The following is a 72,089-nucleotide window of genomic DNA, read 5'->3' as shown; positions in this document are numbered from 1 at the left end:
AAAACATATATGAATTGGTGTAAAATAAGCATGGAGCATTAAAATTATAGATACGTTCGAGCGTATCACTGCCCCCATTCCATATGCGGCGGCTTCCGTCCACAACTCTGGAAGCTTCATCGTACGGTCATGTGTCATCACCGGTGACTATGGTACCAGATTTGTCCACTGTAAGTCCTCGATCTATTAGATTTGATGTGTGGTTAGGGTTATTTAGGGTGGTTAACGGCGGATAAATTTTTCCTCTTCGGTGTTCATATGGGCCTTGTAATTTTTTATTCCATATATACATACTCTATCCATTTTAGATACGCACGGATAAGGTTTGATTTGAGTTGGATTCGACTTTCCCCAATTTAGGAGCGTACTTTCTGCGCATGTTCCATCGGTGGGTGCTCCCAATTGGTAATTTCTTTAGCTTTGTCATATCCTTGTCATGTAGAGCTTGATCATAGCAATGGTACACAAGATATACCCATTGCAGATATTCACAAAGCTCTCAAATGGCTTCATCCTGCACAACATTTCCCATGCAACGATGTGCACAAAATCTTCTACAAACAGCTACCTACCAAAACATGAATTTAATTTAAAACGCAGCTGAGCTATCCATCGCAGAACTAAGAAATGTACCTTCTTGGCAAAGTGAGCATCATGGAAATGATACCAGGAGTTACATATATTAACTATCTATGCCAAACATGTACGAACGCAATCAGTGATTTAAAAGACCAGCGCATGCATTCACCAAAATACAAGCTACATAGTAAATACCCATCTAGCTTCTTGATGTAACTATGTACTCTGTCATTCTGTAAACAACACAGGTCTTGACCTACCAGATTTTCCACGTCATTCTGAAGATTCTTATTACATGCACCTTTTACTATTGACTGCTTCGTGTCCATTGAAAATTTACCCTAGTGATATGCATGTAAGAACATGCATAAGAATGACAACTTCTGAGAAATAACAGCTTTATAAACTGTAAAGGCAGGCAAAGAAATGCAGTTTGTAAATACCACAACTTTTCCATAAAAGTCACAGAGGAGCCCTTGGTCTTGGTGGTACTTCTTCCAATGCATATATATACATGAATGTGATTCCTGACCGAGCATGATAACAATTAGTTTGCAACCGCAATCAAACAACTCATACCTTAGCTGTTGAGAGGAAGGGAACTGAGGTTGCTTATCATACGACATCAATATATGAATATATTTTGGTTGGTAGAGATGCCAAAATGCCCTTGTTTGCTGCGGCTTTTACAGTAATACAACTGCTGGAGGCATCTTTGAAAGCTTCTTGCTGCTATTACTTACCCTGGCCTGGTAAGTAAAATAACGACACAGATAAATCAAGCGAGCATCCAAACAATTGCTAAGGCGTGATGCGTGCAATTAACACACGTCCGTTGGGAACCCCAAGAGGAAGGTGTGATGCGTACAGTAGCAAGTTTTCCCTCAGTAAGAAACCAAGGTTTATCGAACCAGTAGGAGTCAAGGATCACGTGAAGGTTGTTGGTGGCGCAGTGTAGTGCAGCGCAACACCAGGGATTCCGGCGCCAACGTGGAACCTGCACAACACAATCAAAGTACTTTGCCCCAACGTAACAGTGAGGTTGTCAATCTCACCGGCTTGTTGTAAACAAAGGATTAATTGTATAGTGTGGAAGATGATGTTTGTTTGCGAAGAACAGTAAAGAACAATTGCAATAGATTGTATTTCAGATGTAAAGAATGGACCGGGGTCCACAGTTCACTAGTGGTGTCTCTCCCATAAGATAAATAGCATGTTGGGTGAACGAATTACAGTTGAACAATTGACAAATAAAGAAGGCATAACAATGCACATACATATATCGTGATGAGTACTATGAGATTTAATCAGGGCATTACGACAAAGTACATAGACCGCTATCCAGCATGCATCTATGCCTAAAAAGTCCACTTTCAGGTTATCATCCGAACCCCTTCCGGTATTAAGTTGCAAACAACAGACAATTGCATTAAGTATGGTGCGTAATGTAATCAACACAAATATCCTTAGACAAAGCATTGATGTTTTATCCCTAGTGGCAACAGCACATCCACAACCTTAGAACTTTCATCCTTTGTCCCAGATTCAATGGAGGCATGAACCCACTATCGAGCATAAATACTCCCTCTTGGAGTTACAAGTATCAACTTGGCCAGAGCCTCTACTAGCAACGGAGAGCATGCAAGAACATAAACAACATATATGATAGATTGATAATCAACTTGACATAGTATTCAATATTCATCGGATCCCAACAAACACAACATGTAGCATTACAAATAGATGATCTTGATCAAGATAGGCAGCTCACAAGATCTAACATGATAGCACAATGAGCAGAAGACAACCATCTAGCTACTGCTATGGACCCATAGTCCAGGGGTGAACTACTCACACATCAATCCGGAGGCGATCATGGCGATGAAGAGCCCTCCGGGAGATGATTCCCCTCTCCGGCAGGGTGCCGGAGGCGATCTCCTGAATCCCCCGAGATGGGATTGGCGGCGGCGGCGTCTCTGGAAGGTTTTCCGTATCGTGGCTCTCGGTACTGGGGGTTTCGCGACGAAGGCTTTAAGTAGGCGGAAAGGTAGGTTTAGGGGCGGCACGAGGGCCCCACACACCAGGGCCGCGTGGCCAGGACCTGGGCCGCGCCGCCATGTTGTGTCGGCGCCTCGTCGCCCCACTTCGTTTCCCTTTCGGTCTTCTGGAAGCTTCGTGGAAAAATAAGACCCTGGGCGTTGATTTCGTCCAATTCCGAGAATATTTCCTTTGTAGGATTTCTGAAACCAAAAACAGCAGAAAACAGTAACTGGCTCTTCGGCATCTCGTCAATAGGTTAGTGCCGGAAAATGCATAATAATGACATATAATGTGTATAAAACATGTGAGTATCATCAGAAAAGTAGCATGGAACATAAGAAATTATAGATACGTTTGAGACGTATCAAGCATCCCCAAGCTTAGTTCCTACTCGCCCTCCAGTAGGTAAATGATAACAAGGATAATTTCTGAAGTGACATGCTATCATAATCTTGATCAATACTATTGTAAAGCACATAAGATGAATGCAACGATTCGAAGCAATAATGAAGACAATGAGTAAACAACTGAATCATATAGCAAAGACTTTTCATGAATAATACTTTCAAGACAAGCATCAATAAGACTTGCATAAGAGTTACTCATAAAGCAATAAATTCTTAGTAGAAAGCTTTGAAACAACACAAAGGAAGATATAAGTTTCAGCGGTTGCTTTCAACTTCAACATATTTATCTCATGGATAATTGTCAACACAAAGTAATATAACAAGTACAATAGGTAAACATGTAAGAATCAATGAACACAGTTTACACAAGTGTTTGCTTCTAAGATAGAAAGAAGTAGGTAAACTAACTCAACAATAAAGTAGAAGAATGGCCCTTCGTAGAGGGAAGCATGGATTACTATTTTTGTGCTAGAGCTTTTCATTTTGAAAACATAGAAACAATTTTGTCAACGGTAGTAATAAATCATATGTGTTATGTATAAGATATCCTATAAGTTGCAAGCCTCATGCATAGTATACCAATAGTGCTCGCACCTTGTCCTAATTAGCTTGGATTAACACGGATTATCATTGCATAACATATGTTTCAACCAAGTGTCACAAAGGGGTACCTCTATGCCGCCTGTACAGAGGTCTAAGGAGAAAGTTCGCATTGGATTTCTCGCTTTTGATTATTCTCAACTTAGACATCCATACCGGGACAACATAGACAACAGATAATGGACTCCTCTTTAATGCTTAAACATTCAACAACAGATAAAATTCTCATAAGAGATTGAGGATTTGTGTCCAAACTGAAACTTCCACCATGGATCATGGCTTTAGTTAGCGGCCCAATGTTCTTCTCTAACAATATGCATACTCAAACCATTTGATCATGAAAATCACCCTTACTTCAGACAAGACGAACATGCATAGCAACTCACATGATATTCAACAAAGGTAAAAGTTGATGGCGTCCCCAGAAACATGGTTACCGCTCAACAAGCAACTTATTAAGAAATAAGATACATAGCAACATATTCTTCACCACAATAGTTTTTAAGGCTATTTTCCCATGAGCTATGTATTGTAAAGGCAAAGAATAGAATTTTAAAGGTAGCACTCAAGTAATTTACTTTTGAATGGTAGAGAAATACCATGTAGTAGGTAGGTATGGTGGACACAAATGGCATAGTTTTTGGCTCAAGGATTTGGATGCATGATACGTCCATTTTGCATCACTATTTTATATCATAATTTGCTATTATTCATTGATATATTTCATATTTGGAGATGATACTTATGTTATTTCATCTATTTTGCATGTTTCATGATTATTTGGGGATCGCGCACCGGAGCCAGGATTCTGCTGGAAAAAGCACCGTCAGGATGCAATATTTCGGAAGATCAACAGTTGACGGAAATTATATGAAAAATCCTATTTTTCCAGAAGTCGAAGGGAGCCGGAAGGGGGAGCCGAGGGGACCCGAGGTGGGCCCACCTCATAGGCCGGCGTGGCCCAAGGCCTGGCCGCGCCGCCCTGTGAGGATGGGGCCCACAGCCCCCTCTCGCCTCCTTTTCTTCGCGTACGTCTTCGTCCCGAAAACCTAAGCCCCAGAGGATAGTCGCGAAGAGTCACAGCCGCCTCTGCAGGGCGGAAAACACCAGAGAGAAAAGAGCTCTCCGGTGGGCAGGAATCCGCCGGGGAAATTCCCTCCCGGAGGGGGAAATCGACACCATACTCACTGTCATCGAGCTGGACATCATCTCCATCATCATCACCATCATCATCATCATCACCGCCATCTCCACCGCTGCACCTCGTCACCGCTGTAACAATTTGGGTTTGATCTTGATTGTTTGATAGGGGAAACTCACCCGGTGTTGATTCCTACTTGTTATTGATGCTATTGAGTGAAACCATTGAACCAAGGTTTATGTTCAGATTGTTATTCATCATCATATCACCTCTGATCATGTTCCATAAGATGTCTCGTGAGTAGTTCGTTTAGTTCTTGAGGACATGGGTGAAGTCTAAATGTTAGTAGTGAATTATGTTGGTTAGTATTCAATGTTGTGATATTTAATTTGTGGTGTTATTCTTCTAGTGGTGTCGTGTGAACGTCGACTACATGACACTTCACCATTTATGGGCCTAGGGGAATGCATCTTGTATTCGTTTGCCAATTGCGGGGTTGCCGGAGTGACAGAAACCTAAACCCCCGTTGGTATATCGGTGAAGGAGGGATAGCAGGATCTCAGAGTTTAAGGCTGTGGTTAGATTTATCTTAATTACTTTCTTGTAGTGCGGATGCTTGCAAGGGGTATAATCACAAGTATGTATTAGTCCTAGGAAGGGCGGTACATTAGCATAGGTTCACCCACACAACACTTATCAAAACAATGAAGATTAATCAGCTATATGAAGCGAAAGCACTAGACTAAATTCCCGTGTGTCCTCAAGAACGTTTGGTCATTATAAGTAAACAAACCGGCTTGTCCTCAAAAGGATTGGGCCACTCGCTGCAATTATTTCTCTCGCACTTTACTTACTTGTACTTATTTTATCTGCTATATCAAAACCCCCTGAATACTTGTCTGTGAGCATTTAAAGTGAATCCTTCATCGAAACTGCTTATCAACACCTTCTGCTCCTCGTTGGGTTCGACACTCTTATTTATCGAAAGTACTACGATACACCCCCTATACTTGTGGGTCATCAAGACTATTTTCTGGCGCCGTTGCCGGGGAGTGAAGCGCTATTGGTAAGTGGAATTGGTAAGGGAAACTTTTTACTGTACGTGATGTTTTTATTTTTGCCTGCTGCTATAAATCATTATGGAGAGGTCTTCTCTTGAATTCCTCTTTGGGAAATCTACTACTACTGCAAGGGTAGTGGATGAGGCGCCAGGTGAGAACGAGGTTCCATACAAAATACCTATGAAAATTATTGAACATGTTGTGGATAACCGCTATGAAGGGGATGGAACTGTTCATCCTGGTGATCATTTACTGTTTTTACATGAATTATGCGGGTTATTCAAATGTGCAGGTATTGCTATGGATGAAGTTAGGAAGAAACTATTCTCTATATCGCTGTCTGGTAAAGCGGGGCACTGGTATAAATTGCTGAAGAATAGGGATTCTCTTAGTTGGGAGGACATTCTGCCTTTATTTTATTCCAAATTCTATCCTCCAAGTGAAATTCACAAAGATCGGAACCACATATATAATTTCTGGCCTCATGATGGAGAAAGTATTGCCCAAGCTTGGGGGAGATTGAAGTCTTTAATGCTCAAATGCCCCATTCATGAGCTTCCTGGTAATATTATTATTGATAATTTCTATGCAAGATTGTCTTTTCAAGATAAGACTCTGCTAGATACTTCTTGTTCTGGATCATTTACACGCAATAAAGAAGAGTTTAAAAGAGACCTTCTTGATCGGATCCAGAAGAATACTGAAGGATGGGAGAACGACAAAGATAGAGAGTCAGGTATAAACTTTGATTATAAATGCATTGAAGTTTTTATGGATACTGATAAATTTCGTAATATTAGTGCTACTTATGGTCTTGATTCTCAAGTCGTTGTAAATCTTTATAAAGCTTTTGCATCTCACTTTGAATTGCCTAGGAAGAATTTTGATAAGTATCATGAACCATATAAAGATAAAATTGATCCATCTATAAATAAATGTGCTATAATTGAAACTGTTGATCATATTCTTCCTGAAGCTTATATTGAAAAAACTCCTTTCCCTGCTAAAATGAAGGAGTACTCTGTTATATCTAGTGCGGTTAATAAAAGTGCAAAGAAACCTATAGAACCTGAAGAACAAATTAAGGTTGAACCTGCTGTTGCAATAGTTAAAGATCTTGTGACTGAAAATGTAGAAGATGGTCATATTATTTCTTGTGAAGATGCTTCTAATATTGTTTCGCATCCTAATAAGTCTAGGAAAGCTAGTGTTCCTATGCTCTCTGTTAGAATTGGTGATCATTGTTATTATGGTTTATGTGACATTGGTGCAAGTATTAGCGCCATTCCTTATGAGCTTTATACGGAGATCATGCATGAAATTGGTTCTTGTGAACTTGAAGATATTGATGTGGTTATTCGGCAAGCTAATAGAGAAACTATCTCTCCTATTGGTATTGTTCGAGATGTGGAAATTCTATGTGGTAAGATTAAATATCCTGCTGACTTTCTGGTACTTGGTTCTGCTGCTAGTAAGTATTGTCCTATTATTTTTGGTAGACCATTCCTAAATACTTGTGGAGCTGTTATAGATTGCAAGAAGGAAAGATTGTTACTAAATTTGCTGGTGAATCTTATGAGTTTAATTTCTCTAAATTTGCCAAAACTCCTTATAAAGCTGATTTGCCTAATAATGATTTTAGAGTTGAATAGTGTGCGTCTATTGCTCTTGCTCCTAATAATCCTTTGCAGCAACATTTGGAGAATAGTGAGAGTGAAGTCTTTAGGGAAGAAAGGAATGAGCTTGATGAAATTTTCCTTCGTCAACCTATTCTTAAACATGACTTGCCGGTTGAAGATCTAGGTACAACACCACCACCAAAGGAAGATCCTGTTTTTGATTTAAAACCATTGCCTGATAATCTTAAGTATGCTCATATTGATGATAAGAAAATATATCCTGTTATTATTAGTTCTAAGCTTTCAGATATTGAGGAAGAAAGGTTACTGGAAATATTGAAGAAACACCGAGGAGCTATTGGCTATACTCTTGATGACTTGAAGGGGATTTCTCCCTCTATTTGCCAACATGCTATCAATATGGAAGATGATGCAAAGCCTGTTGTTGAACATCAACGTCGTCTAATTCCGAAGATGAAGGATGTGGTAAGGAATGAGGTATTAAAACTTCTTGAAGCTGGTATTATATATCCTATTGCTGATAGTAGATGGGTTAGTCCTGTGCATTGTGTTCCTAAGAAAGGAGGAATGACTGTTGTGCCTAATGATAATGATGAGCTCATCCCTCAAAGAGTAGTTGTAGGGTATAGAATGTGCATTGATTATCGAAAAGTTAATAAGGTTACTAAGAAAGATCATTACCCTTTACCATTTATTGATCAAATGTTAGAAAGGTTGTCTAAAAATACTCATTTTTGCTTTTTTGATGGTTATTCTGGGTTTTCACAAATTGCTGTTAAAACTAAAGATCAAGAGAAAACCACTTTCACTTGTCCCTATGGAACTTATGCTTATAGACGTATGCCTTTTGGTTTATGTAATGCTCCTGCTACTTTTCAAAGACGCATGTCTGCTATTTTTCATGGCTTTTGTGAGAGTATTGTAGAGGTATTCATGGATGATTTTTCTGTCTATGGGAATTCTTTTGATAATTGCTTGCGAAACCTCGATAAAGTATTGCAGAGATGTGAAGAAACTAATCTTGTTCTTAATTGGGAGAAGTGCCACTTTATGGTTAATGAAGGAATTGTATTGGGACATAAAATTTCTGAGAGAGGTATTGAAGTTGATAGAGCTAAAGTTGAAGCAATTGAGAAGATGCCCTATCCGAGGGATGTTAAAGGTATTCGTAGTGTTCTTGGTCATGCTGGGTTTTATAGGAGATTTATTAAAGATTTCTCTAAGATTTCAAAGCCTCTTACTAATCTTCTTCAAAAAGATGTACCTTTTGTTTTTTATGATGATTGTAAGGAAGCTTTTGAAACTCTAAAGAAAGCTTTAACAACTGCTCCTGTAGTTGAACCTCCTGATTGGAATTTGCCTTTTGAGATTATGTGTGATGCTAGTGATTTTGCTGTAGGCGCTGTTCTTGGACAGCGGGTAGATAAGAAATTGAATGTTATTCATTATGCTAGCAAAACTCTTGATGCTGCTCAAAGAAATTATGCTACAACTGAAAAAGAATTATTAGCTGTAGTCTTTGCTTGTGATAAGTTTAGATCCTATATTGTTGATTCAAAAGTTACAATTCATACTGATCATGCTGCAATTAGATACCTTATGACAAAGAAAGATGCTAAGCCAAGGCTTATTAGATGGGTACTTCTTTTGCAAGAATTTGATCTGCATATTATAGATAGGAAAGGTGTTGATAATCCTGTTGCTAATAATTTGTCTAGATTGGAAAATATTGCTTATGATCCTGTTCATGTTAATGATAGTTTTCCAAATGAACAATTGGCTGTAATAAAGGTGAGCTCGCGAGATAGTCCTTGGTACGCTGATTATGCTAACTTTATTGTATCCAAGTACTTGCCTCCAACCTTTTCACCTCAGCAAAGGAGGAAATTCTTTTAAGACTTGAGGCATTATTTTTGGGATGACCCGCACTTATATAAAGAAGGAGTGGATGGTATTCTGCGAAGATGTGTTCCTGAATATGAACAACAGGAGATATTGAGTAAATGTCATGGTAGTGTTTATGGAGGACATCACGCCGGAGATAGAACCGCGCAAAAAGTTCTACAATCAGGTTTTTATTGGCCAAATCTCTTCAAAGATGCAAGGAAGTTTATTTTATCTTGTGATGAATGTCAAAGGGTTGGTAATATCTCCAGACGCAATGAAATGCCTATGAATTATACTCTTGTTATTGAACCATTCGATTGTTGGGGATTTGACTTCATGGGTCCTTTCCCTTCTTCAGAAGGTAACACTCATATACTTGTTGCTGTTGATTATGTTACTAAATGGGTGGAAGCCATACCTACAAAAAGTGCTGATGGTGAGACCTCTTTAAGAATGCTTTTAGATATTATTTTCCCTAGATTTGGAGTTCCTAGATATATTATGACTGATGGAGGTTCTCATTTTATTCATGGTGGTTTTAGAAAAACTCTTGCTAAATATGGTATTAATCATAGAATTGCTTCTGCCTATCATCCTCAAACTAGTGGGCAAGTAGAATTATCAAATAGAGAGATTAAATCTATCTTGCAAAAGACTGTTAATAAATCTAGAAAGAACTGGACTATTAAATTGAAGGACGCACTATGGGCTTATAGAACTGCTTATAAAAATCCTATGGGTATGTCGCCTTATAAAATGGTTTATGGAAAAGCTTGTCATTTACCTTTAGAACTAGAGCACAAAGCTTATTGGGCTGTAAGAGAACTAAATAAAGATTTCAAACTTGCCAGTAAGAAGAGACTGCTACAATTTAGTTCTCTAGATGAATGGAGAAGTGAAGCTTATGAAAATGCTAAACTCTTTAAAGAGAAAGTTAAGAAATGGCATGATAGAAGAATTATCAAACGAGAATTTAATGTTGGAGATAAAGTCCTATTGTATCGGTCTCGTCTCAGATTTTTCGCAGGGAAATTACTCTCAAAATGGGAAGGACCATATGTCATTGTGGAGGTGTATCGTTCAGGGGCAATTAAAATTAGCTCTCTGCAAGGTGATGCCACACAAGTAGTAAATGGACAAAGACTCAAGCACTATATTTCTGGAGATTCTTATAATGAAGATGTTGATGTTATTCAAGTGGTAACTCCGGAAGCTTTCATCAAAGGTCAAAGCGTGATTCTGAGAGTTCGATTTTGAGTAGGTAACAGTACTGGTAATAAAAAGTCCGCGTTTTACTTTCCGAACAATGTTTTTGCTGTTTTTGGAAAATATGAAAAATTACGAGATCGAAACGGAGTGGAGGAGACGCACGAGGGCGTGCCCCCACAGGCCGGCGCGGGCCCCGGCCTGGCCGCGCCGCCCTGTGAGGAGGGCCCCTCGTTGTCCCTCTCCGACTCTTGTTCGACCTGGTACTTTCCTTATTTCGTAAAAATTACTGCTATATAATCCCCCGGACCCCTGGAGGTCCGTATATCGTTTTCTCGTCGCGTTTTGTTTCGAGCTGTTTTCTGCCAGGATCTGCTTCGGATCTAGAGCCGCCATGGCTTCGTCGGGAACTCCGAAGGACAGCTTCTTTGAGGACGTCGTTAACCCGTACATGAACGAGCTGAAGATGCACCCCAAGGAATTGCTGCTCGTAGATGGAGAGTTGCAGATCAAAGATGTCCAGGGTCCTAAAGGAGAAGGAAGCTTGGAAGACAGGGTGGAGAAACTAGAACAAGAGGTCTTCAACTACAAGAAGATGGCTGAGCGTGAAGTGGACATCTTCCACAAGATTGTGTCTGAACTTATTGATGGACACAAGAAGGAGACTGCAAAGTTGTGGGACGATATCTTCTCGCTTCACGACACCACCAACAAACTCCAAGCTCAACTCTATGATGTTCAGAATCAAAACTGTGAGTATGAAAACAGGTTTAAACGCATAAGTTATGCTGCTAGTTTCAGGATTCCGGAGACCAAGATGTCTTTTGTTGATGGAGAGCCTCTTCCTTGGAAGTCTGATGATGGCAAGGATTCACCATCATCACCGAAGGAGTAATTCATCATCGGTATTGGCATCCCCTTGGTTTGTTCCAAGCTTGGGGGAGTGCCGCGGTATCACATCATTACTATCTTTTATCTTTTTACTTTCAAGTAGTGTCATATCATGAGTAGGGAAGTTATCATATAAGATGTGTTGCGGTATGGAAGTATCTCCCTTTAGTTGGTTATCTATGTATCCCTTGGTGTGAGTTATCGTTATGGAATATTAATGAGAAGTCTTATCATTTACATATTGCACATCTTATTTTAGTTTGCAATCTCTATTATATGATTGATCTTGTTGTTAGTAGGGGTATCACTTTGGGAGCATTGAGTAAATCTATTTGGTTTTGGCAAACTTAGCATTGGTCAATAGCAACAACACTTTGAGTTTTAAGTAGAGAAGAGGAAATACATGTAGATATATTATTATTTTTCTTGTTAGTCCTTAGCTTAGTATTCTGAAGTTAAAATTGTTTGTGCTTACAAGTAAGATGCATGATTGTTTCTATCACATGTATATTTGTTTGTTTCCCTCGACTCTTATGCTTGCTAATTAACCTTGCTAGCCAAAGACCTGTACCGAGAGGGAATACTTCTCGTACATCCAAACCCTTAAACCAAACCTATGCCATCAGTGTCCACCATAACTACCTACTTTGTGGTATTTCTCTGCCATTCCAAGTAAATACTTCATGTGCTACCTTTAAGCAATTCAAAAGCTATTACCTCTTATTTGTGTCAATGTTCTATAGCTCATGAGGAAGTATGTGGTGTTTTATCTTTCAATCTTGTTAGGCAGCTTCCACTAATGGACTAGTGGCTTCATCCACTTATCCTATAATTTTGCAAAAAGAGCTGGCAACGGGGTTCCCAGCCCCAATTAATCAACTTTCATTTATAATTCTCTTCACATATTTTGCCCTGATTCATCAGTAAGCAACTTAATTTTGCAATAGACACTCCTCCATGGTATGAGATTGTTGGAAGGCACCCGAGGATTCGGTTAGCCATGGCTTGAGTAAGCAAAGGTTGGGGGGAGTGTTATCCTTAAATAAACTAAAGTACATGTGTAAACAAAAGAGAAGAGGGATGATCTACCTTGCTGGTAGAGATGACGTCCTTCATGGGAGCCGCTCTTTGGAGGTCTGTTTGGCAAGGGGGTTAGAGTACCCGCTACCATCCGTTGACAACAACAAACACCTCTCAAAACTTTACTTTTATGCTCTCTTTATGATTTCAAAACTCGAAAAGCTCTAGCACATGATTTAATCCCTGCTTCCCTCTGTGAAGGGCCTGTCTTTTACTTTATGTTGAGTCAGTAAACCTATTTCCCTCCATCTTAAGCAAGCATTTGAGTTGTTGTGATCCAACCATCTATATTGTGATCTATTTAATCATGCCTTTTATTCTTCCTTGTTTAGTGCAAGTTTTATCTGATTGAATATAGCTTTGAAGATTATCAATGATTATGAGGAGATTATTATGATTGAGTATGCAAATTTTGCTACAAGCTTTAATATAAGAGCGCTGCTCGATAAATAAGTACAATTTGTTAAATGTTCTCTGACCAAGAACGAAGTTTGCCATCACCAATTATGATTTCCTATGCACCTTTATTTGTGATTGATACGTCTCCGACGTATCGATAATTTCTTATGTTCCACGCCACATTATTGATGATATCTACATGTTTTATGCATACTTTATGTCATATTTATGCATTTTCCGGCACTAACCTATTAACGAGATGCCGAAGAGCCAGTTGCTGTTTTCTGCTGTTTTTGGTTTCAGAAATCCTAAAAAGGAAATATTCTCGGAATTGGACGAAATCAACGCCCAGGGTCCTATTTTGCCACGAAGCTTCCAGAAGACCGAAGAGGAGACGAAGTGGGGCCACGAGGCGCCGCCACAACAGGGCGGCGCGGCCCAGGCCTTGGCCGCGCGGCCCTGGTGTGTGGGGCCCTCGTGTGGCCCCCTGACCTGCCCTTCTGATGCGTGTGGTTGACACGTCTGTTGGGAACCCCAAGAGGAAGGTGTGATGCGCACAGCGGCAAGTTTCCCTCAGTAAGAAACCAAGGTTTAATCGAACCAGTAGGAGTCAAGTAGCACGTTGAAGGTTGATGGCGGCGGGATGTAGTGCGGCGCAACACCAGAGATTCCGGCGCCAACGTGGAACCTGCACAACACAACCAAAGTACTTTGCCCCAACGAAACAGTGAGGTTGTCAATCTCACCGGCTTGCTGTAACAAAGGATTAACCGTATTGTGTGGAAGATGATTGTTTGCAGAAAACAGTAGAACAAGTATTGCGATGAATTGTATTTCAGTATAGAGAATTGGACCGGGGTCCACAGTTCACTAGAGGTGTCTCTCCCATAAGATAAACAGCATGTTGGGTGAACAAATTACAGTTGGGCAATTGACAAATAAAGAGGGCATGACCATGCACATACATATTATGATGAGTATAGTGAGATTTAATTGGGCATTACGACAAAGTACATAGACCGCCATCCAGCATGCATCTATGCCTAAAAAGTCCACCTTCAGGTTATCATCCGAACCCCCTCCAGTATTAAGTTGCTAACAACAGACAATTGCATTAAGTATTGCGCGTAATGTAATCAGTAACTACATCCTTGAACATAGCACTAATGTTTTATCCCTAGTGGCAACAGCACATCCACAACCTTAGAACTTTCTGTCACTGTCCCAGATATCAATGGAGGCATGAACCCACTATCGAGCATAAATACTCCCTCTTGGAGTTACAAGCATCTACTTGGCCAGAGCATCTACTAGTAACGGAGAGCATGCAAGATCATAAACAACACATAGACATAACTTTGATAATCAACATAACAAGTATTCTCTATTCATCGGATCCCAACAAACGCAACATATAGAATTACAGATAGATGATCTTGATCATGTTATGCAGCTCACAAGATCCGACAATGAAGCACAATGGGGAGAAGACAACCATCTAGCTACTGCTATGGACCCATAGTCCATGGGTAGACTACTCACACATCACTCCGGAGGCGACCATGGCGGCGTAGAGTCCTCCGGGAGATGAATCCCCTCTCCAGCAGGGTGCCGGAGGCGATCTCCTGGATCCCCCGAGATGGGATCGGCGGCGGCGGCGTCTCAGTAAGGTTTTCCGTATCGTGGCTCTCGGTACTGGGGGTTTCGCGATGGAGGCTTTAAGTAGGCGGAAGGGCAGGTCAAGAGGCGGCACGAGGGGCCCACACCACAGGGCCGCGCGGCCAAGGGGGGCCCGCGCCGCCCTAGGGTGTGGCCACCTCGTGGCCCCACTTCGTCTGCTCTTCGGTCTTTTGGAAGCTTCGTGGCAAAATAGGACCCTGGGCGTTGATTTCGTCCAATTCCGAGAATATTTCGTTACTAGGATTTCTGAAACCAAAAACAGCAGAAAAAAGAATCGGCACTTCGGCATCTTGTTAATAGGTTAGTTCCAGAAAATGCACGAATATGACATAAAGTGTGCATAAAACATGTAGATAACATCAATAATGTGGCATGGAACATAAGAAATTATCGATACGTCGGAGACGTATCAGCATCCCCAAGCTTAGTTCTGCTCGTCCCGAGCAGGTAAAACGATAACACAGATAATTTCTGGAGTGACATGCCATCATAACCTTGATCATACTATTTGTAAAGCATATGTAGTGAATGCAGCGATCAAAACAATGTATATGACATGAGTAAACAAGTGAATCATATAGCAAAGACTTTTCATGAATAGCACTTCAAGACAAGCATCAATAAGTCTTGCATAAGAGTTAACTCATAAAGCAATAATTCATAGTAAAAGTATTGAAGCAACACAAAAGAAGATTAAGTTTCAGCGGTTGCTTTCAACTTGTAACATGTATATCTCATGGATAATTGTCAACATAGAGTAATATAATAAGTGCAATAAGCAAGTATGTAGGAATCAATGCACAGTTCACACAAGTGTTTGCTTCTTGAGGTGGAGAGAAATAGGTGAACTGACTCAACATTGAAAGTAAAAGAATTGTCCTCCATAGAGGAAAAGCATCGATTGCTATATTTGTGCTAGAGCTTTGATTTTGAAAACATGAAACAATTTTGTCAATGGTAGTAATAAAGCATATGTATCATGTAAATTATATCTTACAAGTTGCAAGCCTCATGCATAGTATACTAATAGTGCCCGCACCTTGTCCTAATTAGCTTGGACTACCGGATCATCACAATGCACATGTTTTAACCAAGTGTCACAAAGGGGTACCTCTATGCCGCTTTGTACAAAGGTCTAAGGAGAAAGCTCGCATTGGATTTCTCGCTATTGATTATTCTCAACTTAGACATCCATACCGGGACAACATAGACAACAGATAATGGACTCCTCTTTTATGCATAAGCATGTAACAACAATTAATAATTTTCTCATATGAGATTGAGGATATATGTCCAAAACTGAAACTTCCACCATGGATCATGGCTTTAGTTAGCGGCCCAATGTTCTTCTCTAACAATATGCATGCATAACCATAAGGTGGTAGATCGCTCTTACTTCAGACAAGACGAACATGCATAGCAACTCACATGAAATTCAACAAAGAGTAGTTGATGGCGTCCCGGTGAACATGGTTATCGCACAACAAGCAACTTAATAAGAGATAAAGTGCATAAGTACATATTCAATACCACAATAGTTTTTAAGCTATTTGTCCCATGAGCTATATATTGCAAAGGTGAATGATGGAATTTTAAAGGTAGCACTCAAGCAATTTACTTTGGAATGGCGGAAAATACCATGTAGTAGGTAGGTATGGTGGACACAAATGGCATAGTGGTTGGCTCAAGGATTTTGGATGCATGAGAAGTATTCCCTCTCGATACAAGGTTTAGGCTAGCAAGGCTTATTTGAAACAAACACAAGGATGAACCGGTGCAGCAAAACTCACATAAAAGACATATTGAAAACATTATAAGACTCTACACCGTCTTCCTTGTTGTTCAAACTCAATACTAGAAATTATCTAGACCTTAGAGAAACCAAATATGCAAACCAAATTTTAGCATGCTCTATGTATTTCTTCATTAATGGGTGCAAAGCATATGATGCAAGAGCTTAAACATGAGCACAACAATTGCCAAGTATCACATTACCCAAGACATTATAGCAAATTACTACATGTATCATTTTCCAATTCCAACCATATAACAATTTAACGAAGAAGAAACTTCGCCATGAATACTATGAGTAGAAACTAAGGACATACTTGTCCATATGCTACAGCGGAGCGTGTCTCTCTCCCATAAAGTGAATGCTAGGATCCATTTTATTCAAACAAAACAAAAATAAAAACAAACCGACGCTCCAAGCAAAGCACATAAGATGTGATGGAATAAAAATATAGTTTCAGGGGAGGAACCTGACAATGTTGTCGATGAAGAGGGGATGCCTTGGGCATCCCCAAGCTTAGATGCTTGAGTCTTCTTAGAATATGCAGGGGTGAACCACCGGGGCATCCCCAAGCTTAGAGCTTTCACTCTCCTTGATCATGTTGCATCATACTCCTCTCTTGATCCTTGAAAACTTCCTCCACACCAAACTTAGAACAACTCATTAGAGGGTTAGCGACAATAAAAATTAACATGTTCAGAGGTGACACAATCATTCTTAACACTTCTGGACATTGCATAAAGCTACTGGACATTAATGGATCAAAGAAATTCATCCAACATAGCAAAAGAGGCAATGCGAAATAAAAGGCAGAATCTGTCAAAACAGAACAGTTCGTATTGACGAATTTTATCGAGGCACCAGACTTGCTCAAATGAAAATGCTCAAATTGAATGAAAGTTGCGTACATATCTGAGGATCACTCACGTAAATTGGCATAATTTTCTGAGTTACCTACAGAGAATTTTGCCCAGATTCGTGACAGCAAAGAAATCTGTTTCTGCGCAGTAATCCAAATCTAGTATGAACTTTTCTATCAACGACTTTACTTGGCACAACAAAACACTAAACTAAGATAAGGAGAGGTTGCTACAGTAGTAAACAACTTCCAAGACACAAAATAAAAACAAAGTACTGTAGGTAAAAACATGGGTTGTCTCCCATAAGCGCTTTTCTTTAACGCCTTTCAGCTAGGCGCAGAAAGTGTGTATCAAGTATTATCGAAGGATGGTATATTAGATACATAAGTTTTAGCATCTCCCTTTTCATTAGTCTTAGGCGTGCTACTCTCATCAAACAAATCTTCAGGAACAAGCCAAGCATAGTTATTTTCTAGTGCATCATTCATAGCTAAGAGCTTACATGGTATTGGTGCTTTGATCTCCCCTCCATCATTAATATTATTAGTGTACTTTATTCTATCCATATCCATCTTTTCAAGGAGACTAACAAAATTGGTATAAGAACCAAGCATATTAAATTTAGCAAAGACCTTTCTAGCCTCTCTTGCTATACCACCAAATTCTCTAAGAAGGGTTTCTAAAACAAAATCTTTCTTTTCCCCTTCTTCCATATCACCAAGTGTGAGAAACATGTGTTGGATTATAGGATTGAGATTAATATATTTAGTTTCCAACATGCAAACTAAAGCAGCAGCAGCAATTTCATAGGTAGGGGCAAGGTCTACCAAGTGTCTATCCTCAAAATCGTCAATGGTACTAACATGGTTGAAAAATTCCTCTATATTATTTCTCCCAACTATAGACCTACGTCCTACCGGTATGTCTTTCGTGGTAAAATTAAAAGGAAACATGATGAATCAAGTAAGGTAAATGCAAGTAACTAATTTTTTTGTATTTTGATATAGCAAACAAGATAGCAAATAAAGTAAAACTAGCAACTAATTTTTTTTTGTATTTTGATTTAGTGCAGCAAGCAAAGTAGTAAATAAAACTAAGCAAGACAAAAACAAAGTAAAGAGATTGGGAAGTGGAGACTCCCCTTGCAGCGTGTCTTGATCTCCCCGGCAACGGTGCCAGAAATTTGCTGCTGGCGCAAAGTTGACGTGGGAGTTAGAGATCCCTGTGATGTAACTTTTCTTCAGGTCCCCGGCAACGGCGCCAGAAATTTGCTTGATGCGTGTGGTTGACACGTCCGTTGGGAACCCCAAGAGGAAGGTGTGATGCGCACAGCGGCAAGTTTCCCTCAGTAAGAAACCAAGGTTTAATCGAACCAGTAGGAGTCAAGAAGCACGTTGAAGGTTGATGGCGGCGGGATGTAGTGCGGCGCAACACCAGAGATTCCGGCGCCAACGTGGAACCTGCACAACACAACCAAAGTACTTTGCCCCAACGAAACAGTGAGGTTGTCAATCTCACCGGCTTGCTGTAACAAAGGATTAACCGTATTGTGTGGAAGATGATTGTTTGCAGAAAAAAGTAGAACAAGTATTGCAGTAGATTGTATTTCAGTATAGAGAATTGGACAGGGGTCCACAGTTCACTAGAGGTGTCTCTCCCATAAGATAAACAGCATGTTGGGTGAACAAATTACAGTTGGGCAATTGACAAATAAAGAGGGCATGACCATGCACATACATATTATGATGAGTATAGTGAGATTTAATTGGGCATTACGACAAAGTACATAGACCGCCATCCAGCATGCATCTATGCCTAAAAAGTCCACCTTCAGGTTATCATCCGAACCCCCTCCAGTATTAAGTTGCTAACAACAGACAATTGCATTAAGTATTGCGCGTAATGTAATCAGTAACTACATCCTTGAACATAGCACTAATGTTTTATCCCTAGTGGCAACAACACATCCACAACCTTAGAACTTTCATCCTTGTCCCCGAGATATCAATGGAGGCATGAACCCACTATCGAGCATAAATACTCCCTCTTGGAGTTACAAGCATCTACTTGGCCAGAGCATCTACTAGTAACGGAGAGCATGCAAGATCATAAACAACACATAGACATAACTTTGATAATCAACATAACAAGTATTCTCTATTCATCGGATCCCAACAAACGCAACATATAGAATTACAGATAGATGATCTTGATCATGTTATGCAGCTCACAAGATCCAACAATGAAGCACAATGGGGAGAAGACAACCATCTAGCTACTGCTATGGACCCATAGTCCAGGGGTAGACTACTCACACATCACTCCGGAGGCGACCATGGCAGCGTAGAGTCCTCCGGGAGATAAATCCCCTCTCCGGCAGGGTGCCGGAGGCGATCTCCTGGATCCCCCGAGATGGGATCGGCGGCGGCGGCGTCTCAGTAAGGTTTTCCGTATCGTGGCTCTCGGTACTAGGGGTTTCGCGACGGAGGCTTTAAGTAGGCGGAAGGGCAGGTCAAGAGGCGGCACGAGGGGCCCACACCACAGGGCCGCGCGGCCAAGGGGGGGCCGCGCCGCCCTAGGGTGTGGCCACCTCGTGGCCCCACTTCGTCTCCTCTTCGGTCTTCTGGAAGCTTCGTGGCAAAATAGGACCCTGGGCGTTGATTTCGTCCAATTCCGAGAATATTTCGTTACTAGGATTTCTGAAACCAAAAAAAGCAGAAAATAGCAACTTGCACTTCGGCATCTTGTTAATAGGTTAGTTCCAGAAAATGCACGAATATGACATAAAGTGTGCATAAAACATGTAGATAACATCAATAATGTGGCATGGAAAATAAGAAATTATCGATACGTCGGAGACGTATCACCTTCCGCCTACTTAAAGCCTCCATCGCGAAACCCCCAGTACCGAGAGCCACGATACGGAAAACCTTACTGAGACGCCGCCGCCGCCAATCCCATCTCGGGGGATTCAGGAGATCGCCTCCGGCACCCTGCCGGAGAGGGGAATCATCTCCCGGAGGACTCTTCACCGCCATGGTCGCCTCCGGAGTGATGAGTGAGTAGTTCACCCCTGGACTATGGGTCCATAGCAGTAGCTAGATGGTCGTCTTCTCCTTATGTGCTTCATTGTTGGATCTTGTGAGCTGCCTAACATGATCAAGATCATCTATCTGTAATGCTATATGTTGTGTTTGTCGGGATCCGATGGATAGAGAATACTATGTTATGTTGATTATTAATCTATTACCTATGTGTTGTTTATGATCTTGCATGCTCTCCGTTATTAGTAGAGGCTCTGGCCAAGTTTTTGCTCTTAACTCCAAGAGGGAGTATTTATGCTCGATAGTGGGTTCATGCCTCCATTAAATGCAGGACAGTGTGAGAAAGTTCTAAGGTTGTGGATGTGCTGTTGCCACTAGGGATAAAACATTGATGCTATGTCCGAGGATGTAGTTATTGATTACATTACGCACCATACTTAATGCAATTGTCTATTGTTTGCAACTTAATACTGGAAGGGGTTCGGATGATAACCTGAAGGTGGACTTTTTAGGCATAGATGCATGCTGGATAGCGGTCTATGTACTTTGTCGTAATGCCCAATTAAATCTCACTATACTTATCATATCATGTATGTGCATTGTCATGCCCTCTCTATTTGTCAATTGCCCGACTGTAATTTGTTCACCCAACATGCTATTTATCTTATGGGAGAGACACCACTAGTGAACTGTGGACCCCGGTCCTATTCTTTACATCGAATACAATCTACTGCAATATTTGTTCTTTACTATTTTCTGCAAACAATCATCATCCACACTATACATCTAATCCTTTGTTACAGCAAGCCGGTGAGATTGACAACCTCACTGTTTTGTTGGGGCAAAGTACTTTGGTTGTGTTGTGCAGGTTCCACGTTGGCGCCGGAATCCCTGGTGTTGCGCCGCACTATACTTCGCCGCCATCTACCTTCAACGTGCTTCTTGGCTCCTCCTGGTTCGATAAACCTTGGTTTCTTTCTGAGGGAAAAGTTGCTACTGTCTGCATCACACCTTCCTCTTGGGGTTCCCAACGGACGTGTGTTAATTGCACGCATCAAGCACATTTTCTAGCGCCGTTGCCGGGGAGATCAAGACACGCTGCAAGGGGAGTCTCCACAATCCAATCTCTTTACTTTGTTTTTGTCTTGCTTTATTTTATTTACTACTTTGTTTGCTGCATTATATCAAAACACAAAAAAATTAGTTGCTAGTTTTACTTTATTTACTGTCTTGTTCTCCATATCAAAAACACAAAAAAATTAGTTACTTGCATTTACTTTATCTAGTTTGCTTTATTTACCACTGCTAAAATGAATACTCCTGAAAATACTAAGTTGTGTGACTTCACAACCACAAATAATAATGATTTCTTATGCACACCTATTGCTCCACCTGCTACTACAGCAGAATTCTTTGAAATTAAACACCTTTCTTTGGATCTTGTTATGCGAGAGCAATTTTCTGGTGTTAGTTCTGATGATGCTGCTGCCCATCTTAATAATTTTGTTGAATTATGTGAAATGCAAAAGTATAAGGATGTAGATGGTGACATTATAAAATTAAAATTGTTTCCTTTCTCATTAAGAGGAAGAGCTAAAGATTGGTTGCTATCTCTGCCTAGAAATAGTATTGATTCATGGACTAAATGTAAGGATGCTTTTATTGGTAGATATTATCCTCCCGCTAAAATTATATCTTTGAGGAGTAGCATAATGAATTTTAAACAATTATATAATGAACATGTTGCTCAAGCATGGGAGAGAATGAAATCTTTGGTAAAGAATTGCCCAACCCATGGACTGACTACTTGGATGATCATCCAAACCTTTTATGCAGGACTGAACTTTTCTTCGCGGAACCTATTGGATTCAGCTGCTGGAGGTACCTTTATGTCCATCACTCTTGGTGAAGCAACAAAGCTTCTTGATAACATGATGATTAATTACTCTGAATGGTACACGGAAAGAGCTCCACAAGGTAAGAAGGTAAACTCTGTCGAAGAAACCTCTTCCTTGAGTGATAAGATTGATGCTATTATGTCTATGCTTGTGAATGATAGGACTAATGTTGATCCTAATAATGTTCCGTTAGCTTCATTGGTTGCTCAAGAAGAACATGTTGATGTAAACTTCATTAAAAATAATAATTTCAACAACAATGCTTATCGGAACAATTCTAGTAATAACTATAGGCCATATCCTTATAATAATGGTAACGGTTATGGTAATTCTTATGGGAATTATTACAACAATAATAGGAACACACCCCCTGGACTTGAAGCTATGCTTAAAGAATTTATTAGTACACAAACTGCTTTTAACAAATCTGTTGAGGAAAAGCTCAATAAAATTGATATTCTTGCTTCTAAGGTTGATAGTCTTGCCTCTGATGTTGATCTTTTGAAATTGAAAGTTATGCCTAATAAGGATATCAAAAATAAAATTGTTACTACAGCAAATGCCATCCAAGTTAGAATTAATGAGAATATAAGATTAATGGCTAAATTGCATGCTAGGTGGGAAAGAGAAGAAAATGAAAAACTTGCTAAAGAGAATAATGTAGCTAAAGTTTGGACTATTACCACCACTAGTAATGTTAATGCTCCACATGTTGCTGCACCTCCTACTAATAATGGTGAAAGAATTGGTGTTGGCAATGTTTCTACTTCTAATGCAAAGGCTGCAAAACTGCCGGAAACTGCTAAAACTGCTGAAACTGCCTGTGATAAAACCGCTGAAATTTTTTCCAACATTGGGGATGATGATCCCATTGCTGTAGATCATAATGGTTTAGACTTTGATGATTGCCACATCTCTGAAGTTATAAAGTTCTTACAAAAGCTTGCTAAAAGTCCCAATGCTAGTGCTATAAATTTGGCCTTTGCAAAACATATTACAAATGCTCTCATAAAAGCTAGAGAAGAGAAACTAAAACTTGAAACTTCTATTCCTAGAAAGTTAGAAGATGGTTGGGAGCCTATCATTAAGATGAGGGTCAATGATTTTGATTGTAATGCTTTATGTGATCTTGGTGCAAGTATTTCTGTTATGCCTAAGAAAATTTATGATATGCTTGACTTGCCACCATTGAAAAACTGTTATTTGGATGTTAATCTTGTTGATAATGCTACAAAGAAACCTTTGGGGAGAGTTGATAATGTTTGCATTACCGTTAACAATAACCTTGTCCCCGTTTATTTTGTTGTCTTGGATATTGAATGCAATGCATCTTGTCCCATTATATTGGGAAGACCTTTCCTTCGAACTGTTGGAGCTATCATTGATATGAAGGAAGGTAATATTAAATATCAATTTCCTCTCAAGAAAGGTATGGAACACTTCCCTAGAAAGAGAATGAAGTTACCTTTTGATTCTATTATTAGAACAAATTATGATGTCGATGCTTCATCTCTTGATAACACTTGATTCACACTTTCTGCGCCTAGCTGAAAGGCGTTAAAGAAAAGCGCTTATGGGAGACAACCCATGTTTTTACTACAGTACTTTTATTTTATATTTGAGTCTTGGAAGTTGTTTACTACTGTAGCAACCTCTCCTTATCTTAGTTTTGTGCATTGTTGTGCCAAGTAAAGTCATTGATAGTAAGGTTCATACTAGATTTGGATTACTGCGCAGAAACAGATTTTTTTTGCTGTCACGAATCTGGGCCTAATTCTCTGTAGGTAACTCAGAAAATTATGCCAATTTACTTGAGTGATCCTCAGATATGTACGCAACTTTCATTCAATTTGAGCATTTTCATTTGAGCAAGTCTGGTGCCACTTTAAAATTCGTCTTTACGAACTGTTCTGTTTTGACAGATTCTGCCTTTTATTTCGCATTGCCTCTTTTGCTATGTTGGATGAATTTCTTTGTTCCATTAATGTCCAGTAGCTTTGTGCAATGTCCAGAAGTGTTAAGAATGATTATGTCACCTCTGAACATGTAAATTTTTATTGTGCACTAACCCTCTAATGAGTTGTTTCGAGTTTGGTGTGGAGGAAGTTTTCAAGGATCAAGAGAGGGAAATGATGCAATATGATCAAGAAGAGTGAAAGCTCTAAGCTTGGGGATGCCCCGGTGGTTCACCCCTGCATATTTTAAGAAGACTCAAGCGTCTAAGCTTGGGGATGCCCAAGGCATCCCCTTCTTCATCGACAACATTATCAGGTTCCTCCCCTGAAACTATATTTTTATTCCATCACATCTTATGTGCTTTGCTTGGAGCGTCGGTTTGTTTTTGTTTTGTTTGAATAAAATGGATCCTAGCATTCATTGTGTGAGAGAGAGACACGCTCCGCTGTTGCATATGGACAAATATGTCCTTAGGCTTTACTCATAGTATTCATGGCGAAGGTTGAATCTTCTTCGTTAAATTGTTATATGGTTGGAATCAGGAAATGCTACATGTAGTAATTCTAAAAATGTCTTGAATAATTTGATACTTGGCAATTGTTGTGCTCATTTTTAAGCTCTTGCATCATATACTTTGCACCTATTAATGAAGAAATACATAGAGCTTGCTAAAATTTGGTTTGCATATTTGGTCTCTCTAAAGTCTAGATAATTTCTAGTATTGAGTTTTGAACAACAAGGAAGACGGTGTAGAGTCTTATAATGTTTACAATATGTCTTTTATGTGAGTTTTGCTGCACCGGTTCATCCTTGTGTTTGTTTCAAATAACCTTGCTAGCCTAAACCTTGTATCGAGAGGGAATACTTCTCATGCATCCAAAATCCTTGAGCCAACCACTATGTCATTTGTGTCCACCATACCTACCTACTACATGGTATTTCTCCACCATTCCAAAGTAAATTGCTTGAGTGCTACCTTTAAATTTCCATCATTCGCCTTTGCAATATATAGCTCATGGGACAAAATAGCCTTCAAAACTATTGTGGTATTGAATATGTACTTATGCACTTTATCTCTTATTAAGTTGCTTGTTGTGTGATAACCATGCTCCTGGGGATGCCATCAACACTTTGTTGAATATCATGTGAGTTGCTATGCATGTTCGTCTTGTCTGAAGTAAGGGCGGTTTTCACAATCAAATGGTTTGAGTATGCATACTGTTAGAGAAGAACATTGGGCCGCTAACTAAAGCCATGAATCATGGTGGAAGTTTCAGTTTGGACATAAAACCTCAATCTCTTATGAGAATATTAACTGTTGAATGCTTAAGCATTAAAAGAGGAGTCCATTATCTGTTGTCTATGTTGTCCCGGTATGGGTGTCTAAGTTGAAGAATGATCAAAAGCGAGAAATCCAATGCGAACTTTCTCCTTAGACCCTTGTACAGGCGGCATAGAGGTACCCCTTTGTGACACTTGGTTGAAACATATGTTATGCAATGATAATCTATGTTAATCCAAGCTAATTAGGACAAGGTGCGGGCACTACTAGTATACTATGCATGAGGCTTGCAACTTGTAAGATATAATTTACATGATACATATGCTTTATTACTACCGTTGACAAAATTGTTTCATGTTTTCAAAATAAAGCTCTAGCACAAATATAGCAATCGATGCTTTCCTCTTTGAAGGACCTTTCTTTTACTGTTATGTTGAGTCAGTTCACCTATTTCTCTCCACCTCAAGAAGCAAACACTTGTGTGAACTGTGCATTGATTCCTACATACTTGCATATTGCACTTGTTATATTACTTTACATTGACACTATCCATGAGATATACATGTTATAAGTTGAAAGCAACCGCTGAAACTTAATCTTCCTTTGTGTTGCTTCAATACCTTTACTTTGATTTATTGCTTTATGAGTTAACTCTTATGCAAGACTTATTGATGCTTGTCTTGAAGTACTATTCATAAAAAGTCTTTGCTTTATGATTCATTTGTTTACTCATGTCATTACCATTGTTTTGATCGCTGCATTCATTACATATGCTTACAATAGTATGATCAAGGTTATGATGGCATGTCACTCCAGAAATTATCTTTGTTATCGTTTACCTGCTCGGGACGAGCAGGAACTAAGCTTGGGGATGCTGATACGTCTCCGACGTATCGATAATTTCTTATGTTCCATGCCACATTATTGATGATATCTACATGTTTTATGCATACTTTATGTCATATTTATGCATTTTCCGGCACTAACCTATTAACGAGATGCCGAAGAGCCAGTTGCTGTTTTTTGCTGTTTTTGGTTTCAGAAATCCTACAAAGGAAATATTCTCGGAATTGGACGAAATCAACGCCCAGGGTCCTATTTTGCCACGAAGCTTCCAGAAGACCGAAGAGGAGACGAAGTGGGGCCACGAGGCGCCGCCACAACAGGGCGGCGCGGCCCAGGCCTTGGCCGCGCGGCCCTGGTGTGTGTGGCCCTCGTGTGGCCCCCTGACCTGCCCTTCCGCCTACTTAAAGCCTCCATCGCGAAACCCCCAGTACCGAGAGCCACGATACGGAAAACCTTACTGAGACGCCACCGCCAATCCCATCTCGGGGGATTCAGGAGATCGCCTCCGGCACCCTGCCAGAGAGGGGAATCATCTCCCGGAGGACTCTTCACCGCCATGGTCGCCTCCGGAGTGATGAGTGAGTAGTTCACCCCTGGACTATGGGTCCATAGCAGTAGCTAGATGGTCGTCTTCTCCTTATGTGCTTCATTGTTGGATCTTGTGAGCTGCCTAACATGATCAAGATCATCTATCTGTAATGCTATATGTTGTGTTTGTCGGGATCCGATGGATAGAGAATACTATGTTATGTTTATTATCAATGTATTACCTATGTGTTGTTTATGATCTTGCATGCTCTCCGTTATTAGTAGAGGCTCTGGCCAAGTTTTTGCTCTTAACTCCAAGAGGGAGTATTTATGCTCGATAGTGGGTTCATGCCTCCATTAAATGCAGGACGATGTGAGAAAGTTCTAAGGTTGTGGATGTGTTGTTGCCACTAGGGATAAAACATTGATGCTATGTCCGAGGATGTAGTTATTGATTACATTACGCACCATACTTAATGCAATTGTCTGTTGTTTGCAACTTAATACTGGAAGGGGTTCGGATGATAACCTGAAGGTGGACTTTTTAGGCATAGATGCATGCTGGATAGCGGTCTATGTACTTTGTCGTAATGCCCAATTAAATCTCACTATACTTATCATATCATGTATGTGCATTGTCATGCCCTCTCTATTTGTCAATTGCCCGACTGTAATTTGTTCACCCAACATGCTATTTATCTTATGGGAGAGACACCACTAGTGAACTGTGGACCCCGGTCCTATTCTTTACATCGAATACAATCTATTGCAATATTTGTTCTTTACTATTTTCTGCAAACAATCATCATCCACACTATACATCTAATCCTTTGTTACAGGAAGCCGGTGAGATTGACAACCTCACTGTTTCGTTGGGGCAAAGTACTTTGGTTGTGCTGTGCAGGTTCCACGTTGGCGCCGGAATCCCTGGTGTTGCGCCGCACTATACTTCGCCGCCATCAACCTTCAACGTGCTTCTTGGCTCCTCCTGGTTCGATAAACCTTGGTTTCTTTCTGAGGGAAAACTTGCTACTGTCTGCATCACACCTTCCTCTTGGGGTTCCCAACGGACGTGTGTTAATTGCACGCATCAGTGATCTCCTCTTACTTGTTTCAAGTTGAATCATATTGAGAAGTTGTTCACTAGAATACCTTATGTGAATTAATATGATGCTTCTTGTCCGTATTTATTTATCGACTCTTCACTCCATAAACATGTGGTCTTGTTTACCGAGTTCAGTTTCGCTTGGGGACAAGCGAAGTCTAAGCTTGGGGGGAGTTGATACGTCCATTTTGCATCACTATTTTATATCATAATTTGCTGTTATTCATTGATATATTTCATATTTGGAGATGATACTTATGTTATTTCATCTATTTTGCATGTTTCATGATTATTTGGGGATCGCGCACCGGAGCCAGGATTCTGCTGGAAAAAGTACCGTCAGGATGCAATATTTCGGAAGATCAACAGTTGACGGAAATTATATGAAAAATCCTATTTTTCCAAAAGTCGAAGGGAGCCGGAAGGGGGGGCCGAGGGGACCCGAGGTGGGCCCATCTCATAGGCCGGCGCGGCCCAAGGCCTGACCGCGCCGCCATGTGAGGAGGGGGCCCACAGCTCCCTCTCGCCTCCTTTTCTTCGTGTACGTCTTCGTCCCGAAAACCTAAGCCCCAGAGGATAGTCGCGAAGAGTCACAGCCGCCTCTGCGGGGCGGAAAACACCAGAGAGAAAAGAGCTCTCCGGCGGGCAGGAATCCGCCGGGGAAATTCCCTCCCGGAGGGGGAAATCGACGCCATCGTCACCGTCATCGAGCTGGACATCATCTCCATCATCATCACCATCATCATCATCATCATCATCATCACCGCCATCTCCACCGCTGCACCTCGTCACCGCTGTAACAATTTGGGTTTGATCTTGATTGTTTGATAGGGGAAACTCACCCGGTGTTGATTCCTACTTGTTATTGATGCTATTGAGTGAAACCATTGAACCAAGGTTTATGTTCAGATTGTTATTCATCATCATATCACCTCTGATCATGTTCCATAAGATGTCTCGTGAGTAGTTCGTTTAGTTCTTGAGGACATGGGTGAAGTCTAAATGTTAGTAGTGAATTATGTTGGTTAGTATTCAATGTTGTGATATTTAAGTTGTGGTGTTATTCTTATAGTGGTGTCGTGTGAACGTCGACTACATGACACTTCACCATTTATGGGCCTAGGGGAATGCATCTTGTATTCGTTTGCCAATTGCGGGGTTGCCGGAGTGACAGAAACCTAAACCCCCGTTGGTATATCGGTGCAGGAGGGATAGCAGGATCTCAGAGTTTAAGGCTGTGGTTAGATTTATCTTAATTACTTTCTTGTAGTTGCGGATGCTTGCAAGGGGTATAATCACAAGTATGTATTAGTCCTAGGAAGGGCGGTACATTAGCATAGGTTCACCCACACAACACTTATCAAAACAATGAAGATTAATCAGCTATATGAAGCGAAAGCACTAGACTAAATTCCCGTGTGTCCTCAAGAACGTTTGGTCATTATAAGTAAACAAACCGGCTTGTCCTTTGTGCTAAAAAGGATTGGGCCACTCGCTGCAATTATTTCTCTCGCACTTTACTTACTTGTACTTATTTTATCTGCTATATCAAGACCACCTGAATACTTGTCTGTGAGCATTTACAGTGAATCCTTCATTGAAACTGCTTGTCAACACCTTCTGCTCCTCGTTGGGTTCGACACTCTTATTTATCGAAAGTACTACGATACACCCCCTATACTTGTGGGTCATCAATGCACGAGAAGAATTCCTCTCAATACAAGGCTAGGCTAGCAAGGTTGTTTGAAGCAAACTCAAGTATAAAACGGTGCAGCAAGACTCACAAATGAACATATTGTAAGCATTATAAGACTTTACATCGTCTCCTTGTTGTTCAAACACCTTAACCAGAAAATATCTAGACTCTAGAGACCAATCATGCAAACCAAATTTTAACAAGCTCTATGTAGTTCTTCATTAATGGGTGCAAAGTACATGATGCAAGAGCTTAAACATGATCTATATGAGCACAACAATTGCCAAGTATCAAATTATTCAAGACATTATACCAATTACCACATGCAGCATTTTCCGTTTCCAACCATATATCAATGAACGAAGTAGTTCAACCTTCGCAATGAACATTAAGAATAAAGCTAAGAACACATGTGTTCATATGCAACAGAGGAGCGTGTCTCTCTCCCACACAAAGAATGCTAGGATCCGATTTTATTCAAACAAAACAAAAATAAAAACAAACAGACGCTCCAAGTAAAGCACATAAGATGTGACTGAATAAAAATATAGTTTCACTAGAGGTGACCTGATAAGTTGTCGATGAAGAAGGGGATGCCTTGGGCATCCCCAAGCTTAGATGCATGAGTCTTCTTGAAATATGCAGGGGTGAACCACCGGGGGCATCCCCAAGCTTAGACTTTTCACTCTTCTTGATCATATTGTATCATCCTCCTCTCTTGACCCTTGAAAACTTCCTCCACACCAAACTCGAAACAAACTCATTAGAGGGTTAGTGCATAATTAAAAATTCATATATTCAGAGGTGACATAATCATTCTTAACACTTCTGGACATTGCACAAAGCTACTGAAAGTTAATGGAACAAAGAAATCCATCAAACATAGCAAAACAGGCAATGCGAAATAAAAGGCAGAATCTGTCAAAATAGAACAGTCCGTAAAGAAGAATTTTTCTGGAGCACTTAACTTGCTCAGATGAAAAAGCTCAAATTGAATGAAAGTTGCGTACATATCTGAGGATCACGCACGTAAATTGGCAGATTTTTCTGAGTTACCTACAGAGAATTCTACTCAAATTCGTGACAGCAAGAAATCTGTTTCTGCGCAGTAATCCAAATCTAGTATCAACATTACTATCAAAGACTTTACTTGGCACAACAATGCAATAAAATAAAGATAAGGAGAGGCTGCTACAGTAGTAACAACTTCCAAGACTCAAATATAAAACAAAAGTGCAGAAGTAAAATAATGAATTGTCTCCCATAAGCGCTTTTCTTTAACGCCTTTCAGCTAGGCGCAGAAAGTGTGAATCAAGTGTTATCAAGAGATGAAGCATTAACATTATTACCAGGGGTGTTGGGAGTTTTCTCAACTATGCATTGTATCTTGTCTATATAAGTTTCAGAGGCTCCCTTTTCATTACTCTTAGGCTTGCTATTCTCATCAAACAAATTTTCAGGAACAAGCCAACCATAGTTATTTTCTAGAGCTTCATGCATTACTAGGAGCTTACTAGGTATCGGTACTTTAATCTCCCCTCCATCATTAACATTATTAGTGTAATTTATCTTATCAATGTCCATCTTTTCAAGTGTTCTTGCAACATCGGTATACAAGCCAAGCCTCTTATGCTTAATAAAAACTTTTCTAGCTTCTTTAGCTATATCACCAAATTCTCTAAGAAGGACCTCTAAAACAAAATCTTTCTTTTCTCCTTCCTCCATATCAGAGAGTGTAAGAAACATATGTTGTATTATGGGGTTGAGATTGACAAATCTAGCTTCCAACATGTGTACTAAAGAAGCGGCAGCAATTTCATAAGTAGGAGCAAGTTCTACCAAGTGTCTATCTTCAAAATCTTCAGCTATACTAACATGAGTGAAAAAATCTTCTATATTATCTCTTCCAATGATAGACCCTTGTCCTACCGGTATGTCTTTCAAAGTGAACTTAGGAGGAAACATGATGAAATAAACAAAAGGTAAATAAAGTAAATGCAAGTAACTAATTTTTTGTGTTTTTAATATGGAGATCAAGATAGTAAATAAAGTAAAACTAGCAACTAATTTTTTTGTGTTTTTGATATAAGAGCAAACAAAGCAGTAAATAAAGTAAAGTAAAGCAAGACAAAAACAAAGTAAAGAGATTGGAAGTGGGAGACTCCCCTTGCAGCGTGTCTTGGTCTCCCCGGCAACGGCGCCAGAAAAAGTGCTTGATGCGTGCAGTTAACACACGTCCGTTGGGAACCCCAAGAGGAAGGTGTGATGCGTACAGTAGCAAGTTTTCCCTCAGTAAGAAAGCAAGGTTTATCAAACCAGTAGGAGTCAAGGATCACGTGAAGGTTGTTGGTGGCGGAGTGTAGTGCGGCGCAACACCAGGGATTCCGGCGCCAACGTGGAACCTGCACAACACAATCAAAGTACTTTGCCCCAACGTAACGGTGAGGTTGTCAATCTCACCGGCTTGCTGTAAACAAAGGATTAATTGTATAGTGTGGAAGATGATGTTTGTTTGCGAAGAACAGTAAAGAACAATTGCAGTAGATTGTATTTCAGATGTAAAGAATGGACCGGGGTCCACAGTTCAGTAGTGGTGTCTCTCCCATAAGATAAATAGCATGTTGGGTGAACGAATTACAGTTGGGAAATTGACAAATAAAGAAGGCATAACAATGGACATACATATATCATGATGAGTACTATGAGATTTAATCAGGGCATTACGACAAAGTACATAGACCGCTATCCAGCATGCATCTATGCCTAAAAAGTCCACTTTCAGGTTATCATCCGAACCCCTTCCGGTATTAAGTTGCAAACAACAGACAATTGCATTAAGTATGGTGCGTAATGTAATCAACACAAATATCCTTAGACAAAGCATTGATGTTTTATCCCTAGTGGCAACAGCACATCCACAACCTTAGAACTTTCTGTCACTGTCCCAGATTCAATGGAGGCATGAACCCACTATCGAGCATAAATACTCCCTCTTGGAGTTACAAGTATCAACTTGGCCAGAGCCTCTACTAGCAACGGAGAGCATGCAAGAACATAAACAACATATATGATAGATTGATAATCAACTTGACATAGTATTCAATATTCATCGGATCCCAACTAACACAACATGTAGCATTACAAATAGATGATCTTGATCATGATAGGAAGCTCACAAGATCTAACATGATAGCACAATGAGGAGAAGACAACCATCTAGCTACTGCTATGGACCCATAGTCCAGGGGTGAACTACTCACACATCAATCCGGAGGCGATCATGGCGATGAAGAGCCCTCCGGGAGATGATTCCCCTCTCCGGCAGGGTGCCGGAGGCGATCTCCTGAATCCCCCGAGATGGGATTGGCGGCGGCGGCGTCTCCGGAAGGTTTTCCGTATTGTGGCTCTCGGTACTGGGGGTTTCGCGACGAAGGCTTTAAGTAGGCGGAAAGGTAGGTTTAGGGGCGGCACGAGGGCCCCACACGCCAGGGCCGCGCGACTAGGACCTGGGCCGCGCCGCCCTGTTGTGTCGGCGCCTCGTCGCCCCACTTCGTTTCCCTTTCGGTCTTCTGGAAGCTTCGTGGAAAAATAAGACCCTGGGCGTTGATTTCGTCCAATTCCGAGAATATTTCCTTTGTAGGATTTCTGAAACCAAAAGCAGAAACAAAGCAATCGGCTCTTCGGCATCTCGTCAATAGGTTAGTGCCGGAAAATGCATAATAATGACATATAATGTGTATAAAACATGTGAGTATCATCATAAAAGTAGCATGGAACATAAGAAATTATAGATACGTTTGAGACGTATCAAGGCGCAATCAAACAGCACACCCTATATTGCAAGGCACAATCTTGTATAAAATGATCGAGAGCTGATTATTAACAATTAATTTTCTCTCGCAATCAAACAACATCCTTACGGTGATTAATCATAGATAATGCTCTTGTTGCTTTTAAATGCCTGCACTTCATTGAGAATAACACAAATATATATTTCAAAGAATTTATGTGCTTACAAGTTATATCTATCCCAAGCATATGACATGGTGGACTAGGATTTTCTAAGGAAAGTGATGCAAAGGTTGGGGTTCTCTCATCGGTGGATTGACTGGATTATGTCATGCCTCCCCTAGGTGAGATATCGGGTTAAATTTAATGGAACCCTCCTAGAATCATTTTCGCCTTCTCGGCCGACAAGGTGATCCCCTTTTACCGTTTCGGTTTCTTTTTGTTGCGGATGATTTATCTGCCTTACTAAAACGTGAGGTGTGTACTAATGGTATTGAACCTCTCATAATTTGTAGGCGTGCCCCAGTTATCTCTCATCTTTAGTTCGCAGATGATAGTTTACTATTTTTAAAGACCCAAGTAGACCAAGCAATTTGAGTCAAGGAAATTTTGGACAAATATGCGTCAAGCACAGGTCAGCTAATTAACCTAAGCAAATGCTCCATTATGTTTGGGGACTCATGCACACTAAACCAGCATGTGGAAGTGAAAGGTACATTGGAAGTTACACAAGAATCCTTTGAAGAAAAATACCTAGGTCTGCCGCCGACTCCAGAGGGTAGAATGACAAAAGGAAAATTTTAGAGTTTGCACGCTAAATTAGCGAAATGCCTTGTTGAGTGGGATGACAATCACAAGTCATAGGCTGCAAAGCAAATTCTTATCAAGACAATTGCACAGGCTATTCCTTTGTATGTCATGAGCGTGTTTAAGCTACCTACGGGGTTGTGCGATGAACTCACTAAAATGATCCACAGATACTGGTGGGGAGCGGAGAATGGGAAAAGGAAGACACACTGGGTAGCCTGGGATATTATGCTGAGGCCCAAGGACTATGGGGGTGTATGGTTTCGTGATATGTGACTCTTCAATCAAGCCCTTTTAGCAACGCATGCGTGGAGATTAATGCAGTTCCCTGATACCTTGTGCGCACAAATGCTCAAGGCCAAATATTACCCAAATGGATTTCTGACCGACACAGTCTTCACAGGCAATGGATCATCGACCTAGCATGCTATCGAATATGGCCATGAACTACTCAAAAAAGGAGCAATCTGGCAGGTTGGTAATGGTGCAAGTATCAGAGCTTGGGGGATCCTTGGATACCTCAATACAATAACTACCACCCCCGGTCTAACCAAGGGAGGTGTAGGTATAGATGGGTTGCAGACTTTCTGCTACCAGATGGGGCTTGGAACATGCAGCGTTTGCAGCAGTATTTCTTAGAGAAGGACATTACGGCCATAATGAAGATTCAGACATCGCGTCAGAATGAGGATGATTTTATATCCTGGCAACCAGATAAGCGTGGCATGTTGACTATCAAGAGCGCCTACAAACTTGGTCTAAACCTGGCTATGCTAGCGCAGGATCGCGGTGCCACCAACACAAGGCCAGATGGTGCACGACCATCATGGAAAATTATCTGGAATTGCCCCAGTACCGCCCAAGGTGAAGACGCTGGCCTGGAAAATCTACCGTAATGCCCTGGCGACGCAGTAAATATGATGAAGAGAGGCATGGCTACCTCAAGCCTGTGCCTGATCTGCGGTTGTGCTGATGAAGATACAATCCATTTTTTCCTCTGCTGCCAACATGCTCGGGATTTATGGCAAGTGATGGCTGAAATCTGGGACTTGCTACCGGATAGCCTCCTAAAACCAACTGGAACAGAATGGCTCCTACATCTCCAGTAAATGATACCTGAAGCCCAAAGAGTTCCTACGCTCATGACTATGTGGCGAATATGGCATGCCATAACGAAATGACTCATGAAAACCCCGCCCCTCGATCGAGGGATCCCGCCGCTTCCTGGTGAGCTACCTTAACTTCCTTATGCTAATAAAACAGTTCCAGGATGCATATGTTGTAAAGGGTAAAATGGTGGTCAATCCTGTGCAAGGGTTTACCAAGGCAGGCAGCCAAATGGATGGTAGGCAAAAAGTTAGGAAGCGGTGGACACATCCTGCTAGTGGAGAAGCTAAGCTGAACGTTGATGGGGCCTTTCTTGGCAAGGCATCAGCGGTAGGAATGGTGCTCTGCTAACATTGTGGGGGAGCCAATCTTCGATGCGTGTTGAAATCTGCCACATTGTAATGACGCCACAAAAGCAGAAATTAATGCCATTCAGGAAGGCATGCGATAGGCCTTGCATTGGACGCCGTTGAAGGCTAAAGTTGAATCTGAATGCACTGAAGCTATGGAGATGATCAGGGAATCCATGCCAAACACCTCAGCTTACGCGTTCGGAATTAGCGCTATTTGTGATTTACTTAGGGCAGGGAAAGCGATGCTTGTAAAGTTAGCTTAGAGGCTAATACTGTGAGCCATGAACTAGCAAGACTAGGTAGAATAGAGCTTTGGCTCAGGGACATGGCCCAGGTAGTTGTTGCGGTGATTGCCTTTGATTGTAATCCTACTGTGGCTTAATATATTCTCTTTATCCCGCCAAAAAACATCCTTACGATAAGGCGTGACACGGGACGGAGGAAGTAGTACCTTAGCTGTCGAGAGAGCAGTGGCCAGTGGAGGTCTTAGGATGGGAATGAAAGAAGATGTCAGAATCTAAATTTGTTTCTAGTGGCTGACATGTGTAATTCCTCACAATTTTCTCCGGCTTCTTGAGTATTCAAGGTGGTAGAGGTTCCATTACAAGTATTTTCCCCTAATTGGTGTTGGTGGGCTGGAAAGTGGAAAAATATAACATGGTCGGATCGATCAAGCAAAGATGAAAACAATTGTTTTGGCCCGTGGAATAAGATCAACACACCTTTTTCGATGTAAGACGCGATGGGATGGATGAAATATGAGAGCAGAGAGCAGAGCTGGGCTGTGGCATCTCATGAAATATGAGAGCTAGATCTGAATCTCATTCGGTTGACTCAGGTGACGATTTGCTCTATTTTCTCCTACTATATATATATTCAAAACCATTACTAGTAGTATCTCCTAAGATAATATGCTAAGTCATGAAATTTAGATTACGATGTGTGTCTATCCGTGTGTGATGAAGAAATGAAGAAATGAGGCACAAGTACTCGTCTAATGAAACACAAACCAACAGAATGAAGATCCTTTGATGCGAGACCTCGGGGCCTAATCCGTTCAACGTCAATGGTGTGTTGCAGCTGCAAAGGGTTAGTGTGGTCCGGCAAGCGGAGGCGATGAGGTGTGGCCGGAAAGCGGGGACGATGTGGGGTGTTGGCTATGGAGAGATAATTACTGGCGAGTGGTTGCTAGATCTAGGGTTCATCGAATTGGTAAAAACTGTGTGTGTCAGCCTTGGCCATGTGTGGCTTGGCAGTGCAATTGACTTTACTATTGGGTTGTAGTTACTTTAACACCCTTAACCTTACACTATGTCCATGCGAAACAGTGTTGTGATCCTCATGGGTAGAAGAGAAATTTAAGTAGTTGTATGAAATTTCACCCACCCGCCAACGAAGACTGCAAGAGACATGAATTTTTTTGAAACATTTCAGATAGGTGGCTCCTCAGTAAGCGGGGCATATAATTCCCCACTGTGACTCACACCCTTGTTTGGGGCTTTCGGGCGGCCTATAGATTTCCACCAGAGAAGCCCATTTAGAAGTAACTACTTATGGCGAGGTTCTCCACACAGCTATTTGGGCTTGTAGTGCTAAGTGGTTGGCCTGGAAAATGCGTCCTAGTCAGCCTTGTATTCTAAATCCGAAGAATGAAATCCATTGTGGAGGATTGATTCTCTTTGAATAGGAAAAAAAAAGTTCTAGAATATCCCGATATGTTAATTTTTTGCCCATTTGAGAAAGTTATGTCTAAATATCGTTCAAGAAATATAGAAAGATAGTTATGCCAGCAAATAAGGCCTTTCAGAATGCATTGGCTCGCACGTTACCCTAGCTAGGTAAGATACGCCAGTACTACTCCAATGCATTGTCTCTTAAGCATTGTATCTACATTTAACGATTTTTGGGACATGCATGCATGTGATGGGCTATGATTGTATTTTGCATACGGTTCTGTGCAAGTGTAGTTTCTTAGCTAAGATTACTTCAAGGTATTTTGGTGACATGTCATAACAAAAATGAAGGAAGAGAGGGAGGTGGTAACTAGCTATGTTACCATAACATCACACATCCCAAGACAAAATGAGTCTACAAATTAATAAATGAGACTTTGCATGACATCTCTAAGTTACTTTCCACTATATATGAAATTAGTAACATAGACTAGTAACTTATATACGCATGACACCACCTTATGTTACTCTCAACTACGAGTAGCCTAAGAGACCGCTCACAACGAGAAGTATCATGCACTAGTAACATGCATATGATACTAGTTTATGATATCACCTCTATAATGCATAGTATAATAAGGTAGTATCATAATTTCAACATATTTAATGTTTTGTAGAATCTCAATGCAAATTTATGTATATGATGTATTTGGCATCAAGTTTTCTAGTTTTATGTGCTATGATACAGTATCTATCTATGATACCACTACCACATCTCTCCTCGTTAATTACTGTTATGCCACATCAGATTTTTGCCAACATGGCACACATGATACTAGCTATGATACTCCCATTGTGGCTAGTCTACGCTATAACACTATCATATCTCCTCATCAACCATAGTGCCACATAAACATTTTTCCTATGATACCGTTCTAAGATACAAAGAATTTGGATTTCTTGTTTTTGGTTAATTAACCACGAATTTTGTTAATCCTAGGTATACTCTAGAATCATTAAATTTGACTCGAGATATTCCTCATACGCGCACTGAGATCATCCTAAGCTATTAGATATATTCCTAACCAAAACAATGTAAAAAAGCATGGTGGGCTCATCATGGTATAAAACAGAAGCCATGGAGTGTATTTTTTTTTTTACTCTCGTTATGTTGCAAATAAGTGTAGCTTATAGCTATGAGGAGTATTTCCCTACCAAATAGTCTCCCATTATTTCACCTATGCGATGTCTTCAATACTGGAAGTCCCATATCTTAATACACCGAAAGATACAACGGAAAAGAGGTCATCTACTCGTCCATCCTCATGACGCATCGCAGGCCCTCCCCCTTGAGCATGAGATCAAACGCTGTGTTGATCTGCGAGAATGGCACACTGTGTGTGATGAACTTCTCTAGCTCCAGCTCCTTCCTCATGTACATCTCGACGACTTCAGGAAGGTCGGTACGTGGCTTGTAGTTGCCGAAGAAGGTGCCTTTCAGGGTCCTCTCGTTCAGGAAATTCATCGGGTGGGTCTTGAACACCGCCTCCTTGTGCGGAACACCCACCAGCACGGCCACACCCCACCCCTGCATCCAAAAGATTTCATGATTTAGTTTAAAGAAGAGTAGGCGCTGCTCAATATTATCATATTGCAGGTGTATCGAGATCATACATCGTGAACGCATTCAAAGGCGGAGATCATGGCGTTGATGTTGCCAGTACACTCGACGGCACTGTCGACTCCACCGTTGGTCATATCCACAAGCACCTGGAGATCATCATTGAACAGTGAATTTTTTTTTTGCACATGCTTGTGTGTGTGTCATGATAAAAGGAAGACATGATTACTGATGGAAAAGAACAAACCTCTTGCACGGGCTTGGTATGGTCCTTGGGGTTCACAAAGTCAGTGCACCCAAATTTCTTAGCTGAAAAATGATGGACATGTTGTTAGGTTTGCCAGCCTGGTGTCCTATTAAAAAACATCAACTAAGATGTCGTTGTGTTTGCAGAAGACAAACTGTACCTTGTTCATATTTTGCTGGGTTCAAGTCCACGCCAATGATCCTTGATGCACCAGCCATCTTGGCCCCTTCCATGGCCTGATCGTGTCAAAAGAACATACATCAATTACTCATGGTTACAGGGAAAATCCTGCAATTATGTTTTGTGCAAGATACCAATCATCGATTGTAACTTACAGCAAGGCCAACAGCTCCAAGACCAAAAATTGCCACCGTTGAACCCTTCTTTGGTTTCGCAACATTTAGCGTGGCGCCAAGTCCTGAAGAAAAATGGCATTTCAGTAACTAATCGAGGCATTCTAAACATATTAATTAATTTCGAAATAGTGGCATCAGTAATCATCTCTTACCAGTTGAGATACCACAGCTCAGAACACAAACTTTGTCAAGGGGTGCCTCTGGGTTGATCTTCGCAAGGCACCCGACATGGATCACAGTGTACTCGCTAAAGGTGGAGGTCCCAACGAAGTGGAAGATCGGTTTCCCGTTGATGGTGAAACGGGACTGTCCATCACCGATCATCACACCCCGATCCACATTGATCCTGAGGAGGTCACACAAGTTGCTCTCCTCTGATTTGCAATGGGCACACTCCTTGCATTCACCGGTGAACACCGGGAGGACATGGTCACCCGGCACGAGCTCGGTCACGCCTTCTCCAACACTCTCAACAATGCTGTGGGGAAGAAAGTAATTTCAGTAAAGTGTTACTGGAAAAGCTAAACAATGAAGAGCATTGATGCAGAAAAGATTCCAGGACTCCAGGTGTATACAATCGAAAAAAATAGTCACAACAACAATATAATACAGGTATATGTTGCTGTTTTTCAACAATTAAATATCTGGTAGAGATTTTATTAAAGGAAGAAGAGGAGCAAACTTAAATTATTCCACAAAGCACTTTCTGTAAGCTTGTGTCATGACGCTGTCCCAAGATTCCTATGTTTTATCCATGCGATTAAAATATGGACACATGCTGTCTATAGACATCAATCTAATACCACTGGCAGATCAGGATCCAAGAGAACTACAATTAGAAACCATCCTGAATAAACTATACTTGAAGATCTAGATTCCACGAAGAAGAATCTGGATTCCACCAAGCAACAAAACTGTGACAAAATAAGATAAGAGACAGCGAGGCAGTAGTGTGATGCATACCCTCCAGCCTCATGGCCTAGGATCCTAGGAAAAACCGGTGTTTGGCCCTGCAGAAATTAATGCAGAACATCATCATGTTAGTTATCGTCAGAGTAACACGATTGGAAACGACAAAACTAGGGGGCACAATTGTGGATACCTTGGCTTCCCAGAAGTATACATCAGTGTGGCAGAGGGCAGTGTAGAGGATCTTGACGCGGACTTCCATGGCCTGCGGCGGAGCAACCTCCACCTCCTCGATCGAGAGCGGCTTCCCGGCCTCCCATGCCACCGCAGCTGCAGTGAACCAAGTACCAAACAAATTAGGCCCCCAGTACCCCAAACAATTCCAGAGCTTCTTCACACACCAATCAAGAGAACTATTTCCTCGGAATGTTCAAAAAACGAACCTTTGCACTTGATCACCTTCCCGGCGGTCGCCATTGGTGTATAGATCGCTAGCTCCAAGTACTGGAAGAGAAAGATCGATTTGGTTGTTCTGTTTGCACTACTCAGTCCGTCGATTAGACGTTGGTGAGGAAGAAAGGCTAGGCGAGCCCTGTATATATAATGGTGCGGGAGGAATCAGCGAGAGTAATTGAGGTTAGCTTGGAGTGCAAGTGGGGCAATAAAATGGATTTCTTTTCTTGGAGAAGGTAGACGAAACAGGGGTGAGCGGCTGCGCTGCGGCTCTCTCTGCGCGCGCCTTTGCCGGTTTCGGACTTCAACCCCGTGCCGCCATGTCGTATATGGTCCTAAACCAAAACCGGGGCTTCAGAAACCAACTATGCAAACAACAGCGAGCAGCAACATCCCTGTCTCGTCTACCTTCTCCATCGAACAGCTAGCCCCGGTTGACAAGATACGCCGATTTAGTCAGTGGATTGGTCGGTTTTCCCTTTTATTTTTCTCCCCAGAAGATTAAGAAGTCTGTATAGAATGCGAATCTTTGCCCAGACCAGTCCAGGGCAGGATTCTCGTTCCACGGTCGTTGGCGCCCCAAAGCAGCACTAACGAACTGTGGTCACTGTCAGTGGGTTTAGTTGCACCCTGTCTAGAGCACCCACTTGCACCCTTAAGCCAACTAAAACCCATCACTGACTCGTCATTCTTTGCTGTTGCAGTTTCACGCAACTAATGAAGTAATCAGGATTCGGACGAATATAATTAGAAGCCACCACCATGAATAATTTATTATTTAAGTATCCAGATTCCACCATGTGCCACCCAAATGGATCGAGCATGTTCAAATACCAGACCAACCGCTGCCGCTGCCGGCCGCGGCCCCGACCCAAGCGCTGGCCTCGGCCCTGGCCCCCGTGCCTCGGCCCCGGCTATAGCCCCGGTCCCAGCCTGGCTATGGCGGTGGCGGCACCCCCTCCGTCGAATTGACGAGAGGGAGAAGAGGGTTTCCGCGGCGACGTTCCATGGGAGGTGATGTAGCGCTGGTGGAGGAAGCCAGGCGGCACAGCTACTTGGCCGGGGCCTGAGGCTCTCCATCGGTAGCCATGGAGGATTCGGTGGAGCGGTGGCGGCCTCCGCCCCCGGTAACTGTTCGGCGGCGGTACGCATGATACGCGTCGCTGTCCTCTTCCATGGTGATCCGATAGGAGGGATTGGCGACGTGGGGGCTGCTGATTTTGCTTTGTTTTTTGTGGCGGTCCTTGGGTTTCTCGCATGCGGGGATGAAGATCTTTCGGAGGTCAGTTTGCTTTGATCTGGCTGGAGAGATGAGTTCCGGAAATCTCCGCTGGCGAATGGAACAGTGCATCTTTTGCCTGCAGTTTGCTGGATCGGGTGGTATTCGGTCGCGCACACCCATATTTTTATTCCGGTCGGCTCTCCCCTGGTGGATCGGCCGGCGCGATTGGGATGGGCGGTGGCGGCTAGCGCTGCGGCCTCCCTCCTCACGTCGGCTCTCCGCAGCACTCCGGCAGGGGCTGGTGGTGGGCGGCGGCCAGGCTCATGGCCTGCGCCAATTTCCCCCCGCCTCTCGCCGGTGAGTGGAGGCGATCTCGGGCTTCACCCGCGACACGAGGTCGCCCGGGGCAGCAGCCTTGGGTACGACGGTGGAGGTGGCCCTCTTCTTCGCCTGAGAGGGTCGGCCTGCGGTTGGTGGTGGTGGATCTATCGATCTATCACCGCGTTCCGACGGCGAGATGGAGATGCTTGGAAGCCGGTGACTGAGTCGCCGGTGGAGGGTTGGAGTGGCCAGCCCGGGATGGTCGCCGACGTGGGGGTCCGACCTGAATAAAGACGGTGGTCCTAGGGTCTCTCTTGCGTGAAGAGGAAGACCTACCGGAGGCCTGGACTCGTGATCTAGCCGGAGTGTTGAGTTCCGGAAGGCTCCGCCGGCGAATGTAACAGTGCTTTTTGCCTGGAGTTTGCTGGATCGGTGGTATTCGGTCGTGCGCACCCATGCTTTTATTCCGACCGATTGGTTCTGGAGGGAGCGGCGCGAAGCTCTTTTTCTGTGTTGACATCAAGTGACTATGGATCCATGATGAAAGTCGGAAGAAGAGAAGTTCATGAAGGCCGGAGGGGAGGACTAGCTAAGGGAGGTTCAAGTCTCCGCGCTGTTGAGGGACTTGCTTGGTGTTCCGAGCTTCACAGCAGCGATATGTAAGTGGAGGCGACAACGCAGGTGAAGTTCAGAGTCCTACCTTTCAGGGTGAAAACCCAAGGTCTGGCCTTAACTGGTTGTGCCTGGCAATGACTTTGTTGGAGGCATTGTTTTGAGAGCGGGGACAATCTTCAGGGTGAAAACCTAAGATCGTTGATCGGGCGACGATGGTGTTAGCGCACTGTTCCCTTCTTGGAGGCGTCGTTTTTGGAGATTCTGTATTTCAGGTGTTGTCTTGGCGGTGGATGTATTGATGTTGTTAGGCCCGAGATACTGTAGCGGGACTTTTGTTTCTTAGTTTTCTTTTCTTTTTTTTTAGCTGTGTGCATCCGTAGTGCCATTAGGGTGGTGCGTTGTTGCAGAGGCTGGGTGTAATTGGTATCGTTTTGATATTAATATATTCCCTTTATCGAAAAAAATATTTTTATTCCGGTCGTTTGGTTCCGGAGGGAGCGGCGCGAAGCTCTATTCTGTGTTGACATCGGGTGACTTTTTGGTCCATGGTAAAGTCAGAAGAAGGAATATCATGAAGGCCGGATTAGTGGACTGGCTAAAGGAGGTTCGAGTCTCCGTGATGCTGAGGGATCTGCTTGGCGTTCCGGGCTCTGCAGCAGTGGTATGCATGTGGGGGCGGCAACACATGAGTAGTTCAGAGTCTTACCTCTCAGGGTGAAAACCCAAGGTATGGCCTTAACTGGTTGTGTCTGGCAATGTTCTTGTTGGAGGCATTGTTTTGAGAGTCGGGACTATCTTCAGGGTGAAAACCTAAGACCTTTGGTCGGGCGACGACGGCGCTGGTGCACTGTTCCCTTCTTGGAGGCGTTGCTTTTAGAGAGCCTGTACTTCAGGTCTTGTCACGGTGGTGGTTGTATTGTTGTTGCTAGGTCTAGAATACTGTAGCGGGATATTGTTTGGTTGTGTGCATCCGTACTGCCACTAGGGTGGAGCGTTGTTGCAGAAGCTAGGTGTAATTGGTATCTTTTGATATTAATATATTCCCTTTTATTTAAAAAAAATACCAGACCAACAGCGCAGCGCAAAAGTATTGAGATGCGGGGACAGATCCGTTCTCGACCCAAATTTGGAATGACAATGTGACTTCGCGAACACGGTACGGACCACTCGGACCTCGACGCGTGTCTTTGCCGGACCAACAAGTAAGTGACACAATAACCTAGTTAGACATTTTTTATTACATTTGGCCAAAATTAATCTTCTTTATGTAGAGGGTTAACGGTTTAACCTAAGCTAAGAAAACTTTATGTACTCGTCGCTGCGGGCTCTTTCATGGCCGCGTCTAACTCGTTGTTGTATGCCCTACTGGTTGTCGTCCTCCTGCCGACGTGGTCAAAGGGGCCACCGCCGTCGTGCGTCCCGCGAGCGCCCTAGACAACCACCTCCTGCACCCGGCGACGTTCCAAGGCGTCACGCGCTTAGCCGTCATGGACTTCTCTACGTCAACCTCCACCTCGGCTCCACCACCACCTCGGGCGCCGCTCGGTGTCCTGCTGCTGAGACATGGATGGTCGCGTGCTTGGCCATCATGGACTGCTGCTCAGTAGACACGAGAGTGAGCGTCCTCATCGTGCTAGGTGGTCTCGAAGGATTAGAGCAAAGCCCGCTACTCGTCCCTAATGTCTGGTGCATCGTCGTTGTCGTTAAAGTCCTCGAGGTCGTCTAAATCCGCGTCCACCCAAGGGTCGACTGTGGGCATGGGCTGCTTCGCCGTAAGCATTGTCGCACATGCCTCCCCCCCCCCCCGCCAATTCCTCCCGGGCCTCCTTCAGCCTTGCCTGTGCCTGTGCCAGGTTCGTGTCGGTCACCACCCTCAGCGCCGCCGCCTACGCCAGGATCTCCAACGTTCCCTCGTGCGTCGTTGCCTCCGCCTCCTACCCCATCCCCGCCCAGTATGGCCCATGCGTCGCCTCGTGCTCCTCCTACGCCGATGATAAACCCTAAGAGCAGGGAATCACTGTAATATAATTAGATAAGTATTTAATTGTCGAACCCGTCCCACGAGAAAGTAAAGGTAAACTAAGCCTTATAACCCACTTATGTGACCCTTTGTGCAATGCAATAAACTAATGATGCAAGGTTCTTTTTTGCTTGAAACTACTACTAAAAAAAGCGGTATACTAAAAGAACTAGATATTGATGCAAGAGAGCTTATGCAAGGTTGAGTGGGCCAAGGCAACTCAAGGAAGCAAATATTTCAGGCATATAGTTATTTCATTTGTTTTGGTTGTCTCAATTAGTGAATCACATGCTTTATACCAGCTAGATGCATAAGTATTAAATACCGTGAAGTATAAAGAACTTGATGTCTAAAACCCACGCTAGATCACAATGGGTTAATTAAGGAAATATGTCTAGCATCAACACACCAAAGCATGACATATTTTTTTTTATAAATATAGTTTGTTGTTTCTTCTAGAGAGGAGCCATGAATAAGTGCAGCCGCGAACACGAGCAAATGCACCCCTACTGATTGGTCACTAGGCCGTTTTCAATCATACAAGGGAGTTATTAAGACATAAACTTAAGCCACCGTTGTAAGGTTTAAGGTTTTTATCAGTTTATCTCACAATGATTGACACGTTATCAATGGTCATGCATCTAAAAGGTGGTACACAATTTCTATCATCTCCGGCCATTGCTATCTGAACACACGCAACGGTGACAACCTTGTCTATTTCGCCAATATATGTGTACACTCATACATCAGTACATAGGACCATCATAGAATATAACAAACTTGTATGAAACCATAAACAAAATCTTTTACCATAGCCACGAACAAGTCACTAATCAAATGTAGAAATAGAGGTGTAATAGATCATAGGAAAACGATAGATTGCACTCAATATCATGTTTGCCAAGAGATTACAGCGGGTAGATGGAGAGCTGAAGACAGTGTTGCTATAGTTGTTGATGATGACCACGCGAGAGAGGGGTCACTAGTACCGAACTGCTACTTAGAGATTGTTTTCGTCTATAGTCCTCAGACGGTTCTGCTATCCAGCTCAAAGCCTTGGTCTCTACCAGCGCGCCATCCTGAGACGGTTTCCATTCCTGCTAAAAAAATTCAACGTCAGCCGGTTCTAAAATGTGGTCGTCTCTAATAAAGAGATGCCCTCCGCTAGTTGGAAATTATGGCCGTGTCTAATAAAGAGAAGCCCTGGACCAGTTGAGAATTCTGACCGTCTGATATATCTCAAATGTATCTACTTTTTCAAGCACTTTGCTCAATGATTTTCTCTGGAACCTCACCATACTGCTGAATCTGATGTTGTTTTTAGCAAAAGTCTCCTTTTATCAAGTTTTCGCAGGAAATAAAATCGGGTAAAATACCAGGAAAGTTTTTCATGAAATGAAGGACCTGGAGCGTTGGATCACAAGAGGGCAACCACGAGGCCCAAATGAGGACAGGTGGCGTGGCCACCTTCTTTGGGCGCGCCACCCAGGCCCGTTAGACCCTCGGTCGCCGTCTCGCCTCCTCCCTTCGTGTGGTGCCTTATATACCATAAAAACCTACCCCCTGAAAGGACACAACGTTTCGCGAAACAGAAGACCACGATCTTCGTTTCGGTGGTCAGATTGATCCTGCTCTCCATCCCAGGGAGAGGGATTTTGAGGGCTAGCTTCATCATCACCGTCACGGACATCATCACCAACCATCATGGAATCACTCTCCATCACCATGAGTGAGTAGTTCTCTGTAAGATTAAGAGGTGGATGGGTTTTGCATGAGATTGATCATGTAATCCTCCATATGTATCGAGATTTGAGGTGTTCTTCTTGAAGATATTCATGTATGAGTGCTGGTACACCTTTGCTATGTTTAATGATTGTTGCTAGGGCCTAAGTGACATGATTTCAGTACTGAACCTGTATTGCTTTATCATATATATGAGGTTGGTATTTATTTGCAAGGTGTATTACTTGTTATTATGTTGACCCTACGAATCCCTAAGATGACATATAGGAAAAAACAAGGGGAATATGTGATAGTTCAAGGATTATGTGTGTTCATGAATCTTAATGCTTTATTTCGGTCTATTCAAAATGGTACACCTTAATTGCTTGTAGTTTTAAGTTGGCCCCGGTAAAATGGGCAATCAAGACAAAAGATGTTATGCAAATTATCTTAGTTAGTACGCATAACTATATTTGGATCATACACCTACACACAACTGAAGTAGAGATGAATTCTATGTTAGTTGGATTACATTATATGATCAAAATCATCCATATGTTACCCCATTGCTGCCTCATGCCTACGCTTTTAGCCACTGAAAGTTTCATACTACTACTTACCGGTGAAAACTGGATATTTGCTGCTTTTATTTACTATTTACTTTTACTGCTTTGAATCAACTGCTATAAAATCGCCACTTGCTTTGTGACTTTATTGATATACAAGTGTGGTTGAGAGTGACGTCTCAATTACTAAAGTCTTATTGGTATTTTTGTGTTCCCCTTGAGTCGAACTATAAATTTGAGTTATACTTCCCATCAAAGATTTCAGCGATCCCCTATACTTGTGGGTATCATCGTCTCAATGTTTCATAGTTCAATAAGAAAATATTCCTTCCCCATGGCAGGGTTCCCTCAGTCGACCTCACAATATATAATCCAAATACACATACATGTGATTCAAACCAACCATACATTTACAAACATGGATTATGCAATATATTTTTGTAGTACATAATATTTCCTTCTAAGAATGTACTGCATCGACTAGAAAAATCTTGGAATAAAAAAAATCTTTAACTTCAACTTCAAGATCGATCAATAATTCTTGTAAGACAACAAAAAGATCTTCTAAGGATGCACTACACAAACTAAGAACCTTTGCTCCAGGGCCACCACTAGACGCATGTTGCACCTTCTGCTCCCACTCCGCAATCTGATCATATACAACATGATCAATCAAGATGAACTGAGGCTAGAGTAGAGTGATGGATGATGGAGATCATCAGAGCATGTTTAATATACATATGTAGATATGCATTTTATATAGTCACACAAGCTAAAGCCCTAACAATATCTCAATTTTGGAGAACACCTTTAGAGATTTTGCATGATACATGTATATACTTGAATAAGAAAGGTGCAACACATCACCCTTGGCAGTAAGGAACCTGATCAAGTAGTACAAGGTTGCGGAAACAGACTCTCTACTAAAATGCATATCATGTTTGTAGACTTCAAGGATTTTATGTGCATGTTACCAGTAAGAAAAATAAATTGTATTAAAACCCAAGACAAAGCATGAGGAAGGCTACATCATACTTGACATTCCAAAACTGATACAGGATTTCATACCAAAGAAACAAATTTAGTAAACTATAAACGGTGAAGATAGGGATCTAGGATTGTCTAATAACAAAGCATGAGGAAGGCTACAGCATACTTGACATTCCAAAACTGATACAGGATTTCATACCAAAGAAACAAATTTATTAAACTATAAACGGTGAAGATAGGGATCCAGGATTGTCTAATACCAAAGCATGAGGAAGGCTACAGCATACTTGTCTAATACCAAAGGTTCTTTTTTCTATATCAGGAGATTCTTCTACTAAGACTATATCTCATGTAATTGTTTTTTAGGGCAAGAAACAAAACACCAAGACGGCAGCATTATACTGATAATTCTTTCAAAATATGTGCTCAAGATGCAATCATTTACTATCAGATATTGTATAATCCACTCTACAATACGGAGCTTTGTACAAGCACTTAGTTCTATGATTTTCTATTCATATTCTGCATACTTTCAAAAATAATTAAACAAATGACCCGCAGCAATGTATTAAAGGCTTAAACTACTTAAGCAAGTTTCTTTTAGCACAGCGGTATAATATATAAAACAATGTAGATGAGATTGGTTTGCCGTGCCTCTCTGGGCCGACGTAAGACTCTTTATATATACGTGTATCAGGGTTTACAGGAGTTGTTAGGATTACAACAATCTAACTAACGTAGAAGCTATCTACTTTACAATTCTGTTAGACAATCACGTGAGGGATCGTATCACGCCTAATAATCTGACTCCGTTTAACAGTCCCCCTCGATCCAAACGTGTGCCAATCAGATTCAGCCCATACCTCATTCGATCGAACGTCTCTTTGCTAAGAGCCTTAGTAAATATATCAGCAAGCTGATCACGCGTCGAGATGAATCGAACCTTTAGAGCTCCAGCTGAAACCTTTTCTCTCACAAAATGAAAATCAATTTCGATGTGTTTGGTTCGAGCATGGAAGACAGGATTTGCTGTGAGGAACGTGGCTCCCAAATTATCACACCAAAGGACAGGAGCTTTGGCTTGGTAAATTCCTAGTTCCCTAAGTACAGACTGAAGCCATGTCACTTCGGCAGTGCCATTGGCGATGGCTTAGTATTCCGCTTCTGTACTCGATCTACTCACAGTTGGCTGTTTTCTTGAGCTCCATGACACCAAATTCGGTCCATAAAATACCGCATACCCACCAGTAGAACGACGATCATCTGGGCACCCGGCCCAATCAGCATCTGTATACACACTGAGTTCAGTGGAGTTAGATCGGCATATGCTCAAACCGACATGCAGCGTGCCCTTCACATACCTCAGGATCCGCTTGACTGCACTCCAGTGTACATCAGTAGGAGCAGCTAGGAACTGACATGCCTTGTTTACAGCGAAGGAAATGTCTGGCCGTGTCAAACACAAATACTGCAAAGGTCCCACAGTGCTTCTGTACACAAAGGCCTCATTATCAGTTAACTGAACACCAACTGTCTTGCTAAGTTTATCTGACGGAAGCATAGGCGTATTGATCTCCTTGCATCCATGCATGTTCACCTTACGAAGCAGATCTCCTGCATACTTGGTCTGCGTCAGAGATATTCCATCATACTGTGGCTGTACCTCAATACCAAGAAAATACAACAGTGTTCCAAGATCCTTAACAGCAAAGGAACGTTGCAGTTCAGACATCAGTTTCTCCACTGCTCGATGACAGGAGCCGGCAATGATTATATCATCCACATAAATCAGCATATAGATGGTAACCCTTCTGTCATTAAAAATGAATAATGAGGTGTCTACTTTAGAAGGCACAAAACCAATGGATTGCAACTTGATGCTCAGTTCGGAGTACCATGCCCTTGGAGCTTGCTTGAGGCCATACAAGGATTTCTGAAGCCGATAGACATAATTTGGATGTTTGGGATCAACATATCCGGGAGGCTGCTGCATATATACCTCCTCCTGAATATCGCCGTGGAGGAAAGCGTTTTACACATCCACTTGCCGAAGGGTCCACCGCTTTGACACAGCGATAGACAAAATAAGCCGAACGGTAGTGGGTTTGATGACAGGTGAAAAATTGTCTGTGTAGTCAATGCCAAGGCGCTGAGTGAAACCTTTGGCGACGAGGCGAGCCTTGTACCGGTCGATGGAACCATCTGGTTTTTGCTTCAGCTTGAAAACCCACTTGCAGCCAACAATGTGATGTCCTGGAGGGGGCGCAACAAGGCGCCAGGTGCTGTTGAGCTGAAGTGCATGAAATTCCGTATCCATAGCAGCTTTCCAGGAAGGATGACTGAGGGCATCATGATGTGACACAGGTTCTGCAGCGAAGGCCCGCTTGGATGGATCATAACGGACAATGCCATCAAACATACGGAGAGGCTTGACCATGTTGTTCTTCAGACGGGTGCGCATAGGGTGTGCTCCAGGAGCAGGGGCAGGCGGTGGAGAGGGCGACGATCCGGGAGCAGAGGTAGACGGCGAGGAAGGTGGACTTCCAGTGTCTTGGGCCGTGTCATCGGGTGGGGACGGCCCAGGAGATGGAGTGGACGGGGACGGTGGCGGAGACGCGTCCGCATCAGAGGCACCATCGTGGGCCGCGTCGGGCCCGTCCTGATCCAGGACACCATGATCGTCATGGGGAGGCGCATGCCGATCATGCATGGGAGGAGCGACGCCCGCCGAAGGAGCACCTGAAACAGTGACAACAGGTGGCAAATTAGTAGCACAAGCCCTATCACTACATGTGGATGATTCCATGTCTGGTTCGGGAAGAAGAATGAGGTCCTCGGTGGGTGGAGATGAATGACAAGAGGTCGTGTCAGCGGGCGCAAAAGGGAAGATACTTTCGTCAAAGACGACGTCACGAGAGACATAGATTCGACTGTGGAGCGGTCAAGACACTTGAAACCAAGATGATGGGGGCTGTAACCGAGAAACACATACTGTCGGGACCGGAACTCAAGTTTACGGTGATTGTATGGCCGAAGATTTGGCCAACACGCGCACCCTAAGACACGGAGAACCTCGTATTTGATGGGAGTGTTAAAGAGTTTTGTGACTGGTGTGGTGTTGTGAAGAACACGGCTGGGCATGCGATTGATTAAATAGCAAGCCGTAGGGATGGCGTCGTCCCAAAAACGAAGAGGAACATGGGCTTGAGCAAGAAGGGCAAGTGCAGTTTCGACGAGATGTCGGTGTTTGCGCTCGATGGCGCCGTTTTGCTGATGGGTGTGAGGACAGGATAGTCGATGGACAATGCCAGTGTCACGAAAATAGCGATGCAATTTATGGTATTCCCCTCCCCAGTCAGATTGAACTGATAGAATTTTAGTACCAAGAGAACGTTCGACTTGCTTTTGGAATTGGTAAAACACAGTCTCAACATCAGATTTATGTTTCAACAGATAGACCCATGAAAATTTACTAAAATCATCCAAAAAACTTACATAATAACGAAAACCACCAGAAGATCTGATGGCAGGACCCCACACATCTGTGTGTACTAACTCAAGAGGAACAGTAGAGACTCGGCTAGACAACTCATAAGGGAGCTGATGTACTTTTGCTTGTTGACATGCATCACATACATGCACAAGGGACTCTTTATTTGTGGAAGACTCTAAATTATTCTTGGACAGGATGGCTTGGACGATGGTGGAGGATGGATGTCCAAGACGCTTGTGCCATGTATCCTTGGATGTGAGGTGGGCTTGGCGAAGATGATTTGCAGGTACTGGATACAGGCGGGCCTGAGCTCTACCGTGAAGCCGAATTTCCTTCGTGATGCGGTCCTTGACATAAATGGAGAAGGGATGAAGTTCAACAAAGCAACCATTATCAAAGGCAAGTTTACTGGTGGAGATAAGATTTTTACTAATATGGGGAGAGTGCAGGACATTTTTAAGATGCAATGGATATTTCGAACCAGGTATGGAAGAGTCACCAACATGTAAAATAGGGATATGCGTACCATTTGCGACCTGAATCTGGTCGGTTCCCTTGTAGGCCTCCTGGACGTGGAGGCGCTCCATGTCATTGGTCATGTGATCGGTCGCTCCAGAATCCATGTACCAGACAGGCTCGGAGGAGTTTTCGCCATGGTTGGAGTAGTTGGCGGAGCGGTTCGATGATTCCGGTTGAATGGCATGGTTGAACCGAGAGTAGCATCGCAGGGCATCATGCCCATAGACACCGCAGATCTGGCAGGTGGATTTGCCACCTCCACGCCCCGCGTCCTCCGCCCTGGGCATTGCCACGCCCAGAGTAGTCACCGCGGTCACCGCCACGACCGCCGTTTCCGTAGCCACCGCCGTAATGGCGGCCTCCTCCTGGGCCACAGCCGCCACCATTGCGACCACGGCCACCTCCGCCTCGCTGAAACCAGCCGCGGCCACCTCCTCGCGACGTGTTATTGGCGGAGTGCTGGAACTGCAGAGTGTTCCCGGGCGCGTGATCACCGTTGCGTGCCTCATAGGCAACCATGTGCCCAAACAAATCATCAAGGGTGAAGTCGTCGTCCCCCTTGGATGCAATCACCGAGACCGAAGTGGTGAAGTTCTCATGGTCATCGCCGAGGCCGGCGAGTATGTAGGAGATAATCTCCGAGTCGGAGAGGGGATTGCCGATCGTCGCCATGGTGTCGGCAATTTTCTTCACGTGGTTGAAGTAGTCAGACATCGTCGCGTCCTTCTTCTTGGGCCGGACTAGGGCCGTGCGAAGCTGAACCACCTTCGCTTTCGACCGGGATGCGTACATCCGATCAAGGGTCTCCCATGTCGCTGCAGACGTCTTGAGCAGCTGAACGTGGCCGAGAGTCGAGGGAGATAGGGAGGACAGCAGGGCGTTGAGCACTTGCTGATCGGTGCGGAACCAGACCGCATAGTCGGGGTTGTCGACCAGCGTCGAGCTTCCCTCGGCGGAGGCAACCTTCTTCGGTGGCGCCTTCTCAGATCCATCTACGAAGCCGAACACATCTTGGCCGTAGAGAGCGGGGAGAGCCTGCGCCCTCCAGAGCAGATAGTTGTCCTGATCTAGCTTGATGGTGATCGCCGAGGCAAGAGTTTGGGTGAGGTTGGGGATCGGCGTCGTTGGAGCCATGGATGATCAGATCGTGAGAGGCTCTGATACCATATAAAACAATGTAGATGAGATTGGTTTGCCGTGCCTCTCTGGGCCGACGTAAGACTCTTTATTAGTTAACAGTATAATGGAACCACCTAGGAGCCACCACAGCAATTTGATCTCGTCAGCCGTCCGATCAGATATAAACGCACCCGATCCTTTGGTCGTCCCAACGCGTGCCCCAGGCCATTTATACCCACCACTTCGTACTTCACGGCCTACCAAACGTTTTAGGGCCGCTACTCCCGAGATTGATCCAGGCATCACGTTGTTAACCAGGCCAAAGATTATTAACTGGGCCTCCGTTTCTGTCAGCTTCGCAGGAAAGGCCGACACGCGGAGCGGCATCTTCTAGCCATAAAACCAAAATTCAGGCGAAGCGGCGGCGTGAGAGGAAGTCCTTGGTGGCCCGGCCGTTTCTTCTGTTCTTCATTGCAACTATAATAATGGCCTAAAGGTGCGCCGCCGCCGCCCGTCCAGTCTCCCCCCTCCTCTCATTAACTAGGCTATTTATGCTCTTTTGATCTTCTCTATTGCATCTTTCATCTCTTTGCTTCCTGCAGCAGCCCTGATTGACGCCTTGCAGAAATTTTTATTTCTCACTCACCCTATTTCCCCGATCTGCACATGTGCTTATGCATGTCTTTATTGTGCTTGTCCCAGGCTCCCAGGATCATGGCCAAGGTGCGACGGGTGAGGGATTGATGGCGACATCGGGCGATGAGGAGGATGCGGTGGCTATGGCTCGCCGTCACAAGATGATGTGTCGGCGATTCGGTGGTGTAAGATAGGAGGCTAACGGCATACGAGAGATGTGCGTCGTCATCCGGTAAACAATAGCCCTAGCTTTTTTTTTACTTTCCTTTATCTCTGGTCTTGGCCGTCACTGTAATTCACCTCTCTTGGTTCTTTCTGGGAGGATATTGAAACCACCGAGTTATCGGGACCATTATAATAAATGTTTATGTTTAGTTGTTTACCTTCAGCTAACAGGTTGCTTACTGTCTGCTTCACACATATGACACATGAAACATCTGTAGTGGCCGACAGGTTCGTCAACCATACCTAAGTTATCAACACCATGATTTTGTAACTGCAATGGCCTCTGTTTTCCCTATTTTCTTGATGTGCCGTTTAGATTGTCCTTAGACGCAATGTGCACTTGCTTTCTTTGAGCTGATTTCAACACTGGGTAAGAAAATCATCTATCTATTCATACACCTCAAATTGATCCCTTGCCTGCTTGTAAGGAGTGTCTAATCAAGGTCATTGTGACGGATGCGTGTTGGGTGCTTTAGTTAAATATATATGGCCTCATAATTGCTTAACAAAGTTAGCTTGAAACCTTGATTTTCTACTCATTTGGTGCTTAGTTTATGCTGATTTCCGTGAAACCTTAAAACCAATTTCCGTGAAACCTTAAAACCAGAACCTCAGCAGGCTACAACTTCAGTTCTTATCTTCCTTTTTGCATAATGTTGAAACTTTTCAGTTTTCAATAGTTGATCTGCTTAGTACGATCCAGAATAATCTAGAAACAAGGTAAAGCAGAAATTTCTTGGAACCAAGATACTCGTATTGAGTTTACCAGTCATGCGGCTGATCTTGAAACATTAAGCCTACCTTCTATAAGGTGTAGGACTCCAAATTCAGAACTGATTGTTTATTAGGGTGATGTTCATTGGGAAGCTGCTTTGCAAGCGGAAAGACATCTGCCATCTCCGCTCCAAATGTCGTAAACATCTTATATTTCCTTTCTTATTACTTTTCCATTTTTCTATCTGTCAGGCCAAGAACTAATGTGTTAAAGGGAGTATTGTTGGGTCCTGTTCAGTGTTAACCATGATGATATATCTCTATCGCAAGGTTCTTGAAGTGATGATTATACAGACGTGAGTACAGATTTGATAATGATAATTGCTCTAGAAGGCTATCAACCTTTCCTGCGCTTATTTATCATCATCTACTTTTTTTGCATATCAGTTCAGTGGTGCCCTTTCTAAATTCTGAACCTGCATTCAACGTTGTTCGATTAGAAAATGAACTACAGTTAACTATTTGATGGAGGAGTTGAATTTAGACAAAACTTGTTGTTTACTAATCTCTTGCTAATTCAGTTTTTCATATTTTTTCAAATTCTCTTATGATAAATACACAACTATGCAGTTCACTGCTGATGAAATGTTAGGACACCAAATTCAGAACTGATCGTTTATTACGGGAACAAGTGTGGAGGTGCCCATTGGGAAGCTGCTTTGCAAGCGGAAAGACATCTGCCATCTCCGCTCCAAATGTCGTAAACATCTTATATTTCCTTTTCTTATTACTTTTCCATTTTTCTATCTGTCAGGCCAACTAATGAGTTAAAGGGAGCATTGTTGGGTCCTGTTCAGTGTTCACCATGATGATATATCTCTATAGCAAGGTTGACTATATATATATATGCAATAGTTACTATGCATCCAGAAGTACTATTGATCACATATTTCGTGGAGAGAAGAATCTTTATTTTACATGTATGTGTGTAATTTATTGTCGGGGTTTACTACTTATGTATATAGTTATCTCTTTGATATGTAAGCAGGGTTTATAAGCTTTTTATAATCTTACATGCTTGGTTCTGGTATTTCAAATTCTTGATTCAATTGTATTGCTATTTCTTGTTTCAAGTCTATGTATAGTGTCCACAAACTAACATAGTATAAAGTGTATTCGACATTGGTGATCAAATTATGTACTTTAGTCGACCCTCAGCATTCTGCATAATTCTAAGTGAAATCTGTTTCTATTGTCTTTACTTCTTTTGCATGGCCTAAGTAGTTCCGAGGGTCTTCCGCAAATAGCACATCTTAATAACTAAATTACACTGAAGAAAATATGTTTTATAATTAATTCTTATGGTTTAATTGCCAGATACGTATGTCCTCATATTTGCAAAAATGGTGGTTAGGTCTCTTGCATATTTCTGAGATGATTGGTTGTGCTCGGCAATGCACTTCTGCTGTTTTGGTGTTGCACTTAGTATTGACATTTAGTTTTAGTCATTAGAATAATTTGCATTAGTGCTCAACAGTGCTTCAATCATCCAATTTGATCTATAAACTAAACCATAATTATCATTCTCAAAATATGACCTACTATATGCGTTGTTTCTCTCGCGTGCAACTCATCCAATTATCATCAGCTTCAATATTATCTTACAAAAAAAAGTTCATTTCTCTCCTGCAGAAATTGGGGTTTAAGTCATTAGGGTTTAAGTCAGTATTCGCCTTCTTAGTAAATCATATGATTAAACATGCTAGGGCTGGACTGATCAATTTATCTTCTATTGTTCGGTGTGATTTTTTCTTATTTTGCTAATGCCCATATTTGGTATCAAAGTATATTTGCTCCTTTTGCTTAAGTCATCGAAAGCTAGCATTGATTCCTTTTCCTAATAAAGTGTGTGCTCTTGCAAAAAAGAAATCACCTTTTCTCAGCTAGAGGCATTTTATATGCAAACTTCCTAAGTGAGTTTTTCAACATCCAAGTTTTACTGAACATTCTATAATTATTTCTCTAAGATGGACGGGCGCAGCAACGCGCGCTTTTATGACGTGTATCAGGGTTTACAGGAGTTGTTAGGATTACAACAATCTAACTAACGTAGAAGCTATCTACTTTACAATTCTGTTAGACAATCACGTGAGGGATCGTATCACGCCTAATCATCTGACTCCGTTTAACATAATAGTATGCAACTAGCCGCAGCCTTGAGCTCTCACGACAGAGTAAAGATCATGGGATGGAGCTTCATCCAACTAGAATCCAGATGAAATTCACCGCTAGCAACATTAGGTAAAAAAAATATCCAAAACTACGGCACCGCTAGCAATATCAGGTTAAACAAAAGTATCTTTTGTTGCTTCGCTCACCTTGAGCAAGTGATGTCGTTGCAGCTACAGCAGGAGGACATCCGAGCTGCTGCTGCTTGATACAGAGTCGAGGAAGACGTCGACGGCGGCTGCTGCTTCTTGAGGCTGGACGCGCGGAGCTTGGCGTGCAGGTGGAGATGCAGAAATCCGTGTGGGCGGAGATGAAGGGGTTGCCATCGTGGAGGGCGTTGTCCCGACATCATCGCTGCGCGTGGTCGCCGTCGTGGAGGGCCGCGTCCCCGACATCATCGCCGCGCTTGGTCGCTATCGTCGCCGCGCGCGGTCGACACCGTGGAGGAAGGCACACAGCTCCTCCGCACGCGGATCCGAGGCTCCAATATGACTGAGGCGCAGCAGATGGGCGTTGGGCAGCCAGGGAGCTCGAGCTTGGCGGAGCCAGCAGACGGCTTGGGATCTCACGCACGTCACAGAAAGGTGAACCGAGGCATAGCCCGGTGGTTGGGATGGGCTGATGCATCCCCACCCGTCCAGGTTCGAGTCTCCGCACTCGCAATTTGGTGTCGTACACACAATTACTTCTAGTAAAATCACAGCGCTTTGGGTTTCTTCCCCTTAAAGCCAAACATTTTTATGACGCACGGATCCATGCGTCACAGAAAGTGACATTTGTGGTGCACCAGGTAAGCATGTGTCATAGAAAAAAACTTTCTGTGGCGCATGCAGCGATCGTGCGTCACATAATTTTTTTTAATTTTTTAAAAAATGGCAGCCATATCTAGATCTGGGGCTCTCGAAATTTCGCTGGATTTTTTTTTAAATTTGCCGGAGGTCACTGGAGGTGGGTGGGTGAGGTGGGTGGAGGAGGAGGAGGAGGAGGAGGAGGAGGAGGAGGAGGAGGAGGAGGCCGGCCAGAGGTGGTGGGTGGGTGGGTGGAGGAGGAGGAGGAGGAGGAGGAGGCCGGCCAAAGGGGGTCACCGGAGGTGGGGGAGGTCGCCGGAGGACTAGGAGGAGGAGGTCGTCGGGTGTGGAGGAGAAGGAGGACGCCGGGTGTGGAGGAGGAGCTCGCCGGGTGGTGGAGGAGGTCGGAGGTGGAGGATGGGAGGGAGAAGGAGAGAAGGGGGAAGTGGATGAGAAGGTGTAATGGAGGAGAGGAGGAGGAGGTGAAAAGAGAGAGGGACAAGGGCACCACCGGCTTTCAAATTCTAACCTAACAATTATGTGGTGCATGTCCGTTTGGTGCGCCACAGAAAAAATCAATTTTTTTTATTTTTGTACGAAAAAATCTTGACTTTGCCGTAACTTTTAAATCTTTTCGAATTTTGCCGATTCTGTAACTTTCAGAACGGCCTTAAGCCATTTAATTTGTTTGTAGAATTTTCTCTCGGTCATTTTAATATACATATTTTTTTCGACTTCGTATGCAACCAGAAAAGTCGTTTTAACCTTTTCTACGCTTTGTTTAGATAAAAATCGAAATTCAAATTTGTTAATTTCCCCTACAAGTATACCGCTTAATATAAGTACAGTTCAAATAATTTTTTTTCGAAGTTTTCATAATTTTCTGTGATTATTTGAACACTAAAAAGAGGATCCACGAGGGGGGTACGTGGACGGTTGAAAAAACTTTTGTCGCGCATGTAGGTCCATGCACCACAAAAATGCTTCTTTATGTGGCGCATTTGGCCACATGTGCCACAGAAAGACGATATTTCTGTGGCGCATCCTGCTAAATGCGGCAACCGAAATACTCAGAATTTGTCAACTTAATAATTGGCCACGGGCCACACCAGATTTCTGTGGCGCATGAAGAGTTGGTGCGCCACAAAAATGCCAAATTCTATGACATATGGAGAGTTGGTGCGCCACAATCCCATTATTTAGTGGCGCACGTGTCTGAGTCCGCCACAGAAAAAAATTTAGTGGCGCAAGATTATTTGGTGCGCCACAAAAAAAGCATTTCACCTATAGCTAGTTTCCTACTAGTGTCGATCTTGGGCCTGGCCACGGTACTGCCACGAAAAAACATGGAATGGCTGGGGAGGCTACCGGCGGCATGGGTGGCACGTGCAGCGGCCGGAGTGGCCACTGGCGGCGACGGGATTGGAGAAGAGGAACCCAAGCCAGGTACCAGGAGAAAACGAAGGGAAGAGAGGAGATGCAGTTGTTTTGGACTTTGGTCAAGGGAGGGGATAAGGAGTTGTTCAAGGGAGGGGATAAGGAGTGGGGTAGCGTACCCATATTACCCATATTTTTTGGAGATGGCCAATGTGGACGTTCGTTCCAGGGAATCTCTTAGAAGACGGTTTTTAATTAAAACAGGTTCAGGAGGAAAAAAAACGCCAGACGGTGGCCAGTTTGAACCGGCTCTAAAAATTTTAGAGACAAGTCTAAAATCTTGGCCGTCTTAGGTATTTTTAGCATAGCCATTTTGTTTCGTTTTCATAGTAAACCGCCTCGAGGGGCCGTCTCTAAGTAGCGAGTTTGTACTAGTGGGTGGAGCAATCCAGAGGCGATTCCGGCAGCGGTTCCCTCATCCAATCTCCACCGGTGAACTGTAGATGCTCTGTTACTGTGTTTTCGATCTTCGCCTCCGTGTGTCACGCAGGCACCACACCGCACGCTCTTCGGAATTGGAGGCAAGAGAGCCTCTCCATGCTAGTTGGGATCCATATAATCTAAGCGAGGTTGGTGCGCGTCTCAAAATGTCTTTACTGTAGTGGGGTTTCGAGTTGTGAACTTGGTTCGTAGCTCTCGGAAGGTCCACCATCAAGATGGTGATTGGAACATTGTTGCATGTCTTGAGGTGAAAATCCGCGTTCTGGCTTTTACTTGTTAACCCAGACAGATTTACACTTGCATCCTTATCACCTAGTTGAAGGTGTCTTTGTTCGACGTTCTGCCCTTGTTTGGTTTAGGAGAATCCTTGTCCCGGTTGTAGATCGTCACAAACTGGACTAGCCGACATGGGTGTGACTGCATTTTTCCAGTTGAAGATGTTGCTGCCGGAAAATGGTAACTTAACTCGTATGTGTTTAATTTACATGTCTTATCATCATCCTGTCATTTGCAGTCCATTGCAGATACTATGCCTTTTTATGAATAAAATTATTGAGCTGAGACCAGAAGGTTTTACCTTCTTTTTGCAAAAAAATAAAATACCGAAAGGTGTCACAATAAGAAAATTGAGAATAAAGGTGCAACAATAATATTTCAAATAAAAAGACAACATTATGATATCTTGAAGCAGTACGTCCGGTAAGGACAGGTATACAAACTTTTGTTGCCATCAAACTAAGAGGACGCAGGATACACAAATGTGCATACCAACAAAAATCTTGCGACTAGCTAGTACTAAGATTGTACTAGATTATTAATTAGTCAAACAAAAAATATTTTGAACTTTTTTCTCTTGCATGAGGAAGAATCTCGATCTACTCGTCCATCCTCATGACGCAGCGCAGTCCCTCCCCCTTGAGCATCAGGTCAAAGGCTGTGTTGATCTGCGAGAATGGCACGTTGTGCGTGATGAATTTTTCGAGGTCCAGCTCCTTCCTCATGTACATCTCGACGACTTCAGGGAGGTCAGTGCGGGGCTTATAGTTTCCGAAGAAGGTGCCCTTTAGTGTTCTCTCGTTGAGGAAGTTCATTGGGTGAGTCTTGAACACCGCCTCCTTGTGTGGCACACCGACCAGCACGGCCACGCCCCACCCCTGCATCCAGCGGATTTCAGGATTCAGTTTAAAGCAGAATAGGCCATATGAGCAAAGATTATAATTAGGTGTACTGAGAAGTATGTTACATCGTGCACGCATTCGAAGGCGGATATCATGGCATTGACGTTGCCAGTACACTCGACGGCTCTGTCGACCCCACCATTGGTCATCTCGACAAGCACCTGGAAATCATCAGTGAACCGTCAGCTTTTGGCACAAGCTTGTCTATGTAATGGACATAGAAAGAAATGTTACTAAAAAAACAACAAACCTCTTGGACGGGTTTGGTGTGGTCCTTTGGATTCACAAAGTCAGTGCATCCAAATTTCTTAGCTGAAAGATGATGGAGATGTTGTTAGGTTCGATGTGGTATAAGAAAACATTTACTAAGCATCCTTGTATTTCCATAAGACAAACTGTACCTTGTTCATATTTTTCAGGGTTCAAGTCCACACCAATTATCCTTGATGCCCCAGCCATCTTGGCCCCTTCCATGGCCTGATTAATAAAAAAAAAATCATACATCAATTTTGTCATGGTTAGATGGCACAGTTCTCATCAACATTATATAAAAAAATTCGGAAGTTACTGAACATAGAATGTCACTTACAGCAAGGCCTACAGCTCCAAGACCAAAAATTGCCACTGTTGAACCCTTCTTTGGTTTCGCGACATTTAGCGTCGCACCAAGTCCTGAAGAAAACAATTCAGCAACTAACTGAGGCATCCTAAAGATATTGATTCGTCTGGAAGCAGGGCACTAGTAGCCGTCTCTTACCAGTAGAGATACCGCAGCTGAGAACACAAACTTTGTCAAGGGGCGCCTCAGGGTTGATCTTCGCAAGACACCCTACATGGATCACGGTGTACTCACTGAAGGTGGAGGTCCCGACGAAGTGGAAGATCTCTTTCCCATTGATGGTGAACCGTGACTGTCCATCGCCAATCATCACGCCACGGTCCACGTTGATTCTGAGGAGGTCACACAGGTTGCTCTCCTCTGACTTGCAGTGAGCACAATCCTTGCACTCTCCAGTAAACACCGGGAGGACATGGTCACCTGGCACTAGCTCGGTAACACCTTCACCGACACTCTCAACAATTCTGTGAGGAACAAGTAATTTGGGGGAAAAGGTTAGTACAAAAGATAAAAAATGGAGAGCAAAGATAAAAAATTATTTAAATGCAGCAAACAGTCCAGTTGAAAAGAATTGTCATCCGCCAACGAAATGCATCACAAGCTAGATGTGGATACTGTTGTTACTTGATTGTTATTTTCGTTGCAAATTAGTATTGTGCTACAGAAAAAATTACGAGAAAAGAAAAAGATAGAGGACACAAGAATTTTTTTCAGAGAAAAACCTTATTATTCTACACTGAACTTTATGTGAGCTTGTATCGTGTTTGACGAACGTTGGTATTGTTTTATCCCATGCCAATAAAATACAGACACTTCATCGATGCATATAGTTGTCAATCTAAGACCACTGACAAACAAGGACTGAGGGTTGACTAGATTTTGAGATTCTTCAGGATAATAACTATGTTTTTTTTCGAGATTGTTCAGGATGACTATAATTAGAAGCCAATTTGAACTAGCTATAATATATGATTCAATATTTACCAATCAAATAAAAAAAACTATAACAGAATAAGACAGAGACAGCTAGGATGTGTACCCTCCAGCTTCATGTCCTAAGATTCGAGGGAAAACCGGAGTTTGTCCCTGCACAGATCCAAACAGATCCACACCAAGTTAGGCAGCGATCCATGTCTCAATCACCATTAGTCCATTATTACGGAATTGGGACACCTGAAACTATGATCCGATCGATGTGCCATACCTTGGCTTCCCAGAAGTAGACGTCGGTGTGGCAGAGAGCGGTGTAGAGGATCTTGACGCGCACCTCCATGGCCTGCGGCGGTGCCACCTCCACCTCCTCGATCGACAGCGGCTTTCCGGCCTCCCATGCCACGGCCGCTGCAATCACACGCAAGAACGGAAACCAGTTAGACCTCCATATCAGTGCCAATAGAGTTCATCAGACTATTTGAAGAACGAACCTTTGCACTTGATCACCTTCCCGGCGGTCGCCATTGCCGTCGGTCGCTAGCTTCAATTCAACCTTCAAGAATTCAGAGAGAAAGATCGATCTTTGCTGGTCTGAATACTACGCAGCTCGTTGGTTATGTGTTGGTGAAGGAAGGCCTGTATATATATGCTGGTGCCGGAGGAATCAACGAGCAATTAATAAGATTTGCTTGGAGTGCAAGTGGGGAAATAATTTTCTTGGAGAAGGTAGACGAAACAGGGGTGCCCGGCTCTGTCTGCGCGCGCCTCTGCCGGTTTCAGACAACGGCCCCGTGTAGTTTATGGACACTGGAAAGCGTAGTGACATGATCAAGAGGCTGAATTGGCGAGATCAAAACCGGGACAGGAGCAGGACCCGGCGACCGTGGAAACCAACGGCGGAAATAACATCCCCGTCTCGTCGTTTTGCAGCGGCGGCCCACCAGCTCTTGCGTCACCTTTGTTGAAAGGCTCATGGTTCTCTGCATCTGCCGGTTTTCCATTGTATCATTTCTGTCAAAAACATCATGCACTCCGCTCTTTGCTTTGGCAGGTGCACGCGCCCAGCTAAGGGCATCTCCAGCGGCGCGATCCAAACGGACGCTGAGCGACCGTTTGTGTCCGCCGTGACCGGAAATGCGTCTGGCATCACCTCCAACGGGGCGACGCAAAGTGGCCGGACCGTCCGCGGAGACGCAAACCTGGCCCAAATATGCGCCAGGTTTGCGTCTCGGCGGACGCTGCGCGGACGCGCAAAGTGTCCGCTCGGTCCTCGCACGGGCCCGCCTAGCAGCGGCACAACTGCTTCGTCTTCCGCGGCATTACTTCTGGGCGGCGCGCTGCAGCCTTTGCAGGGGTCGCGTTAATGGCGTGCCTCGGCTTCCGCGAGCGTGCGCAGCTAGTAGGCGTTGCACTGGCAGGCCGTTGAAGGCGAGATGGCGTCGGAGCCTCTTAAAGGGACGCTGCCGGCGCCCATTTCCCCGATCAAAACCATTGCCAAATCCCACAGTATCCACCACACCGACGCCATGGGGAAGAAATGCTGGCCGTTCCGGAAGATGAAGAACGACCAGGAGGCTAGCGGCTCGCGTTCCGGCAAGAAGGCACGGGTCGGCCGGTACGTCCGCATTGACCTCGCGCGGCAGCTATGGGAGGAAAACCGGCCGGTACCATGGCCGGACGCGAACTTGCCGGGAGGGGGCTGGTACCTGAACTCGCGGCGCGTGCCGGTCCCCCCGTGCCGCGCGTGGGCCGAGAGCGGCGGGACGAGATGCGCCGCCGCCGAGCGATCTTGCCGCCGGATCTGCGGGAGGATCCGGCGTACGCGCTAAACTCCTACAACTGGATTTCCTTCGGGACGTGGGAGTTCAACGCGCGGCGCCGCGCTGCCTACCTCGCCGACGTAGACTACTTCGAGCACGAGATCGCCGCCGAAGAAGAAGAGAACGACCAGGAGGACGCGGACGAGGACGGCGACGTGACCATGGCGCAGTACGGCCACGACGACGGCGGGCCGGCGTGGGATCCGGAGACCCAGCCGCCGGACATTTCAGAGGAGGAGGCCATTGCCATGGCACTGGCCAACAGCGAGCAGGACGAGCTCAACGAGCTCGCTTTGTGGGACGGGCTCGCAATCCAGCTCCGCGAGTCAGCGCTCGCGGAGGGGAGGCCGGCGACTCCTCCGGCCACGCCGACGCGTTCCAACGTCCGCGCACCGCCTGCTGCTCCAGCGTGGGATCCCTTTTTTTTTCATTCATACACCTTTCTGGCTTTTTCTGGCTTTTCATTATGGTGTATGAATGAAAAAAAATTTATGCGTCGTGCCGCTGGAGCCACCCCCGACGCAAACGGACGCCCGGACAGTTTCGACCATTTGGCCCGACGCAAACGGACACAACGCATCCGTTTGGACGTCCAAAATGCGTCACGCCGCTGGAGATGCCCTAAATCAAACATCTGCTCCCTGTGTTTGTCTACTTTTGTTTCGTCGTATGTACTACTCTGTAGTTTGCCTTCAGCACCTGGGCACCCTAGGTCACATCGATTGAGATTATACTTACAATGCTTATACAATCGTAAAAGAAGTGGGTTAGTAAAAATGTCATCAACTTAATCTTTATAAGAGATGAATGGAATTTGCAGTATATTTTGAGAAACACGCTCACGAACAAAGTGGAAGTTCACTTTAATATGCCTCGTCCATGCATAAAAAACTAGGTTAGAATACATTGCACCACTGTTGTCGCACCATAGAACTGGTGGTCGGACTTGACTAACACCAAACTCCTGCAACAATTACCCCAAGCTCTGTTGTAGCATTAGCTTAAAGTTTTATATTTAGACTCAGTGCTGGACCTCAAGATAGTAGACTGCTTGCGAGCACTCGAGGCGATCAAGTTTCCATCATAAAAGATAGCATATCCCCCATAGATCGCGAATCATCCATACTACCAGCCCAGTCTATCAGAGAACGCTGAGAGCAGTGTAGAGGTGGAGGACTGAAGTTGCAGACCATAATCAATGGTATGGCGCACATAGCGAAGAATACGCTTGACCGCAAACCAATGAGGTGTACGAGGCTCATGAAGTTACTGACACACCTTATTGACTAAAAAGGACAAGTCAGAGGAAACCAATGTCCATGTAAGATAATGAAGGCCACCAACAATGCTACAATACTGATTAGCCTCCTCAGAGGAAAGAACATCACCATCATTGCTGCAAAGAAGATTAGAGGACGCCATAGGGATAGTCACTGGAGTACACTTCAACATACCAGCATGGGAAAGAAGCTCCAGGGCATACTTGCGCTGTCGAAGAAGAAGAGTGCCAGTTCAGGTTAAGGAAATCTCAATCCCCAGAAATACTGCAAGACACCAAGATCCTTAACAGAAAACGCAGATCGAAGCTAACTGATCAACCTGGAAATAGCAGCTGCAATAGAACTGCGAACAATCATATCATCAACATATACCACCAGCAAGTAGAGAGTCACATCTGAGTGCTGGAGGAGAGAACCCCAAGGAGCCATGTACATAAATAAGGCAAGCATGCCAAGCACGGGGGGCTTGCTTCACTCCATACAGGGACTTGACAATATGATAGTAATGATCAGGCTTACTAGAATCGGTGAAACTAAGAGGTTGACGCAAGTATACCTGCTCATCGAGGAAACCATTGAGAAAAGCATTCTAGATATCAAGCTGACGGAGGTGCCACCTGTGAGAAAGAGCCATAGAGCGCAATAATTGAATTGGCGCAGGCTTGACCACATAACTAAAAGTCTCATCATAATCTAGACAATAGTGTTGCATGTATCCTTTGTCAACAAGGTGTGACTTGTAGAGCTCAATGGAACCATCCGCATGAAGCTTGACCTTGAAGATCCAACGAAAATCAATCATGTTCACACAAGGAACAGGAGGGGCAAGTCGCCAAGTATCATTAGCCTGCAGAGCGGATAACTCAGCCTCCATATAGGATCTTGCCAATGAGGAATGTGTTGTGCCTCTTTGTAATCACGGGGTTCATGTGTAACCTGCGACGCAACATGTGTTGCAAGGACACAATTCCATGCCACTGTTCCATCAGTGTGTTCCTTAGGCTTCTCAATGCCACAGTGAAGACGCATAATGACCAACAGCCGATGGTGCAGCAGGTAGGGACACAGATGGAGGCGTCTCGTTGTTTTTCACCTCACGCGAGCAGCCTCCGGTGTCTCTGCATGGGAGACAGTATCAGAGGAGGCTTGGGACGCTCAATACTACAAAGGGGACCGCTCCTCGTCATGTGGCTCGTCGGGTCGCATCATGTTGAGGCGTAAAGCACACGCCCGTTGGGAACCCCAAGAGGAAGGTGTGATGCGTACAGCAGCAAGTTTTCCCTCAGTAAGAAACCAAGGTTTATCGAACCAGTAGGAGTCAAGGAGCACGTGAAGGTTGTTGGTGACGGAGTGTAGTGCGGCGCAACACCAGGGATTCCGGCGCCAACGTGGAACCTGCACAACACAATCCAGATACTTTGCCCCAACTTAACAGTGAGGTTGTCAATCTCACCGGCTTGCTGTAAACAAAGGATTAAATGTATGCTGTGGAAAATGATGTTTGTTTGCAAAAAACAGTAGAGAACAATGATTGCAGTAGATTGTATTCAGATGTAAAAGAATGGACCGGGGTCCACAGTTCACTAGTGGTGTCTCTCCAATAAGAAATAGTATGTTGGGTGAACAAATTACAGTTGGGCAATTGACAAATAAAGAGGGCATAACAATGCACATACATATCATGATGAGTAGTGTGAGATTTAATCGGGCATTACGACAAAGTACATAGACCGCTATCCAGCATGCATCTATGCCTAAAAAGTCCATCTTCGGGTTAGCATCCGCACCCCTTCCAGTATTAAGTTGCAAACAACAGAGAATTACATTAAGTATGGTGCGTAATGTAATCAACACAAATATCCTTAGACAAAACATTGATGTTTTATCCCTAGTGGAAACAGCACATCCACAACCTTAGAACTTTCTGTCACTGTCCCAGATTCAATGGAGACATGAACCCACTATCGAGCATAAATACTCCCTCTTGGAGTTACAAGTATCAACTTGGCCATAGTATTCCATATTCATCGGATCCCAACAAACACAACATGTAGCATTACAAATAGATGATCTTGATCATGATAGGCAGCTCACAAGATCTAACATGATAGCACAATGAGGAGAAGACAACCATCTAGCTACTGCTATGGACCCATAGTCCAAGGGTGAACTACTCACACATCAGTCCAGAGGCGATCATGGTGATGAAGAGTCCTCCGGGAGATGATTCCCCTCTCCGGCAGGGTGCCGGAGGCGATCTCCTGAATCCCCCGAGATGGGATTGGCGGCGGCGGCGTCTCTGGAAGGTTTTCCGTATCGTGGGTCTCGGTAAAAGGGTTTTCGCGACTGAGGGAATAAATAGGCTGAAGGGCAGCGTTGGGGGGCTGACGAGGGGCCCACACCATAGGGCAGCGCGGGCCCCTCCCTGGCTGCGTGGCCCTATGGTGGCGGCGCCTCGTCGCCCCACTTCGTATCCCCTTCGGTCTTCTGGAAGCTCCGTGGAAAAATAAGACCCTGGGCGTTGATTTCGTCCAATTCCGAGAATATTTCCTTTGTAGGATTTCTGAAACCAAAAACAGCAGAAAACAGCAACTGGCTCTTCGGCATCTTGTCAATAGGTTAGTGCCGGAAAATGCATAATAATGACATAAAGTGTGTATAAAACATGTGAGTATCATCATAAAAGTAGCATGGAACATAAGAAATTATAGATACGTTTGAGACATATCACATCAACGCGCTGGATCACGCGGCAGAGCCACGCATGGGCTGGTTCGAAAAACGGGCAGTTTGATTTCCTGGACTCTCCCCTGTTGTTGCATAAACCGGATATTAAAGCACCTCTGGGCCAGGCCCGGGAGGAACAGCCAAATCGACCATAGTTGGCGAGCCTGGCCAGTTGTCTTGAGACGGTTGCACACGTTGGGAAGGGAGAGGGAAACGACGCATCCCTTCAGGAACACACACCATAACTTGCCTCACCGTCCCCCTCTCCTTCCTCTCACTCGCCTCTTCACTCTCACCCCCCCCCCCCCCCCAAACTGTCACATCACCAGGGCGGTTGCTCTACCGCCGAAAAATCCATCGCAAGGAGGAGGAGCGGGACCGGAGGAGGAGACGACGATGAGAACGACCGTGACCTCGGTCGCAACATGCACCGCACGCGGGACCTAGATCTCCAATTCGGCTACGACCTCGACCTCGTCCTTGACCTGAACAATGGCGGTAAGCTCCTCTTTCTCTTATCTTCGTTGCCATTCTGCAACAACATGCCATGCTTCACCATTTGTTACGACATGTAGATTAGATCTGCTTGGGTTTCCATTAGGATTAGGTTCTATTATATGATTGCTTTTTGTTCGTGTCGATTGCTTGCTCTTCACGGTTGCGATTTGCTTAGATCTATTAATATAATTTGAAATCATGGTATATCCATTCTATATCGGATTGAGATTGCTCAAACTATATGATTTTGTTGTACATGCAAAGAGGGTAAGGTTTTTTTTGTGCTGCAATCACTAGGGGTTTCGCATGTTGTGATTTGTGTGCCAAAGATTAAGCCGAGTAGCCCTAGTTTGTTCAGACCCGAGCGGAACATGAGCTAGATGAGTTGAAGAATGAGGTTGATATGCTGAAGAATGTGCTGAGAACTCAAGCACAAGTTATGAGGTCTAAGAAACAGAAATGGGAGGTAGAAAGAAAGGTGTAGCTGGCCAAAAAACAGGGTCTTAAAGATGTAAAGAGAAAGTTAGAGTATCACATATACAACCTGCTCAAACTGAATTTTCAAAACAAGGAAAAGCTCATGAGGATCGGGGCTATTTGTGATGAGTGATGAATGTGTTAGAGATGTAATGTAGGAGATTCTACTAATGGTTGAACTAAGTAGCATTTGTAATGTACACTAAGTACCATTTGTAATGTACCCTAAGTACCATGTGTATTGTACACTATTGGGAGATTCTGCTAATGTTTGAACTAAGTACACCTCTATTTGAACTTTTACTTGTGTTGTTTGTGAGTGAACTATGCGGATGATTATATCCAGGGATCATACTATGGATGATATGATTGATTAGAACCTATGGCGTGAGTGAACATGACCATGCCATAAGTTCTGATCAAACATCTCTTCCATATGTCCTCATACTATGAGGCATATGTTACCTTTCTTTGCATGTTTCTGCTTGTTCAATGATTTTATCCAACTGTGTGCATCAAATGTGCATTGGCCAATGATCCAAATATGACACTATGGAAGGTAAGGTGCTGCCCTCAAACTTAGTCGTGTGTGTGCCACATTCCTTGCACACTAGACTTAGTTTGCGGACAGTCCCTTTGTATGTCGTGTGACCCATTGTATGAGGCATGTTTTGGTTTTTCTTTTGCATTGGCCAATGATTCAAATATGGCACTATGGAAGGCAAGATGCTGCTCTCAAACTTAGTCGTGTGTGCCACATTCCTTGCACAGTAGACTTAGTTTGCGGACAGTCCCTTTGCATGCCGTGTGACGCAATGTATGAGGCCCCGCTAATGTTTCTGATGTCCTTGTTCATCTATTCTGCATTTGCTTGTTATGCGCAGCCACCTCCAATGGCTTGTGTTTTTTGTGCAAAGTGAGCAGATCCACCTAGGGGCACCTACGTAGGTTCCCGACGAGGGTCTATCCAAGAAGCCTCGAGGAAGGAATGCTACCGTCAGCCACTTCCACGATGACGTAGGGCCGTAACACTTCCTGAGGATCATCTTCAAGACGACCTTTGATCAGCTCCCAATCCCTTCCGAGTTCATCAAGTGGTTCGGACCCATCCCTTCCAACATCATCGTCCGCAGCAACACCGGTTGCAGCTGGAGGATGACTACCAAGAAAGTCGGCGACAATGCTAACATCGACCAGGGGTGGGCAGCCTTCGCCATCGCCCAACAGCTGAAGATAGGCCAGTTCCTCACCTTCAAGAAGGAGTCCGTTGGAGAGTTTAGTGTGGTCATCTTAGACCACACCAGAATTGCGGTGATGACCAGATGCCCGGACCATGGTGATACCACCAGGTGTATCGTCGTGGAAGAAGAAGTCTGAAGCTCTGCTGGTATTGTGTCTCTATTATCGTAGAGTGTTGTGTCTGAACTCTGGTATGTGATCAATTGTCATGTTGAGCCGACTGAACCTAATTCGTATCGTTTATGATCTTTGTACTATGATCTTACCTTCTATGCTTGCTTGTTCGCTACTGATAGATCACTCGTAAACTCACCGCTCAAGGGAAGAGGTAACCAGAGCCTGATTTTGGGTTGCAACCAAACAACATCGTTCTCGTTTTGGGCTGCTACATGGCCTTAAAACCGGCCAACCAATCAACCAAAGCCTAAATCCCCATGGGGCTGGAAAAAACTCTTCGCAAGAAACCAAAGACACGCGAATTCTGGCCCATGGCCCGTATGGAACGCACAAGGCGTTCCATCTCACTCGCGCAGTGAGACGCAAAACTAGCCCAGGGTACCAAACGCGCCCTATTAGTTGTTGTTCGGCAGGTTGCTGCAGAGCAGAGGTGAACATGGGCATTGTTGACGTTGGTCGAGTGGGCGCAACAGCTGACCCACACATGGCCGGTTCAGCGTGCGACACAGAGAGAACTAAGCTCGATGCGCGACGCAGTAGTGGGCACAAGGCGCGGGGCGCGGGAGTGAGCGGCTCCACTGGTGCGCAGCCCGAAGCAACGCCATGCATGGGTGACGAGCCCAAGGCAGAGCCATGCATATGCAGCTGGGTGCGTTTGGTAGGCTGCATGCCCCTTGGCTCGCATCGGCCCAACTTTTTTCGGCCCGTTTGGTTACCTGGTCGAAGCCGCGTTCTTGCAGGAACCAGTTCTCAAAGCACCCTCGGACCAGGCCCTGGAGGAACGCCCGGTTCGGCTGTTTCTAGCGAGCCACCCCCGTTTCCGCGGAAGTGGAGAACGCGGCGTCCTCGCAGAGCCACTGCAGGAGATGGCGAGAGCTCGCGTGGGACGGTGAAATCTCGGCGGGATGAATTCGGTCACCGCGCTTGAATTTTCGTGACCGTACATAGGGGCGGCTCTCTCACCGGCAAATCCAAATCCCCCATTTCCCCCATTTCGAGCTCATCCACCATCCCCAATCTAGCGACATGGCCGGCTCTACCTCACCTGGACGATCGGCGAGGATTACGGCGATGGCGGCGGCTGTGGCGGTGGCTACTGGCTGCAGGGGATGGTCGTCTTCTTCGTCTGCGTCGATGACTTCGGTTGTGGT

General features: G+C 43.7%; 2 protein-coding genes across 2 annotated transcripts; both read right to left on the bottom strand.

Moving 5' to 3' along the window:
* Positions 1-38,495: 38,495 nt before the first annotated feature.
* Positions 38,496-41,236, bottom strand: LOC127294101 (alcohol dehydrogenase 3). The gene is made up of 9 exons (XM_051323851.2): positions 40,924-41,236; positions 40,674-40,810; positions 40,535-40,581; positions 39,724-40,049; positions 39,551-39,633; positions 39,376-39,451; positions 39,216-39,277; positions 39,022-39,117; positions 38,496-38,935 (listed from the first exon to the last, which is right to left on the bottom strand). Exons 1-9 carry the CDS (start codon positions 40,955-40,957, stop codon positions 38,657-38,659), a joined length of 1,140 nt encoding a protein of 379 aa, XP_051179811.1. The 5' UTR covers positions 40,958-41,236; the 3' UTR covers positions 38,496-38,656.
* Positions 41,237-60,642: 19,406 nt separating this feature from the next.
* LOC127294100 (alcohol dehydrogenase 3) lies at positions 60,643-63,555 on the bottom strand. The gene is made up of 9 exons (XM_051323850.2): positions 63,212-63,555; positions 62,992-63,128; positions 62,827-62,873; positions 61,926-62,251; positions 61,758-61,840; positions 61,570-61,645; positions 61,419-61,480; positions 61,234-61,329; positions 60,643-61,144 (listed from the first exon to the last, which is right to left on the bottom strand). Exons 1-9 carry the CDS (start codon positions 63,243-63,245, stop codon positions 60,866-60,868), a joined length of 1,140 nt encoding a protein of 379 aa, XP_051179810.1. The 5' UTR covers positions 63,246-63,555; the 3' UTR covers positions 60,643-60,865.
* Between the last annotated feature and the right edge of the window lie 8,534 nt (positions 63,556-72,089).

The sequence above is a fragment of the Lolium perenne genome, chromosome 4 (genome assembly GCF_019359855.2).
Source record: "Lolium perenne isolate Kyuss_39 chromosome 4, Kyuss_2.0, whole genome shotgun sequence".
NCBI classification, from domain to species: domain Eukaryota; kingdom Viridiplantae; phylum Streptophyta; class Magnoliopsida; order Poales; family Poaceae; genus Lolium; species Lolium perenne.
The sequence above is the reverse complement of the archived record's forward strand: the minus strand, read 5'-3'. Positions and strand labels throughout refer to the sequence as shown.

What these genes read in the sequence shown, in the direction of transcription:
- LOC127294100 (XM_051323850.2), bottom strand. Translation starts at nt 63,245, where the DNA reads ATGGCGACCGCCGGGAAGGTGATCAAGTGCAAAG. An exon ending in TTAGGACATGAAGCTGGAGG is followed by an intron (nt 62,252 to 62,826) that starts GTACACATCCTA and finishes TGTTCCTCACAG; the next exon opens with AATTGTTGAGAGTGTCGGTG. An exon ending in TTGGAGCTGTAGGCCTTGCT is followed by an intron (nt 61,646 to 61,757) that starts GTAAGTGACATT and finishes TTTATTAATCAG; the next exon opens with GCCATGGAAGGGGCCAAGAT.
- LOC127294101 (XM_051323851.2), bottom strand. Translation starts at nt 40,957, where the DNA reads ATGGCGACCGCCGGGAAGGTGATCAAGTGCAAAG. An exon ending in TATACTTCTGGGAAGCCAAG is followed by an intron (nt 40,582 to 40,673) that starts GTATCCACAATT and finishes TAATTTCTGCAG; the next exon opens with GGCCAAACACCGGTTTTTCC. An exon ending in ATACCAAGCCCGTGCAAGAG is followed by an intron (nt 39,118 to 39,215) that starts GTTTGTTCTTTT and finishes GATGATCTCCAG; the next exon opens with GTGCTTGTGGATATGACCAA.